Genomic DNA, 72089 nt, shown 5'->3' with positions numbered 1-72089 from the left:
CTCATGCCAAATCTTGACACCTTATAATATTTAGCAGAAATAAATATATAACTGCTTGACCAACAAATCTAAACAATAGTGTATGTTGACAATTCTGTAGGCCTTTCGAATTTTATTTTACCAATAATTTAAAAGCCAGATTATTTATTAAAAATTTAATGAAGTCATATGAACTTAAAAATTATTTGCTTATTTAATTTATGAGTACTGCTTTATTTTTAGACCAATATGGTACCTTGTGGCCACAACAAATAGTAAAACACATGTACATACACATAAACATATCTAAGAATACATACACATTCATAAAAAGATTCTGTAGCTTTTATTTTGGAACTCTTGCCATGAGGTATCAATATAAACTCCCCAGTTTAAAACAAAAATAGGTGGATGCCAATAGTGGTCTTTATCTCAACACTAGAAGAAAGGTCCTCAACTGGAAAAAAATTTACATTTTTATAAGAAAAGCAATCCTTATGTTTCTTTATAAATCTCACTACATCTTCAATATGGTTTGGCTGTGCCCCCACCCAAATCTCAACTTGAATTGTATCTCCCAGAATTCCCATGTGTTGTGAGGGGGACCCAATGAAGGGTAATTGAATCATGGGGCCGGTCTTTCCCATGTTATCCTCATGATAGTGGATAAGTCTCATGAGATCTAGTGGATTTATCAGGGGTTTCTACTTTTGCTTCCTCCTCATTCTCTCTTGCCACGACCATGTAAGAAGTGCCTTTCACCCTCTGCCTTCATTGTGAGACCTTTCCCAGCCATGTGGAACTATAAATCCAATTCATCCTCTTTCTTTTGTAAATTGCCCAGTCTCAGGTATGTCTTTATCAGCAGTGTGAAAATGGACTAATACAGTAAATTGGTATGAGAAGTGGGGTGTTGCTGAAAAGATAATTGAAAATGTGGATGCAGCTTTGGAACTGGGTAATAGACAGAGGTTGAAACAGTTTGTAGGGCTCAGAAGAAGACAGGAAAATGTGGGAAAGTTTGGAACTTCCTAGAGACTTGTTGAATATCTTTGCCCAAAATGGTGATAATGATATGGACAATAAAGTCCAGGATGAAGTGGTCTCAGATGGAAATGAGGAACTTGCTGGGAACTAGAGCAAAGGTGACTCTTGTCATGCTTTAGCAAAGAAAATGGTGGCATTTTGCCTCTGCCTTAGAGATTTGTAGAACTTTGAACTTGTGAGAGATGACTAAGGGTATCCGGCAGAAGAAATTTCTAAGCAGCAAAGCATTCAAGAGGTGACTTGGGTGCTGTTAAAGGCATTCCATTTTACAAGGGAAGCAGAGGATAAAAGTTTGGAAAATTTGCAGCCTGACAATGTGATAGAAAAGAAAATCCCATTTTCTGAAAAGAAATTTAAGCTGGCTGTAGAACTTTGCATAAGTAACAAGGAGCTGAATGTTAATTTCCAAGACAATGGGGAAAATGTCCCTGGGGCATGTCAGTGGTCTTCATGGCAGCCCTTCTCATCACAGGCCTAGAGGTTTAAGAGGAAGAAATGGTTTCATCGTCCGGGCCCAGGGTCCCTGTGCTGTGTGCAGCCTAGGGACTTGGTGTCCCGTGTCCTAGCCACTCCAGCTATGACTAAAAGGGGCCAAGGTACAGCTCAGACCCTGGCTTCAGAGGGTGCAAACCCCAAGCCTTGGCAGGGTCCATATGGTGTTGAGCCTGTGGGTGCACAGAAGTCAAGAACTGATGTTTGGGAACCTCAGACTAGATTTCAGAACATGTATGAAAACGCCTGGATGCCCAGGCACAAGTTTCCTGAAGGGACTGGGCCCTCATGCAGAACCTCTGCTAGAGCAGTGCTGAAGGGAAATGTGGGGTGAGAGACCCCACACAGAGTCCCTACTGGGGCACTGCCTAGTGGAGCTGTGAGAAGAGGGCCACCATCCTCCAGATCCCAGAATGGTAGATTCACCAACAGCTTGCACTGTGTGCCTGGAAAAGCCTCAGACACTCAGTGCCAGCCTATGAAAGCCACAGGTAGGGTGGCCGTACCTTGCAAAGCCACAGGGATGGAGCTGCCCAAGACCATGGGAACCCACCTCTTGCATCAGTGTGACATGGAGCCAAAGGAGGTCATTTTGGAACTTTAAGATTTGACTGCCCTGCTGGATTTTGGACTTGCATGGGGCCTGTAGCCCCCTTCTTTTGTCTAATTTTTTTTTTTTCATTTGGAGCAGCTGTATTTACCCAATGTCTGTACCTCCATTGTATCTAGGAAGTAACTAACTTGCCTTTGATTTTACAGGCTCATAGCCTGAAGGGACATGTCTTTTCTCAGATGAGATGTTGGACTCTGGACTTTTAAGTTAATGCTGAAATGAGTTAAGACTTTGGGGGACTGTTGGAAAGGCATGATTGGTTTTGAAATGAGAGGACATGAGATTTGGGAGGGGCCGGGGTGGAATTATATGGTTTGGCTGTGCCTCCACCCAAATCTCAACTTGAATTATATCTCCCAGAAGTCCCACAGGTTGTGGGAGGGACACAGTGGGAGGTAATTGAATCATGGGGGCTAGTCTTTCCCATGCTATTCTCATGATAGTGAATAAGTCTCATGAGATGTGATGGGTCTATGAGCGGTTTCTGCTTTTGCTTCTTCCTCATTCTCTCTTGCCACCACCATATAATAAGTGTCTTTAACCCTCTGCCATGATTGTGATAACTTCCTCAGCCATGTGGAACTGTAAGTCCAATTAATCCGTTTTCTTTTGTAAATAGCCCAGTCTTGGGTATGTCTTTATCAGCAGTGTGAAAACAAACTAATACAATCTTACTGCCTGACTAGCCTAACTCTTAGTAACCTTAATTCCTAGTAAAAAACCTAATATTGTTTAACATAAAATGTGTGAAAGAAAAATAAATATTGGGTCCCCCAAATTACTAAACTAAAGAGGAAAGTCGAGTTGGGAACTGCTTAGGGCTAACCTGCCTCCCATTCCATTCAAGGTCAACCCTCTGCTCACTGAGATAAATGCATATCTGACTGCCTTCTGATATGGTTTGGCTATGTCCCTACCCAAATCTCATTTTGAATTGTAGCTCTCATAATTCCCACATGTTGTAGGAGGAATGCAGTGGGAGATAATTGTATCATGGGGGTGGTTTCCCCCATATTTTTCTTGTGGTAATGAATAAGTCTCCTGAGAGCTGATGTTTGTATAACAGGAAACCCTTTTCACTTGGTTCTCATTTTCTCCTTTGTCTGCTACCATGTAAGACATGTCTTTGGCCTTTTGCCATGATTGTGAGGCCTCTCCAGCCACATGGAACTGTGAGCCCATTAAACCTCTTTTTATTTATAAATTACCCAGTCTCGGATATGTCTGTATCAGTAGTGTGAGAACGAACTAATACACCTCCTTTGGAGAAGCTAATCACAATATCAAAAGAATGCAACTATTTGTCTCTTATCTAACTATGACCTGTAAGTCCCCACTCTACTTCGAATCATCCCACATTTGCTTTGAGTTGTCCCACCTTTCTGGACCCAACAAATGTTCATCTTACATATGTTGATTGATATCTCATGTCTCTCTAAAATGTATAAAACCAAGCTGTGCTCTGATCACCTTGGGCAGATGTCATCAGGACCTCCTGAGATTGTGTCAGGGGTGCGCATCCTCAACCTTGGCAAATAAACTTTCTAAATTAACTGAGACCTGTCTCAGATATTCAGGGGTCATACATGACTTTAAGATTTCAAATTATTGGAGAAAATTTTGAGACTAAAGTTACTAAATTAATCTTACCAATGATTACTACAGTCATGTGAACTGAAGTCTGTGAGCTAGCTTCTATTAATTTGATAAACACTTTTCTTTTAGCCAGTTAATTAGAGTTCTCTCATATGATTAATAGATGAACATCATTTCCACAACACACATATAACATATTGACATAGAAGACCCAGACGGAGGCAGATCTTATAGATTTAAAATATTTCGTTTGCCTATTTTCAAACATGTTCTAGCTCCTGCTACAGACTATTAATCTCTTGATTATCTGTCCCATGTCCTAAACAATTGTTAACTAGGCAACTCTAAATTTGCATCTCCAAAGACATGACTTAGGTTTAAAAAAAGGTAGAAAAAGGCATAGACTTAGATGTAAACAAAAGTAAGGTCTGTTATGTAAACTTTAAAACATTGTTTATTCCCTAGTTAAAATTTCTAGTGGTTTAGGTGCAGAGACACAGCTGCTTTACGAAAAAAAAAAAAAAAGATTTTATTTAAAGATGAAAATTTTCCATACAAAGAGATTTATTTAAATGATTTAGTTTTATAGATGGTCTTTTCAACTTAGCTTTACTAGATTACTAACTTTAGGGTGAAGCCCTTTAAGAAACAGGGCCAACAAAGCATGCAGGTTTTAGGGCTTGCATAATGACGTTTTTATCTAAATGTTCAAATAAATGAGTTGTTCCTTGTAGTGTAGCAGAACGAGCCACAGACAAAACCTCTCACACACCGAGTTGTAGAAGGAAGGGCTTTATTCAGCTGGGAGCATCAGCAAGCTACTGCCTTAAAATCCGAGCTCCCCGAGTGCACAATTTATGTCCCTTTTAAGGGCTCACAACACTAAAGATTTCACATGAAAGGGTCATGATTGATTTGAGCAAGCAAGGGGTAGTGACGGGCTGCATGCACTGGTGGTCAGAGTGAAACAGAGCAGAGCAGGGAGTTTCACAATGTTCTTCCACACAATGCCTGAAATCTATGGGTAACATTGGGTTCTCAGTCATGAGTTGATTTTTAACTACTATGTTTAGGCGAGGCAGGCCCAGGCCTGGTTTTGGGCCTGGCACTGGGCTGCCTGTCTTTGATTTCACTTCCTTGTTTTTTTTTTCTTAAAACAGGTACTGAGTATAAAACAATATAAAACAATATGAGAGGGTCTCTCTCTTCCCTCAGTAGTAATGGCATTTTCTATAAATTTTGCTCAGCCATCCCTAACATTGTCATTTTCATCTGCCACTACACACACCAAGGTCAAATTTTATAACAGTACAAAATAATCTCTAGTACCCCCCAAAGCCAAAGAGATCAGGTAATGCAATATAAGAAAGCAGAACTTTAGACCTGAAAGAAATCTGCCATGACACTTGAAACTCCACAAAGAAAGCAGAATACTCTCTCTTTGTTAAGGGGTCTGATTCATTAGAAGGCTGTCAGGCCTCTGAGCCCAAGCCAAGCCATCACATCCCCTGTGACTTGCACCTATATGCCCAGGTGGCCTGAAGTAACTGAAGAATCACAAAAGAAGTGAATATGCCCTGCCCCACCTTAACTGATGACATTCCACCACAAAAGAAGTGTAAATGGCCGGTCCTTGCCTTAAGTGATGACATTACCTTGTGAAAGTCCTTTTCCTGGCTCATCCTGGCTCAAAAAGCACCCCCACTGAGCACCTTGCGACCCTGACTCCTGCCCGCCAGAGAACAAACCCCCTTTGACTGTAATTTTCCTTTACCTACCCAAATCCTAAAAAACAGCCCCACCCTTATCTCCCTTCACTGACTCTCTTTTCGGACTCAGCCCGCCTGCACCCAGGTGAAATAAACAGCCTTGTTGCTCACACAAAGCCTGTTTGGTGGTCTCTTCACACGGACGCGCATGAAATTTGGTCCCAGTCAGGCCTCTGAGCCCAAGCCAAGCCATCGCATGCCCTGTGACTTGCACCTATATGCCCAGGTGGCCTGAAGTAACTGAAGAATCACAAAAGAAGTGAATATGCCCTGCCCCGCCTTAACTGATGACATTCCACCACAAAAGAAGTGAAAAAGGCCGGTCCTTGCCTTAAGTGATGACATTACCTTGTGAAAGTCCTTTTCCTGGCTCCTCCTGGCTCAAAAAGCACCCCCACTGAGCACCTTGTGACCCCCACTCCTGCCCGCCAGAGAACAAACCCCCTTTGACTGTAATTTTCCTTTACCTACCCAAATCCTATAAAACAGCCCCACCCTTATCTCCCTTCACTGACTCTCTTTTCGGACTCAGCCTGCCTGCACCCAGGTGAAATAAACAGCCTTGTTGCTCACACAAAGCCTGTTTAGTGGTCTCTTCACACGGACATGCATTAAATTTAGTGCCGTGACTCGGATCGGGGGACCTCCCTTGGGAGATCAATCCCCTGTCCTCCTGCTCTTTGCTCCGTGAGAAAGATCCACCTACGACCTCAGGTCCTCAGACCAACCAGCCCAAGAAACATCTCACCAATTTCAAATCCAGTAAGCCGCCTCTTTTTATTCTCTTCTCCAACCTCCCTCACTATCCCTCAGCCTCTTTCTCCTTTCAATCTTGGTGCCACACTTCAATCTCTCCCTTCTTTTAATTTCAATTCCTTTCATTTTCTGGTAGAGACAAAGGAGACATGTTTTATCCCTAGACCCAAACCTCTGGCGCCGGTCACGGACTAGGGAAGGCAGCCTTCCCTTGGTGTTTAATCATTTCAGGGACACCTGATTATTTACCCAGGTTTCAGAGGTGTCAGACCACGCAGGGATGCCTGCCTTGGTCCTTCACCCTTAGTGGCAAGTCCTGCTTTTCTGGGGAAGGGGCAAGTACCCCAACCCCTTCTCTCCGTGTCTCTACCCATTCTCTGCCTTTCTGGGGGGCAAGAAACCCCCAACCCTTTCTCCTTCACCCTGAGTGGCACGTCCCACTTTTCTAGAGGAGGGGCAAGTACCCCAACCTCATATCTCTGCACCCCAATCCCTTATTTCCACACCCCAACCTATTATCTCTGTCCCCCAATCCCTTATTTCCGTGCCCCAGCCTCTTATCTCTGCACCACAATCCCTTATTTCCATGCCCTGACATCTTATATCTCCACGCCCTGACCTCGTATCTCTGCACCCCGACCCCTTTCCTGCTTCTCTGGAGGGTAAGAACCCCTGAACCGCTTCCCTCCGTGTCTCTACTCTCCCTTTTCTTTAAACTTGCCTCCTTCACTATAGGCAACCTTCCACCCTCCATTCCTCCTTCTTCTCCCTTAGCCTGTGTTCTCAAAAACTTAAAACCTCTTCAACTCACACCTGACCTAAAACCTAAATGCCTTATTTTCTTCTGCAATGCCGCTTGACCCCAATACAAACTCAACAGTAGTTCCAAATAGCCGGAAAACAGCACTTTCAATTTTTCCATCCTGCAAGATCTAAATAATTCTTGTCGTAAAATGGGCAGACGGTCTGAGGTGCCTGACGTCCAGGCATTCTTTTACACATCGGTCCCTCCCTAGTCTCTGTGGCCAGTGCAACTCATCCCAAATCTTCCTTCTTTCCCTCCCACCTGTCCCCCTCAGTCCCAACCCCAAGCATCACTGAGTCTTTCTAATCTTCCTTTTCTACAGACCCATCTGACCTCTCCCCTCCTCGCCAGGCCGAGCTAGGTCCCAATTCTTCCACCCTATAATCTTTTTATCACCTCCCCTCCTCACACCTGGTCCGGCTTACAGTTTCATTCCGTGACTAGCCCTCCCCCACCTGCCCAGCAATTTACTCTTAAAAAGGTGGCTGGAGCTAAAGGCATAGTCAAGGTTATTGCTCCTTTTTCTTTATCCCAAATCAGATAGCTTTTAGGCTCTTTATCAAATATAAAAATCCAGCCCAGTTCATAACTTGTTTGGCAGCAACCCTGAGACACTTTACAGCCCTAGACCCTAAAAGGTCAAAAGGCCGTCTTATTCTCAAAATACATTTTATTACCCAATCTGCTCCCGACATTAAAACTCCAAAAATTAAATTCCAGCCCTCAAACCCCACAACAGGATTTAATTAACCTCGCCTTCAAGGTGTACAATAATAGAAAAAAGTTGCAATTCCTTGCCTCCACTGTGACAAACCCCAGCCACATCTCTAGCACACAAGAACTTCCAAATGCCTGAACCGCAGCGGCCAGGCGTTCCTCCAGAACCGCCTCCTCCAGGAGCTTGCTACAAGTGCCAGAAATCTGGCCACCAGGCCAAGGAATGCCTGCAGCCCAAGATTCCTCCTAAGCCGCGTCCCATCTGTGCGAGACCCCACTAGAAATCGGACTGTCCAACTCACCTGGCAGCCACTCCCAGAGCCCCTGGAACTCTGGCCCAAGGCTCTCTGACTCCTTCCCAGATCTTCTTGGCTTAGCGGCTGAAGACTGACGCTGCCCAGTCGCCTCGGAAGCCCCCCTACGTCATGGACGCTGAGCTTCAGATAACTCTCACAGTGGAAGGTAAGTCCGTTCCCTTCTTAATCAATATGGAGGCTACCCACTCCACATTACCTTCTTTTCAAAGGCCTGTTTCCCTCACCTCCATAACTGTTGTAGGTATTGACGGCAAGGCTTCTAAACCTCTTAAAACTTCCCAACTCTGGTGCCAACTTAGACAATACTCTTTTAAGCACTCCTTTTAGTTATCCCCACCTGCCCAGTTCCCTTATTAGGCCGAGACACTTTAACTAAATTATCTGCTTCCCTGACTATTCCTGGGCTACAGCCACACCTCATTGCTGCCCTTCTTCCCAATCCAAAGCCTCCTTTGCGTCCTTCTCTTGTATCCCCCCACCTTAACCCACAAATATAAGATACCTCTACTCCCTCCTTGGCAACCGATCATGCACCCCTTACCATCCCATTAAAACCTCATCACCCTTACCCCGCCCAATGCCAATATCCCATCCCACAGCGTGCTTTGAAAGGATTAAAGCCTGTTATCACTTGCCTGCTACAGCATGGCCTTTTAAAGCCTATAAACTCTCCTTACAATTCCCCCATTTTACCTGTCCTAAAACCAGACAAGCCTTACAAGTTAGTTCAGGATCTGCGCCTTATCAACCAAATTGTTTTGCCTATCCACCCCGTGGTGCCAAACCCATATACTCTCCTATCCTCAATACCTGCCTCTACAATCCATTATTCTGTTCTAGATCTCAAACATGCTTTCTTTACTATTCCTTTGCACCCTTAATCCCAGCCTCTCTTCGCTTTCACTTTGACTGACCCTGACACCCATCAAGCTCAGCAAATTACCTGGGCTGTACTGCCGCAAAGCTTCACAGACAGCCCCCATTACTTCAATCAAGCCTAAATTTCTTCCTCATCTGTTACCTATCTTGGCATAATTCTCATAAAAACACACGTGCTCTCCCTGCCAATCGTGTCCGACTGATCTCTCAAACCCCAGCACCTTCTACAAAACAACAACTCCTTTCCTTCCTAGGCCTGGTTAGCACGGTCAGAATTCTTACACAAGAGCCAGGACCACACCCTGTAGCCTTTCTGTCCAAACAACTTGACCTTACTGTTTTAGCCTAGCCCTCATGTCTGCGTGCAGCGGCTGCCGCTGCTTTAATACTTTTAGAGGCCCTCAAAATCACAAACTATGCTCAACTCACTCTCTACAGTTCTCATAACTTCCAAAATCTATTTTCTTCTTCATACCTGACACATACTTTCTGCTTCCCGGCTCCTTCAGCTATACTCACTCTTTGTTGAGTCTCCCACAATTACCATTGTTCCTGGCCCAGACTTCAATCTGGCCTCCCACATTATTCCTGATACCACACCTGACCCCCATGACTGTATCTCTCTGATCCACGTGACATTCACCCCATTTCCCCAAATTTCCTTCTTTCCTGTTCCTCACCCTGATCACGCTTGATTTATTGATGGCGGTTCCACCAGGCCTAATCGCCAAACACCAGCAAAGGCAGGCTATGCTATAGTACAAGCCACTAGCCCGCCTCTCAGAACCTCTCATTTCCTTTCCATCATGGAAATCTATCCTCAAAGAAATAACTTCTCAGTGTTCCATCTGCTATTCTACTAATCCTCAAGGATTATTCAGGCCCCCTCCCTTCCCTACACATCAAGCTCAAGGATTTGCCCCAACCAGGACTGGCAAATTAGCTTTACTCAACATGCCCCGAGTCAGATAACTAAAATACCTCTTAGTCTAGGTAGATACTTTCACTGGATAGGTAGAGGCCTTTCCTACAGGGTCTGAGAAGGCCTCCACAGTCATTTCTTCCCTTCTGTCAGACATAGTTCCTCAGTTTAGCCTTCCCACCTCAATGCAGTCTGATAACAGACCAGCCTTTATTAGTCAAATCAGCCAAGGAGTTTTTCAGGCTCTTAGTATTCAGTGAAACCTTTATATCCCTTACGGTCCTCCGTCTTCAAGAAAAGTAGAATGGACTAAAGGTCTTTTAAAAACACACCTCACGAAGCTCAGCCACCAACTTAAAAAGGACTGGACAATACTTTTACCACTTTCCCTTCTCAGAATTCAGGCCTGTCCTCGGAATGCTACAGGGTATAGCCCATTTAAGCTCCTGTATAGACGCTCCTTTTTATTAGGCCCCAGTCTCATTCCAGACACCAGACCGACTTAGACTGTGCCCCAAAAAAACTTGTCATCCCTACTATCTTCTGTCTAGTCATACTCCTATTCACCATTCTCAGCTACTCATACATGCCCTGCTCTTGTTTACACTGCCGGTTTACACTGTTTTTCCAAGCCATCACAGCTGATATCTCCTGCTGCTATCCCCAAACTGCCACTCTTAACTCTTGAAGTAAATAAATAATCTTTGCTGGCAGGACTATGCTGAATCTCCTTAGGCACTCTCTAATCAGATACCCTGAGTCGTCCCAATTCTTAGACCTTTTATACCTGTTTTTTTTCCTCTGTTATTCCATTTAGTTTCTCAATTCATCCAAAACCGTATCCAGGCCATCACCAATCATTCTATATGACAAATGTTTCTTCTAACATCCCCACAATATCACCCCTTACCACAAGACCTCCCTTCAGCTTAATCTCTCCCACTCTAGGTTCACCTAATCCCGCTTGAAGCAGCCCTGAGAAACATCGCCCATTCTCTCTCCATACTACCCCCCAAAAATTTTTGCCACCCCAACACTTCAACACTATTTTGTTTTATTTTTCTTATTAATATAAGAAGGCAGGAATGTCAGGCCTCTGAGCCCAAGCCAAGCCATCACATCCCCTGTGACTTGCACCTATACGCCCAGATGGCCTGAAGTAACTGAAGAATCACAAAAGAAGTGAATATGCCCTGCCCCACCTTAACTGATGACATTCCACCACAAAAGAAGTGTAAATGGCCGGTCCTTGCCTTAAGTGATGACATTACCTTGTGAAAGTCCTTTTCCTGGCTCATCCTGGCTCAAAAAGCACCCCCACTGAGCACCTTGCGACCCCCACTCCTGCCCGCCAGAGAACAAACCCCCTTTGACTGTAATTTTCCTTTACCTACCCAAATCCTATAAAACAGCCCCACCCTTATCTCCCTTCACTGACTCTTTTCGGACTCAGCCCGCCTGCACCCAGGTGAAATAAACAGCCTTGTTGCTCACACAAAGCCTGTTTGGTGGTCTCTTCACACGGACGCGCATGAAAAAGCCTTTGCTAGATTTTTTGCTCACTTGGTACTGAAGATGAAAAAAGAGGTATGAGAAATAGAGTAAGAGAAAATTAAATAAAAACAAAATTTAAAGAAAGAAAACAAAAAATGCAGTTTTTAAAAACATTTTTTTTTTCGGCAGTTGTGGGGAATTTTAGCAAATTCAGAAGCCTCGTTTTCCATAAATTGGAATTCTCACTCACATTTGACTAAGTCAAGTAGGGTTTGTCAAACCTGATGAGCGAAATACTTGTGAAAAAATAAATAAATCTTGGGATCCTCAAATCACTAAGCCAAAAGAAAAGTCAAGCTGGAAACTATGTCAGGTCAAACCGCCTCCCATTTTATTTCTAAATAAAATAGCTACAGAGATAAGAAGCTACATATCTCCCTCACAATTTGCCCATAAGGAAATTCCTTGTGGACAAAGTGTTCCCAGAATAAGCTTGATCTGGCTGCGTGTCCTCACAACCCAATAACGAGAAGTAGACAAATTGGGAAAGAAAGGAGTTTATTGCTGTAACTGGTTATAGAGAGAAGGTCAGAGATAGTTTCAACAGATCAACTCGAAGTGCTACAATTTCCTTAGTGCTTATATAGGTTGGGGTTATGTGCCTACCCACAGCATTGCATTCGCCTAAGTTTATAGGTAACTAATTTTGTTTTAACTAGAAGGTCAGAGGCCAAAAATGCTTTTTAAGTCTGATCAAGCTGTGAGGGTCCCGGTATTTTAAAGGTCTGTCTCCTAAAGTCTAATTAATGAGGACTGTGGTACCGGAGTGATTAATTTCTATCTTACCTTATTTGCAGTTTGGTCCAGAGAGCTGCCTTAGACTCCCCAGTAAATCTATTCAAACAGCTGCCTCTGTTACCTTGACTCGTCTCAGATGTCATCGACCTGAGATGGCTCCTGGCGCCAGGAAGGTAAGGCTGTCTCCATTATTTTGGCACAAGGAATGTAAGGCTGTGTCCATTATTTTGACTTGCTCCAGGTTAGGGAGAAGCCTGTGCAAGGCTCCTACTGACCACATGTTTCATTTCTAGCTTTGATGTCTGGGCATTTATCTCCCTTAGTTTAATTATTTGCTCAATGTTAAGACAGCGCTGTGAAAATTTGTTGGTGTCACTGGGTTGCTATGCAGGCCTGTCTGTGTGACTGTCATGCAGGCCTGTCTGTGTGATTGTCAGGAAGTATTGGCCTGCCGCAAAAGGACAGACAGAACTCAAAGTCACCATCCTCAGGCTCACCTGAGACAAACACATATCTGATTCCTGTCTTTCCCCTAATGTTTATGTAAAATGCAGATTCACTGAGCCAGACTAAATTGCGTATTCAGTGGAAGGCTTACCAAGGACTCAAAAGAATGCAATGCTTATCTACTTCTACCCTGGAAGCCCCTACTTCAAGTTGTCCCACCTTACTGGACCAAGCCAATGTACTTCTTACACATATTGATTGATGTCACATGTCTCCCTAAAATTTACAAAAGCAAATTGTACCCCCGACCACCTTGAACACATATTGTCACGACTCCCTGAAGCTGTGTCATAGGTGCATCCTTAACCTTGACAAAAGAGACTTTTTAAATTGACTGAGACCTGTCACCAATTTTTGGGTTAACATACTAAAACATAACAAAAACAGAACAAAAAGTACGATTCCTGAGCACTCTAATAATAAGAAATTAAGACCAGCTGTCTGTCAATCTTAAATTTCAGACATTAAGGGAAATTTTCAAGACAAAATTCCAATTCAGCTACTTACCTAAGAATGAAGCCCTGGCTGAAGACTGCTCTATACAATCTTAGAAGCAGGAAAAATTCAAACTCTCCATTCCTGTTGGAAGTGAGCTGAAACTTCAAAAAAGAGTTGCCATTCATCATCATAGAAGCAGGAAAATTCATCTTCCTTGTTGAAAATAAGTGAAACTCCAGAAAATGTGTTATATAGCAAAATAACCCTTATATATCAACAAAAATTTGGAAGATCAGGAATTCTCTGGAGGAGAGAGCTCCTAAATTTCAGCAAATAGTCCTATTGGTTTGACAAATAAAGATATTCCAAGCTAGTACCAAGCACCAATAGATTTGTCAAAGGTCAAGGCAACCTCCATTCAGTCTCTTCTATTGGTTGCCAATTTGTAAACCAGAAAGTATATGAGATGGGTCTCAATCAATTTGAAAATTTATTTTGCCAAGGTTAGGGACATGCCCAGAATAAGAAACATGTAATCACAGAAACAATCTTTGGTCTGTGCCTTTCTCCAAAGATGAATTTGAGAGCTTCAATATTTAGGAGAAAAAAGTAAGCTGGAGGAGAAAGAAGAAGAGTATGGTAATCCACATGATGAAAGGGAAAAGAAACAGGTAGAGGAATAGTAAATTATGTATATCTCAAACTCAGTAAATCAGCACTTTACATAAGATACAGCGAACACAGAGTAGCAACCTGTGGAGACATTTAACCTTTTATCTGTAGGTATCTGCTTAGGAACAAAATGAAGGCAGTTAATTGGATGACTCAGCTTTCAGTGTATTTTTTTTTTTTTTCTAACTTTGGCATAGTTAATTGGGGTCCTGAGTTTTTATTTTTTTGTCAGAGCATAGATTTCAGTCCAGATCTAGAGGCCTGAAAACCAGAAGCCCTGAGGGTATGGAAGTTCAGGTAGAGTCAGCAGTCAGGTAGAGTGCTAATTCAACCTTCTTCCTTTTTGTACTATTTAGTCCTTAAACAGATTAATGATGGCCCTCTGCTTTGCTTAGTCCAGCAATTCAAATGTTAATTTTACTCGGAAACACCTGCAGAGACATTCCCAGCAATAATGTTTCATGTGCTATTTGGGCATCCCATCAGCCAGTCAAGCTGACACGTAAAATTAGCCATCAAATCAGATATATTGGACTAGATCCTAGCCATGTGACCTCACTTAATCTTAATTATCTATTTAAGGAGCCTATTTCCACACACAATCATATTTTAAATGGGTACTGGGTAATGAGACTTCAGCATACGAATTTTAGAATGACACGATTTACTCCATAACAATTGAAGATTTTAACATCGTTCTAGTAGTAATTGACAGATTTATCAGGCAAAAAGATTGCAAGGATATAGTTGAACTAATAGCCTTATCAATCAAGTGGATGCATTTGACATGTATAGGATTTTTTTATCCAGCAATAGCAAAAATACATTTATCTCAAGCCACACGGAACATTCAGCAAGAGAGACCACATTTTGGGTCATAAATCACCAGGTATGCAAGATAATTCAACATTTAAAAAGCAATCAAATTTAGTCAACTGATCTTTGACAAAAAAGAAAAGATAATTCAGTGGAGAAAGCATAGTCTCCAACAACTGCTGCTGGAACAACAGAATGTCCTTATGCAATAAAATGAATATTTTATTTTCACCTGAGTTTCAGGTGATTACTTATACCTGAGTTTCAGGGACAAAATAAACCTTAGATATCAACAAAACATTCAGGGACGAGAAACTCAGGTGTAAGTACTGTCTAGAGCCAGGGAGTGTCGCTCCCAGCAAAAGAGCCCAAAATATCAAGTAAATTAACCCATACTTTGTGCAGATCATTGGAGAGAAAACAAAGAGTTTATAGAAAGGTGACGCAGACACTGAGGCTGAAGAGAAAGGAGGCTTGGAACCCTGCATGGGTTTACCAAATGCTAGGGCTAGTTCCAGGCTTTGAATGGCTGCAATTCAAAAAGCCAGAGTGTCTTCCCACTTTCAAATCAGTCGTTTAGTTTCCAGAGGTATAGAGGATGGAGCTGATTGAAATTACTTAAATAAAAGACATAGAATTTAGAAGCTGGAGTGCAAGGAAGCTTATCAAGATTCAGGAGAAAGTTAAAAGCCAATCCAGGAAATCCAAGGAAGTGAATAAAATGACACAGGATCTAAAAGGAAAAAAACAGCCATATTAGAAAAGAACCAAAGTGAACATCTAGAACTAAAAAAATCACTACAAAAATTTTGTAATACAATCAGAACTATTAACAGCAGAATAGACCAAGCTGAGGAAAGAATCTCAGTGCTCACAGATTGATTAATCAAATAAACTCAGTCAGACAAAAATGAAAAATAAATTCTAATAAACAAAACTGAAGTGAAATATAGGATTAAGGACAAAAACTATGTCTCATTGGCATTTCTGAGAAAAAAGAGAAAGTAAGGAACTTTGAAAAAATATGTTTTAGGATATAGTCCATGAAAATATCTTCAATCTTGCTAAAGAGTTTGACATACAAAGTCAACAAACACAGAAAACCCCTGCAAGATAATGTACAACCAAATCACCCCCCAGGCATATAGTCATCAGACTGATCAAGGTCAAAGTGAGAGAAAAACTCTTAAAGGCAGCTACATAGAAGGATCAGGTCACATAAAAAGACAACCCCATCAGGCTAGCAGTGGATATCTCAGAAGAAATCTTACAGGCCAGAAGAAATTAAGGGCCTATTTTCAGCATCCCTAAAAACAGAAATTCCAACCAAGAATTGCGTATCCTGAAAAATAAAGCTTCTTGAGTGAAAGAGACCTAAAATCCTTTTCAGGGATGCAAATGCTAAGGAAATTAGACCAGCCTTACAAGAGGTCCTTAAGGGAGTGCTAAACATGGAAACAAAATAACATCTGCTACCACAGAAACACACTTCAGCACATAATCTAAAGACACTATAAACAACTACACAATTAAGTCTACAAAACAACCAGCTAACAACACAAAGACAGGATAAAAATTTTACATGTCAATGCTAACTTTGATTGTAGATCATCTAAATGTCCCATATAAAAGACACAGAGTGGCAAGTTGAATAAAATGACAAGCCTCAACCCTTTATTGCCTTCAAAAGGCCCATCTCACATGTAATGACATCCACAGTCTCAAAGTAAAACAGATGGAGAAAAATCTATCATGCAAATGAAAAACAAAAAAGAGCAAGAGTTGCTATTCTTATATCAGAAAAAAATAGGCTTTGAACACAAAATAATTAAAAAAGGAGGAAAAGGGAAATTACATAATGGTAAAGGGTTCAATTCATCAAGAAGAGTTAACTATTCTAAATGTATATTCACCCAATATTGGAGCACACAGATTCATTTTAAAAAAAGTTCTTTTTAACCTATAAGAATATTTAGACAGATGCACTATAGTAGTGGGAAATTTCAACACCCTACTGACAGTATTAGACAGAGCTTGAGACAGAAAACTAACAAAGATATTCTAGATTTAATCTCGATCCTTGACCATTTATACATAATAGACATCTAGAATATTCCATCCAACAACCACAGAAAAATATTCTTCTCATTAGCACATGGAACTTATAGTAAGATTTAACGTAGGCTTGATCATAAAGCAAGTTTCAGTAAACTAAAAAAATGTAAATTATACTAAGCACAATCTTGGACTACAATGTAATAAAAATAGAAAAAAAATCAAGATATCTCAAAACTACACAAATACATAAAATTTAAACAACTTTCTCCTGAATAAACTGCTAAATGAACGATGAAATTAAGGCATGAAGAAAAAAATTAAAATTAATGAAAATAGTGGAAAAACTTACCAAAATTTGTGGGTTGCAGCTAAAGCAATATTAACAGGAAAGTTTATAGCACTGAATGGCTTAATCAGGAAGTTAGAAAAATCTCAAATTAGCAATTTAACATTGAGCATACAGGCATTGAGAAAAAAGAAATAACAAACCCCAAAGCTAGCAGAAGAAAATAAATGTAAACCACAAATAAAATTCTAAGGCATATCTACCATCTGAATGGACCCCTCCTCTTATCCAAGGGCATTCCAGAGTCAACCTAAAAATCAAGTTCAGGCCATGATGGAGGAGACGGAGTTGGACATCCCTCATTATTCCCTACTGCCTTTTGGAACTCAGGAAAAGCTGATCAGCATTAACATCAACACAGACCTTAGTCTGATAAGAAGCATTTATAATCTATTGTCTCTGAAACTTGCTATTTGGTGGCTTCGTCTGCATCATAAAACTATCTCCAAAAACCCTCATTTTAACCTAGACATTCTTTTCTATTGATATAACTCTTTCAACCAATTGCCAATCAGAAAAGTTTTAAATCTGTTTATGACCTGGAAGCCCCCACTTTGAATTGTTCCACACTTCCAGATCAAGCCAATGTAAATCTTATATGCATTGATTGATGCATTATGTCTCCCTAAAATGTACAAAAAGCTAGCTGTACCCTGACCCCATTGGGCACATGTCATCAGGACCTCCTGAGGCTGTTTCACAGGCATGTCTTTAACCTTGGTAAAATAAACTTTCTAAATTAAGAACAACCTCAAATATTTTATATACATATACATATATATATATATACATATATATACATATATATATATATATACATATATATACATATATATATATATATATATATATATTTAGAGGGAGTCTTGATCTCTTGATCTATCACCCAGTCTTGAGGGCAGTGGCGTGATCACGGCTCACTGCAACATCTGCCTTCAGGCTCAAGTGATCCTTCTGCCTCGGCCTCCCAAGTAGCTGGGACTATAGGCACATGCCACCATGCCTGGCTAATTTTTGCATTTTTTTGTAGAGACGGGGTCTCAGTATGTTGCCCAGGCTGGTCTCAAACTCCTAAGCTCAAGCAATTTACCTGCTTGGCCTTCCAAACTGCTGGGATTACAGATGTGAGCCATCATGCCTGACCTTTCTCAGATATTTTAGGTTCACAAATTGGAAACCATGAAGGGATTCTGAGTGGAGGTGCCCCTGACTTTAGACAAATCTCCTATCGGTGCTTCGTATTAGCTTTAGCTACTTTTTTGGCTCAAACCAATAGGACAATTTGCAGACACCTGGGTGCTCCCCCTCACTACTCCAGAGAATCCCTGATCTCCCAAAATTTGGTTGAGATATAAAGTTTATTTTGTTGCACACCTTCTTTTCAAGACATATAGGAAACAGATTATCTAAGAATGACTCCTTCACACACCTATTTTGTTTTACGGTGCCTCTCCTTGCAAGTGGTTGTGTAAATGAAAGAACATGTCACATCTTCTAATATTCCAGTTTAGTTAAACATTACGTCTGTTCTTGTGCACATTTTAAACTAACAGGGAAATTACATCAAGGAAAATTCAGAGCCAAAAAGTTGACCTGCAACTATAAAGTTTCTAAGTTCTCTGTCAATCTCTCTGTTTTCTTTTCTTCCTGCTTTTTCATCTCCTGTTAATTTTCTATTAGATAAAATCCACTGTTTACATCCAAATGTTTCTTTTCATTATTTGCTTCTGCAAACCAGTGAGTTTGTATTAATACTTTATGGCTAGAGTTCTGAAGTAAAAGCTATAAGATTTTTGTTTGTATAACTGTGTATGTGTGTATTTATGTGTATGTATTGTATTAGTCCATTTTCACACTGCTGATAAAGACATACCGGAGACTGGGTAATTTACAAAATAAAGAGGTTTAATAGACACATGTAGAACATGGCTGGGGAGGCCTAACAATCATGGTGGAAAGCAAGGAGGAAGAAGTCACATCTTACATGGATGATGGCAGGCAAAGAGAGAGAGATTGTGCAGGGAAACTCTCACTTATAAAACCATCAGATCTTGTGAGATTTATTCACTATCATGAGAACAGCACAGAAAAGACTTCATGATTCAATTACTTCCCACCAGATTCCTTTAACAACACATGGGAATTTGAGATGAGACTTGGGTGGGGACACAGCCAAACCATATTATTCTGCCCCTTGCCCCTCCCAAATCTCATTTCCTCACATGTCAAAACCAGTCATGTTTCCCCAACAGTCCCCCAAAGTCTCAACTCATTTCAGTATTAGCTCAAAAGCCCATAGTCCAATGTTGCATCTGAGACAAGGCAAATCACTTCTGCCTATGAGTCTGTAAAATCAAAAGCAAGTTAGCTACTTCCTAGCTACAAAGGGGGTACAGGTATTGGGTAAATACACCCATTCCATATTAAAGAAATTGGCCAAAACAAAAAGGCTACAGGCCCCATGCCAGTCTGAAATCCAGCAGGTCAGTTAAATTTTAAAGCTCCAAAATGATCTCCTTTGACTCCAGGTCTCATATCCAGGTCACACAGACACAAAAGGTGGGTCTCCATGGTCTTGGGCAGCTCTGCCTATGTGGCTTTGCAAGGTGCAGTCTCCCTTCTGGCTGCCTTCACAGGCTGTCATTGAGTGTCTGTGGCTTTTTCAGGCACACAGTGCAAGCCATCAGTTGATCTAACATTCTGGGATCTGGAGGACTGGAGGATGGTGACTCTCTTCTCACAGATCCACTAGGTGGTGCCCCAATAGGGACACTGTTTGGGGGCTCCAACCCCACATTTCTATTCTGCACTGCCCTAGCAGAGATTCTCCATGAGGTCCCTGACCCTGCAGCAAACATCTGCCTGGACATCCTGGCATTTCCATACATCTTCTGAAATCCATGTGGAGGTCCCCAAACCCCACTTCTTGACTTGTGTACACTCACAGGCTCAATGCCACATGGAAGCTGCCAAGGCTTGGTGCTTGCACCCTCTGAAGCCATGGCCTGAACTCTAGTTTGGCCCCTTTTAGCCATTGCTGGAGTGGCTGAGACATAGGACAGCAAGTCCATGGACTGCACACAGCACGGGGATCCTGGGTTCAGGCAACAAAACCACTGTCTCCTACTAGGCCTCCAGGCCTGTGATGGAAGGGTCTCCATGAATACCTCTGACATGCCCTGGAGGCATTTTTCCCGTTGTCTTGGGGATTAACATTTGTCTCCTCATTACTTATGCAAATTTCTGCAGCTGGCTTGAATTTCTCCTCAGAAAATGGGATTTTCTTTTCTATTGTATTGTCAGGCTGCAAATTCTCTCAACTTTTATGCTCTGCTTCCCTTATAAAACTGAATGCCTTTAACAGCACCCAAGTCACATCTTGAATCCTTTACTGCTTAGGCATTTCTTCTACCAGATACCCTAAATCATCTCTCTCAAGTCTGAAGTTCCACAAATCTTTAGGGCAGGGTCAAAATGCCACCACTCTCTTTGCTAAAACATAACAAGAGTCACCTTTGCTCCAGTTCCCAACAAGTTTCTTATTTCCACCTGAGACCACCTCAGCCTGGACTTTAATATCTGTATCACTAACAGCATTTTGGCCAAAGCCATTCAACAAGTCTCTAGGAAGTTCCAAACTTTTATTGTCTTCTGAGCCCCACAAGCTGTTCTAACTTCTGCCTGTTACCCAGTTCCAAAGTTTCTTTGACATTTGAAGGTATCTTTTCAGCAGCTCACCCTCTACTGGTACCAACTTACTGTATTAGTGCATTTTCACACTGCTGATAAAGCCATATTGAGACTGGGCAATTTACAAAAGAAAGAGATTTAATGGACTTACAGTTTCACATGGCTGGGGAGGCCTCACAATTATGGTGGAAGACAAGGAGGAGCAAGTCACATCTTATGTGGATGGCACCAGGCAAAAAGGGAGAGTTTGTGCAGGGAAATTTGGGTGGGGACACGGCCAAACTGTATCACGTATGCCTATTTTGTTATGTGTTTTTGACCACAAGGTACCAAGTTGACTTAAAGAGTACTCATAAATTAAATAAAAAGCCAAACTGCTTTTCAAGTTCATGTGACTTAAGTAAACTCTAATAAATTAGTTGGCTTTAAAATCATTGGTAAAGTAATATTAGTGATGTTTCAAGAATTGTCAGCCTACATTTCTGTTTGCATTATTGATCAAGTGATTTTATACTTATCCCTGCCAAATACTATAAGGTGTCAAAATTTGCCATAAGGGTTAAAAACTATAAACCTAGCCAAAAACAGAATGACCTTTGCTTGTATAATTTTTTGATAAATAAAACATTAATATTGTTGGTTTAATGGAAAGAGCTAAAGTTTGAATTATTGGTAAAGTAACCATATCTTTAATCTTAAGATTCTTATGTAAAAACCTGAAATTTGCAGGACTTAAAAATGGTTGACAGGTAAATAATTTTAAATGATGACTATCACATTTTTTATAAATAATCTAGGTAAACTATCAAATAAAATAATTAGGTAACTGTAATGGAATGAATACTTGCAAACCAAGTTTTCATAATTAAGAATTTAAAGTTATATTAGATGAATAATAAATATTTCATTACATTTCTAAATATTTTACAATTTTAAAAAATTACAGGAAAATTCTAAAAAATGTGTTCTTACTAAAAAGTAAATCGTTTTTGTGTAATTAAAACTCATTTAAAGGTTATGTGTAAAACAAGGTAAAAAGAACGAGAAAATAAAATACAGGTAAAGAAAGTTATAAAATCAAGAGTTATTTTTAGTTAGAAAGTTTAAAAAAGTAATTTTATATTAAAAGTAATTGTATGGTGAATTTTTGGCTTAAAATAAAATTAGTTTCTTAAGAAAGAGAACATTTAGAAAAAACCTGAAAGTCCAAGCATGCTATGAATAATCTGATTTATAATAAAATTAGTAAAAAAAAATTATAAAAATGTTATGTAATTAATTGACAATAATTAAAGATAATTATAATAAATAGTTTTTCTAAAAATTGGACTTTGACATTAAAAATACCCTTATACCAACTAAACATTGGGTTAGAGCAAGTTTTTATCAAAAATATGGAGTTACTTTTAATGCAAGAGGGTTTTTAATTTTAAAATTCTATAATATGTTTCTTTTTGAAATTATTCAGATTGCTATCTCAGAAGCTGTACCCTGATGCTTCTGCCAATTCTCTCTTTTGAGGACGTCTAGGATGGTAACTTTTTCATTCAACTCTTGGTGGCTTCTGTAATTTTTTAACTAATATTCTAAAATGAGGGGGATAAATTTTGAAAACAGGCAAAATACATAATCTTTTGGATCTGCTTTTGTCTGCCCATCTGTTATATGTATATATTTATATTTGTCATGTGGAAGTGATGGTTTACTTCTAAACTATATGAAAGAACTCTAAGCAAAATTGTGTTAAAGAAAAGTAAGGGCTTACTAAGCAGATAGAAGTTATCTCAGATTCCTTTCAATTCACATGATCTTGGTAAAATTAATTAGGTAAATTTAATCTCAAAATTCAGTTTAGTAGTTTAAAAGCTTATAGTAATGTTATGTTAAATTAAGTAACTTTTCTTTCTGGGAATTAGGACTGCTAGGAGATAAAATAGTAGGAGTGTAAAAGGTGTTTTTGGTTAATAAAAACACAAGGATGTGGTTTTTGCCAAAAAAAAAAAAAATGTATTTTTTTGTGATGCAAATATATGTCATCCAAACACTCAGGAGGTTATTCCTGAGAGAACAACTGCCCTAGTAAAGCAGAGACTTGCCCTTGTAATGTCTGTTTACCCTGAAAATTGGACTGCCCAACTCTCCCTATAAAATACCAAGTGGAGCACCCCAGATTAACCAGTTGATATGCTTTAAAAGACTAGTTAAGAGTCACTTTAAAATGAAGAAAAAGTTATACAAATTAAACTAAATGGATAAAGAGAAAAATTAAGCCAGGGCAAAATGTTACCTCTGATATCTGTGGTTACCAAGAAAATAGTCAATGTGGGGAAGAGCAAAACTAAGTAACTATTAAAATCAGAAGGTATAATGTAAAGAAATTGTTTCATTTTCTAGATTGGTATCATCAGCTTCCTGTGAAACATTTACTATAATAGATTGTAGAAATAACTATTTTAAGGACAGAATCCTTCATTTAAAATGCTACAGAATAAAAGAGCTTGTTTGGTTTAATGCAGGACCAGCAGATTACTATTAAACAATTGCTGATAAATATATGTGATCCAAATGCACAGATTATTCCTGAGAGAACAACCAGTCTAGTGAATCAGATAAATGCTACTGTAAGGTCTATTTACCCTGAGAATGGGACTTTCCTACTCTCCCTATGAAATACCAAGTGGAGGACCCCACATGAAACAGTTGCTATGCTACATATGCAAGCCAGTTGGGACTGGATTTATAATGACCAGGATATTCTCCCACTGAATATGCCTATTACCCAGTTCATGGTAAATTTTTGTTAAGGGGCTCCTTTTACATGAGTGCCCTGGATGACATTACTCGCACAGATTCATATGACTGTTTAAGAAGCCTTATCAAATTTGCTGTCCCTCGTGGGTTTTACAGTTGCTTAATAAAATATTGGAGATAATTAACAAAATAAATGGGAATAGAAAAAGGGAGTCAAACGTTTTGCCACAGAAGTGTAATAGAAAATTTTGGATGGTTATTAAGAAATAAAATAAGTAAAATGAAAATTGAGGAGTTAAAACAAAGATCTTTCAAACACTATTTGCCCCAGATTGGAACATTTAAGAAAAATCAAAATGCAAAGGTTATAATGAGAAAGCTGACATTGCCTGGACAATGATGAGGCAAATTAAAAAGATTGACAAAACAGCCTGAGTCTCTTGTCCCAATCCTATGTTCAGGACTCAAATCATTTTTATGTAGAATCTTGCTACCTGGACCATATAAGGAGAAGAATATGCATAAGCAGAGAGTCTTTCTTTTCCCTAGGAGGGATTCTAACTATTTGAGGAACTGCTAGATTCCACAATGCCTGATAGACTGCTCTCATCTCACAACAGCTGTTTGGCTTGAGGGAAGCAGTTTCAACATGAACAAGCAACATCCTGTTTGAAAGCTGCTCCTCTGATTAAAAAAGAGTCAGGGAAATCTAGTGAAATATGTTTTTGTGAGCAAATTCACTTTTCTCTTTGAGTTCTCCAAAGTTCAGAAACTGTTCATGAGTATTCTGATTTTATGACAATATAGTTACTTGCATAAATTTAGTGAGAGTCTTTTCTTTTAAAACAGAGCAGTTGCAGGCACTGGTTATTTTATCAAAGCTTTGAGTAGAATAACATATTTTTAGGTAAAATTCCAGCAAAACTAACTTAAGAAAAGCCTATATAGCCAATCAATTGTTGTTGCACTTTATGTGAATATAATATTCACATATTTGCCAAGTATAATAAGACAAAAACTTATTTGGCACACACACCCTAAAATATCTCTCTCAAGTTCAAAGTTCCACAAATCGCTAGGGCAGGGGCAAAATGCCACCAGTCTGTTTGGCAAAACATAACAAGAGTCACATCTGCTTCAGTTCCCATCAAGTTTCTCATCTCCATCAGAGACCTCCTCAGACTGAATCTTATTGTCCATATTGCTATCAGCATTTTGGGCAAAGACATTCAACAAGTCGCTAGGAAGTTTCAAACTTTCTCACATTTTCCTGTCCTCTTCTGAGCCGCCCAAACTGCTCCAATATCTGCCTGTTACCCAGTTCCAAGTCCCTTTTACATTTTTGGATATATTTTCAGCAACATCCCACTCTACTGGTGCCAATTTAGTGTATTAGTCTATATTCACGCTGCTGATAAAGACATACCCGAGACTGGGAAGAAAAAATAGATTTAATTGGACTTACAATTCCACATGGCTGGGGAGGCCTCAGAATCATGGCAGGGGGTCAAAAGCACTTCTTACATGGTGGTGGCAAGAGAGGATGAGGAAGAAGCAAAAGTGGAAACCCCTGATAAACCCATCAAATATCATGAGACTTATTCACTATGATGAAAATAGAATGGAAAAGAATGGTCTCCATGATTCAATTACCTCCCCCTGGGTCCCTCCCACAACACATGGGAATTCTGGGACATACAACTCAAGTTCAGATTTGGGTGGGGACACAGCCAAACCATATCAACTTATTACTAGACTTTAGCCCTTATTTTTATTTTTTGAGAGCATATTGAATTGTAAATCATTTTTTGGCTGCAATAATCCACTAATGAGTATAAGATTATCATTTTTCTCTATATTTTTAGTTTGTGCCCTAATGGAATATGTTCCTTTTTCTCTTCTGATCCACAAATACTCTTTTGATTTTCAAAATATTAATGTTATTTATCTCTCTTTGTTTTACTTCTAAGGAAACTAGAATCATAGTATTCTAAAGAATAGAAATGCAAATCTCCCTCATTTGGCATCCCACTAGGCCCAATCTGTTTTTCACTATAAATGCCCTACTGCTAAGACCATACAAGCACCCTCCCTCTAAGCCCAGGGACTGCCACAATAGAGGTGGGTGCATGAGATTGCAAGGGCCAGTTTTGAAGGAAAAAATCAGCTCAGACCCTCCAAATCAAGGATGGGTACACTTTATTCACTATCATGAAAATATCTCCTGATAAAACAAGAGACTGCTTTCTGAGGTATTATATGGCATCTTTTTATTTATCTCAACCATAAAGAATTTCTTGCTTCCTGTAAAGTTAAAAGAAAATAATAACTGAGAGGATAAAGGTACCTTGTGGCAAATCCTCCTGGGCATAATACTCTCAGTTATGGGTTGTGCAGATAGATATATATATTTTTTTTAATTCAGAACAATGCTTATGTTTTGTAATGCTAATTGCTATACGTCTGTAACTAAAATCAAGATTAGAGTAGCTCAATGCATAGAAGTTAAAAATAAGTCAGTTTTGTGACCTTGCCTTTGGCTTTTTATTTTTTGGCTTTTTACAAAAAAAAAAAAAAAAAAAAAAAGGTACTAAATACCTGTTCACATTTACTTCTATTTGGTGTAGAATATTTAATTAGAGTTTTTGGGCTCTAAGTCTCTTGACCAAAAAGTGTCCCAGCGAGAGACAGGATAAACTTGGGGCAGACAGCCATGCCAGCCTAACAATGCTATGGAACCAAATAAAAATTTGCTGGCCACTGATATTGCCCCTGGCAAATCTTGGGCAGAAGGGGGAGAATGTAAACTAAAAATAAAAGTCTAAGGCCCTTCAACCATCTAAATAAACACTTCTTGTTGGCTAAGGGCATTCCAGAGTTAACACAAAAAACTAGTTAAGGTCATGATGAAAGAGGTGGTCGGACATGCCTTATTGTACCCTCCCTTTTGGAATTCAGGGAAAGTTGACCAGCATTAACATCAACACAGACCTTAAGTCTGATAAGAAACATTTACAATCTGTCCTCTCTGAAGCTTGCTACTTGGAGGCTTCATCTGCGTGATAAAACATTGTTTTCTGCAATCACTTATCATAACCTTGACATTCCTTTGTATTGCTAATAACTATTTCAACCAATTTTCAGAAAATTTTTTAACCTACCTATGACCTGAAAGCTCCCACTTCGAGTTTTTCTGCCCTTTCAGATAGAATCAGTGTAAATCTTACATGTATTGATTGATGTATTATGTCCCCTTAAAATGTATAAAAGCAAGCTATACCTCAACTGCTTAGGGCATATGTTGTCTAGACATCCTGAGTCTGTGTCACAGGTGCATCCTTAACCTTGGCAAAATAAACATTCTAAATTGATTGAGACCTGTCTTAGAGACTTTTAGGTTCATAGAAATAACTAAATTAGAAGGGACCTGAGTGAAATTGAGATGGAATAATTCATAGAAAACATCAATGAAACAAAGAGTTGGTTATTCAAATAAAATAAAATAAAATAAAAACAAAAAGCATAGACCACAAGCTATATTAGCAAAAAAGTAAAGAGAATATTCAAAAACTACAATTAGAAACAACAAAGATGACATTACAGCTGATTACACAGAAACACAAAAGATCCTGAGAGACTATTATGAACCACTGTATGCGTACCAATTAGAAAACCTAGAAGAAATGGGTAAATCCCTGGAAACACACAATCTCTAAAAATTGAACCAGGACAAAAGTGAAAACCTGAAAATACAAATAACAAGTTCCAAGACTGAATTAGTAATAAAAACCTACCAACCAAAAAGAGCACTGGACTAGATGGATTCATAGATTAATGCTACCAGGTGTACAAATAACTGGTATTAATTCTAATAAAGCTATTCAAAAAATTATAAAGAGAATCCTCCTTAACTCATTCTATAAAGCCAACATAAGCCTAATCCAAAATATGGCAGAGACACGGTGAACAAAGAAAACTTTAGGCCAATTTCTTGATGAATGTAGATTCAAAAATTATCAACAAAACACTACCAAACTGATTCAGAAGCACATAAAAAAGTAGGCTTTATTCCTGGATTGCAAGCCTGGTTCAACATATGCAAATAAACAAATATGACTTACCAAATAAACAATTAAAAGCAAAAACAATATGATCATCTCAGTAGATGAAAAAAAACAAAAAAAAAATGAAAAAAAGCTTTAGATAAAACATCCTTCATGGTAAAAACTCTCAACAGACTACCCATCAAAGTAACAAACCCCAAAATAATCAGAGCCATGTATGACAAACACACAGCCAACATTACTCTGAATGTGACAATGCTGAAACCACCCTCCTTGAGAACTGGAAAATAATAAGGTTGTCCACTCTCACCATGCCTATTAAACTTAGCGCTAGAATTTCTAGACAGAGAAACCAGCCTAGACATTTTTTTTAAAAGAGAATTCAAATAGGGAAAAAAGTCAAGCTATCTCTTTCTGTTTATAATATAATTCTATACCTAGAAAATCCTGAAGATTCTGCCAGAAGGATCCTAGAACTTATAAGCAACCTCAGTAAAGTTTCAAAATATAAAATTATTGTAGAAAAATTAGTAGTATTTCTGTACATCAATAACATTCAATCTGAGAGTAAAATAAAGAATAGTGAATAAAATTAAACATTTTGAATTCAAAAAATGAAATACCTGGGAATACAGCTAGCCAATCAAATAAAATATCTCTACAAAGAGAACTACAAAACACTGCTGAAATATATTAGAGATGACAAAAATAAGTGGAAAGGCATTTCATGCTCATGGATTGGAAGAATCAGTATTGTTAAAATTGCCATACTCCTTAAAGCAATCTATAGAATAAATGCTATTCCTATCAGACTACAAATGTCATTTTTTATAGAATTATAAAAAAACTCCTCTAAAGTTCATATGTAACCAAAAGAGACTGAATAGTCAAAGCCATCCTATGGAAAAAGAAGGAAGCCAGAGGCATCACACTACCTGACTTCAAAGTATAATATACTACAGTAACCAAAACAGCATGGTATTAGTACAAAATCAGACCAATACCCCATTGAAACACAATAGAAAACCCAGAAATAAAGCCTCACACCTACAACCATTGGATCATCAACAAAATCATCAAAAAAAAAAAAAAAAAAAAAAAACAAGGGGGAGATGACTTTTTATTTAATAAATGGTGCTGTGATAACTGGCTCTTTTTCTCACATAGACAGAAGAATAAACTGGAACCCTACACTTCATTATATATACAAATTAACTCAAGAAGGATTAAATAATTTAAAACACCTCAAACACTAAAAATCCTAGAAGACAAGCCAGAAAATACCTTTTTGACATCAGCCTTGGTAATAAATAGTTGGCCAAGTCCCCAAAAGCAACTGTAACAGAAACAAAAACTAACAATTGGGACCTAATAAACTGAAAAGCTTTCACACAACAAAAGAAACTATCAACAAAGTAAACAAACAACCTACACAATGGAAGAAAATGTTTGCAAACTCCTCATTGGACAAAGATTTAATATCCAGAATCTATAAGAAACTTAGGAAATCAACAAACAAAAATTAAATAAGGTCATTAAAATGGAGAAAGTACATGGACTAGACAATTCTCAAAAGAAGACATACAAACAGCCAATTAACATAAAAAAATGCTCTTTATTTCTAATAATCAGAAAAATGAAAATCAAAGCTACAATAAGATACGACCTTGTATTATTCTGTCCATGCACTACTATAAAAGAATACCTAAAACTGGGTAATTGATAAATAAAAGAAATTTAATTCTCACACAGTTCTGCAGGCTATGTAGGAAACATGGCTAGGGAGAACTCCGAAAATTTTCAATCATAGCAGAAGGTGAAGGGAAGCACATCTGACATGACCAGAGCAGGAGGAGAGAAAAGAGGGAAATGCTACACATTTTTTAACAACCAGATCTCATGAGAACTTACTCACTATCACAAGAATAGTAAAGGGAAAATTTGCCCCCATGATCCCATCACCACCCACCAGGCTCCACCTCCACATGGGGGATTACAATTTGACATGACATTTGGACAGAGACACAAATCCAAACCATATCACAACTCGTGCCAGTCAGAATGACTATTATTAAAAAAATCAAAAAGTAACAGATGCTGCTGAGGCTGCAGAAAGAAGATAATGCTTATGCACTATTGTTAGGAATGTAAATTAGTTCAACAACTGTGAAAAGGAGTTTGAAGTTTTCTCAGATGACATAAAACACAGCTACTATTTGACCCAGTAATCTCATTACTGGGTATTTATCCAAAAGGATATAAATTATTCTAATAAAGAGACACATGCACTAGTATTTTTACTGCAGAGCTATGCACAACAGCAAAGACATAAAATCAACCTATGTTTCCATCAATGATGGATTATGTAAAGAAAATATTGCATATATACACCATGGAAGACTACACAACCATAACAAAATGAAATTATGTCCTTTGTAGCAAAATGGATGCACCCAGCGGCCATTATCTTAAGATAATTAACACAGAAAGAGAAGACCAAATAGTGAGTGCATGTTCTCATTTATGGGTGGAAGGTAAACATTGAGTACACATAAAAATAAAGATGACAACAATAAACACTGCAGACTACTAGAGGGAGGAGGGAGAAAGAGAGGCATGCATTTAAAATCTATCTATTGCTGTGGGGTGTGGTGGATCATGCCCATAATCCCAGCACTTTCAGAGGCCGAGGTGGGAAGATCACTTGAGCTCAGGAGTTTGAGACCAGCCTGGACAACATGGTGAAACCCCATCTCTACCAAAAATGCAAAAAAAAAAAAAAAAAAGCTAAGCATGGTGGTGCAGGCATGCAGTTTGAATTACTCAGGAGGCTGAGATGGGAGGATGGTTTGAGCCTCGGAGGTGGAGGTTGCAGTGAGCTGAGATTATGCCACTGCTCTCCAGCCTGTGTGGCGAACTTGAAAGGCTGTCTAGGACAGGAGAACTGCAATTCTTAAAAAAGTCCTGATGCTATTCTGGGCTTAGAACTGCTGGACTGAGGTGGCGTGTGACCTAGTGAGACACAAGACAGAACCACTGGGTGAGTGCTTGAGCCACCACTCCTCCAACCTCAGACAATGCAGTTAACAGTAATGAAAATGACTCTATTTCTGCTTCAAGAATGGAGAGAAATTAGTAAAGATAACTTTGCTTTGCATCTACCAGTTCAGTTGAGCCACAGTAAGGTAAGACAACTGTAAGAGCCTTGATGCTCCCATTCCAGGCCCTAACTCCCAAATGACATTTTTAGACACACCCTGGGGCAAAACAGAACCGACTGCCATAAAAAGAAGGACCATAAAAAGAAGGACCCAGTCCTGGCAACTTGCATTACCTGCTAACTGAAAAGCCCTTGGACTCTGAATTACCAATAGCAATATCCAGGTAGTACACCATGGGCTTTGGGTGAAACTCTGAGACATGTTGGTGTCAGGTACCAGCTCACCCACAATGTGATAGAGCACCAAGTGGGCTCTTAGAGTCCCTGAGTTCAGGATTAGGTTCTTGGATGGCATTTATGGGCCTGCCCGGGGCCAGAGGGGAGACCATTGCCCTGAAAAGTGAGTCTCAGGCTTAGCAGGTTCAACACAAGCTGATTGAAGAGCCCTTGGACCATAATTGAACATTGGCAGTGGTGGGGCAGAACTTTCTCTGGGACAATGTTGGTGAGGGCCATAGGAGAGGCTCTTCTACCTGTGGAAAGGGGAGAAAAGGAGCAGACAAGGCTTCGTCTTGTGTTTGAGTGCCAGCACAGCTGCAGTGGAATAGAATACTAAGATGTTTTATTTCAGTCGCTTGCTTACAGGCAGCATCTCTGGACCTGCTTGGGGCCAGAATAAACTTAGTACCCTGAAGGGAAAAACACAACCTGGCAGCCTTTGCCAACTAATGATTGTAGAGCCCTAGGGCCTTGAGCAAACATAGGTGGTAGCCAGGTGGTGGTTACAGTGGACCTTGGGTGAGACTCAGTGATGTGCTGTCTTCAGGTTTGGCCCAATTCAATTCCAGTGGTGGTGGCCACGGGACTGCTTTCATCACATCACCCTCAGCTCCAGGCAGCTCAGCACAAAGAGAGTGACTTTCTTTGGAAAAGAAATAAAGAAAACGAACAAGAGTTTCTGCCAAATAATTCAATTTTTTTTAATCTTATCCAAGAACATCAAGGTGGTACCTCTAGGAATCTGCAAGAAAACACAGCATCACTGTGCTTGGTTTCCAAGTTTCTTCAAATACCTGGAAAGCCTACCCAAGAAAGACAGGCACAGATTGCAAAATCCAGATTACAAAGACTACAGTGAATTTTGAACTCTTCAATACCCAGACACTGATGAACACATACAAGCATCAAGAGCAGATAGAAAACCTGACCTCACCAAACGAACTAAATATGAAACCAGGAGTCAATTACGTAGAAAGAGAGATATGTTACTCTTCAGACAAAGAGCTCAAAATAGCTATATGGAGGAAACTCAACAAAATTTAAGAAAATACAGAGAAGGAATTCAGCATTCTATCAGATAAATGTAGCAAACGGATTAAAATAATTAAAAAGAATCAAGCAAATATTCTAGCATTGAGAAATAAAACTGATATACTGAGGAATGCAGCAGAGTCTCTTAATAGCAGAACTGATCTAGCAAAGGAAATAATTAGTGAGCTTGAAGAAAGTGTATTTGAAAATACACAGAAAAGACAAAAATTAAAAATTAAAAATTAAAAAAGAATGAGGCATGCATACCAGATCTAGAAAACAGCCTCAAAAGAATAAATCTAAGCGTTATTGGCCTTAAAGAGGATGTAAAGAAAGAGATAGCAGAAGAAAGCTTATAAAAAGAAATAATATCAGAGAATTTTTCAAACTTAGAGGAAAATATCAATATCCAAGTTCAAAGAGGTTATAGAACAATGAGCAGATTTAACTAAAAGAAAACTACCTAAAGTCATTTAAAAATTGATATAGTCTGGCTCTGTCCCCCCAACCAAACCACATCTTAAATTGTAATCTTCAGATGTTGGGGGAGTTGCCTCGTGGGAGGTGATTAGATCATGAGGACAGTTCTCCCATGCTGTTTTCATGATAGTGAGTTCTCATGAGACCTGAGAATTTTATAACAGGGTTTTCCCCACTTTATTCTGCACTTGTCTCTCCTGCCGCCATGTGAAGAAGGATGTGTTTGCTTCCCCTCCACCATGATTGTAAGTTTCCTGAGACCTCCCCAGCCATGCAATATGTGAGTCAATTAACCTCTTTTTTCTCTTCTAAATTACCCAGTATCAGCTATTTTTTCATAGCAGTGTGAAAATTAAATAATACAGTAAATTGGTACTGGGAGTGGGGCACTTCTATAAGGAATACCTGAAAATGTGAAAGCAACTTTGGAATTGAGTAACAGGCAGAGGTTGAAATAGTTTGGAGGGCTCAGAAGAAGAAAGAAAAATGTGGGGAAGTTTGGAACTTTCTGGAGACTTGGAGGGTTCAAAAAACAGGAAGATGTGGGAAAGTTGAAACTTCCTAAAGAGTTGCTGAATGTCTTTGGACAAAATGCAGATAGTAGTAGGGACAATGAAGTCCAGGATAAGGTGGTCTCAAACGAAGATTAGAAACTTGCTGGGAGCTGTAGTAAAGGTCACTCTTGCTATGCTTTAGCAACGAGACTGGCAGCTTTTGCCCCTGCCCTCGAGATCTGTGGAACTTTGAACTTGAGAGAGATGATCTGAAATTTAAATTTATGTTTAAAAAAAAAGCAGAGCATAAAAGTTTGGAAAATGTGCAGCCTGATGATGTGGTAGAAAAGAAAAACCTATTTTGGGGGGAGAAATTCAAGTCCGCTGCAGACATTTGTATAAGTAATAGGAAACCAAATGTTCAAATTGCCAAGACAATGGGAAAAATATCTCCAGGGCATGTCAGAAAACTTCAGAGCAGCCCCTCTGAGGCCCAAAGGCCTAGGAGAGAAAAATGGTTTTATGGGCCAGATACAGTGCCAGGCTGTTGTATGCAGCCTGAGGTCTTGTTGCCCTGCATCCCAGCATCTCCAGCTGGGGCTAAAAGAAACCAAGGTACAGGCCAGGCCATTGGTTTGGAGGGTGCAAGTCCCAAGCCTTGGCAGCTCCCACATGGTGTTGGTCCTGCAGGTCTGCAGAAGACAAGAATTAACGTTTGGGAACCTCGGCTGGATTTCAGAGAATGTATGGAAATGCCTGGATGTCCAGGCAGATGTGTGCTGCAAGTGCAAAACCCTAATGGAGAACCTCTGCTATGGCAGTGCAGAAGGGAAATTTGAGGTTGGAGCCCCCATGCAGAGTCCCCACTGTGACACCACCTAGTGGAGAAGAGGGCCACTGTACTCCAGACCCCAGGATGGTAGATCTACCAACAACTTTTACTGTGCACCTGGAAAAGCTGCAGACAATCATGGACAGCCCATGAAAGCAGCTGGGAGGGGGCTGTACCCTGCAAAGACACAGTGGCAGAGTTGTGCAAATCTGTGGAGCCCACTGCTTGCCTCAGTGTAACCTGGATGTGAGACATGGAGTCAAAGGAGATTATTTCAGAGCTTTAAGATTTATTTACTGCCTTGTTGAATTTTAGAATTGCCTGAGACCTGTAGCCCCTTTGTTCTGGCCAATTTATCCCATTTGGAATGGGAATTCCACATTGGGAATTGTATTTACCCAATTCTTTTACCTCTGTTGCCTCTAGGAAGTAAGTAACTGGCTTTTGATTTTACAGGCTCATTGGTGGAAGGCACTTGCCTTGTATCAGATGAGACCACAGACTTGGACTTTTAGGTTAATTCTGAAATGAGTTAAGACTTTGGGGAACTGTATGGAAAGCATAATTGTGCTTTGAAATGTGAGAAAAATGAGATCTGACAGGGGCCAGTGGCAGAATGATATGGTCTGGCTCATGGCAATTCCCCCATGCTATTTTCATATTATTGAGTGAATTCTCATAAGAGCTGATGGTTTTATAAGGGGATTTCCCCCCTTTCACTCTCCTCTCCTCTCTCCTGACACCCATATGAAGAGAAACATGTTTGCTTTCCCTTTTGTCATAATTGTACATTTCCTGAGGCCTCCCCAGCCATGTGGAACTGTTAGTCAATTAAACCTCTTTCCTTTATAAATTACCCAGTATGAGATATTTCTTCATAGCAGTGTGAAAATGAACTAATACAATATGCAAACTCCCAAAAGTCAAAAACAAAGGATCCTAAAAGCAGCAAGAGAGAAGGAACAAATAACATACATACAATGGAGCTCCAGTACATCTCTCAGCAGACTTTTCAGTGGAAACCTTACAGGCCAGGAAGGAGTGATATATTTAAATTGCTGAAGAAAAAAAAAAAACTCTCACCCTTGAATAGTATATTTGGTGAAAATATCCTTCAAACATGAAGGAGAAGTAAAGACATTCCAAGACAAACAAAAGCTGAAAGATTTTATCAACACCAGACCTGTCCTACAAGACATGCTAAAGGAACTTCTTCAATTTGAAAGAAAAGAATGTTAATGAGCAATAAGAAACCATCTGAAAGTATAAGACTCACAGCTATTAGTATGAACACAGAAAAACACAGACTATTATAACACTGTCATAGTGGGTGTATACCATGCTAATCTTAAGTAGAACAGCTAAATGATGAACCACTCAAAATAATAATTAAAACAACTTTTCAGGACATAGTACAGTGACACATAAAACTTAACAACTAGAAGTTAAAAAGTGAGGGGATAAAGTAATGTAAAGAGTGTTTATTAGTTTATGTTTTGCTTATCTATTTATGCTATCATGTTAAATTGTTATCAGGTTTAAAATAGTTATTAGATAATATTTTCAAGTCCCATGGTAACCTCAAATCAAAAAACATACAACAGATATGCAAAAAATACAAAGCAAGAAATAAATCATATCACCAGTGAAAATTACTTTCACTAAAAAAACACACACCAAATAATTATTAGCCGGGCATGGTGGCATGCGCCTGTAGTCCCAGCTACTCGGGAGGCTGAGGCAGGAGAATTGTTTGAACCCAGAAGGCAGAGGTTGCAGTGAGCCAAGATGATGCCACTGCACTCCAGCCTGGGTGACAGAGCAACACTCCATCTCAAAAAAATTAATAATAATAATAATTAAAAAACAAATAACCACATGGGACCCAATGGCTTTACTGCTGAATTTCACCAAGCACTTAACAAAAAATGATACAAATTCTACTTAATATATTTCAAAAATTAGAGGAGGAGAGAATACTCCCAAACTCATTCTAAAAGGCCGGTATTACCCTGATACCAAAGCCAAATTAATATAAATAAATAAATAAAAGTTACAGGGCAAGATCTTTCATTAATATTAATGCAAAAATCTTCAACAAGATACTAGAAAACTGAATTCAACAATACATTCAAAGGCCATTCATGTTGATAATGTGGAATTTATCACTGGGATGTGATATGGCTTGGCTCTGTGTCTCCACCCAAACCTCATCTCAAATTGTAATCCTCATGTATCAGGGACCTGGTGGGAGGTGATTTCATCATGGGAGCAGTTTCCCCCATGTGGTTCTCATGATAGTGATAGTGAATAAGTTTTCAAGAGATCTGATGGCTTAAAAGTGTAGCATTTTCCCCCTTTGCTTGCTTTATCTCTCCTGCCATACTGTAAGATGTGCCTTGCTTCCTCTTCCCCTTCCACCATAATTGTAAATTTCCTGAGGCCTCCTGAGCCATGAGGAGTCAATTAAACCTATTTTCTTTATAAATTACTCAGTCTTAGGTAGTTATTTATAGCAGTGTGAAAATGGACTGATACAGAAAATTGGTACAAGAGAAGTGGGGCAGTGCCATAAAGATACTTAAAAATGTGGAAAGGACCTTGGAACTTGCTAACAGGCAAAGGGTGAAACAGTTTGGAGAGCTTAGAAGAAGACAGGAAGATGTGGGAAAGTTTGGAACTTCTGAGAAACTTGTTAAATGGTTTTGATCAAAATGTTCACAGTGGTATGGATAGTGAAGCCCAGGCTCAGGTGGTCTCAGATGGAGATGAGAAACTTATTAGGAACTGGAGTAAAGGTTATTTTGCTGTGCTTTAACAAAGAGACTGTCAGCATTTTGCCCCTACCCTAAAGATATGTGTAACTTTGAACTTGGGAGAGATGATTTAAGATATCTAGTGGAAAAAATTTCTAAGTAGTAAAGCATCTAAGATGTGACCTGGCTGTTTCTGAAAGTGCACTCCCATATGTGTAAAAAAAGAGATTCTGAAATTGAAACTTATATTTAAAAAGGAAGCAGAGTAGAAATGTTGGGAAAATTTGCAGCCTGAACATGTGGTAGAAAAAAGAAACTTATTTTCTTGGAAGATATTCAAGCTAGCTGCAGAAATTTGCATAAGTAATGAGAAGCCAAATGTTAATAGCCAAGACAATTGGGAAAATACTTCCAGGGCATTTCAGAGATCTGTGGCAGCCACTTCAATCACAGGCCTGAAGGCCAAGGAGGGAACATGATTTCATGGGCCCCACTGCTCTGTGCAGCCTTGGGACTTGGTGCCTTGAATCCCAGCCACTTCAGCTCTAGCCATGGCCAAAAGGGGCCAAGGTATAGCTCAGGCCATTGCTTCAGATGGTGCAATTCCCAAGCCTTGGTAGGTTCCACATGATATTGGGCCTGTGGGTGCACAGAAGGCAAGAATTGACATTTGGAACCTTCTGCCTAGATTTCAGAGGGTGTACGGAAATGCCTGGGTGTCCATGCAGAAATCTGCTGCAAGAGCAGAGCCCTCATGAAGAATCTCTACTAGGGCACTGCAGAGGGAAAATGTGAGGTTGGAGCCCAAACACTGAGTCGCCCCTGGGGCACTGCCTATTGGAGCTGTGAGAAGTGGGCCATCGTCATCCAGACCAGAGAACAGTAGCTCTACCAACAGCTTGCATTATGCACCTGGAAAAGCCAAGGCACTTAATGCCAGGTTGTGAAAGCAGCCATGGAATCTGTATCCAGCAGAGCCACAGGGGTAGAGCTTCCCAAGGCCTTGGAAGCCCACCCCTTGCATCTGTGTGACTTGGAGGTGAGATATGGAATTAAAGGAGATTTGGGAGTTTTGGAGTTTTAAGATTTAATGGCTGCCCTGCCAGGTTTTGGGCTTGCATGGGGCTTGTACCTTTTTTGTTTTGGCCAATTTCTCCTTTAAAAATTGGGGCACTTACCCAATGCCTGTACCCCATCATATCTTGGAAATAACTAATTTGTTTATTTTATTTTATTTTTAAGTTCCAAGGTACATGTGCAGGTGTTTTACATAGGTAAATGTGTGCCATGGTAGTTTGCTGCACCTGTCAACCCATCACCTAGGTATTAAGCCCAACATGCATTAGCCCTGTTCCCTAATGCTCTCCCCAACCTCCTTCCCCAGACAGGCCCCAGTTTGTGTTATTCCCTCCCTGTGTCCATGAATTCTAATTTTTCAGCTCCCATGGGTGAAGATGGAAGCCATTATCCTCAGCAAACTAACACAGATCAGAAAACTAACTAGTTTTTTATTTCACAGCTTTATAGGTGGAAGGGACTTGCCTTGTTTCAGATGAGACTTTGAACTTGAACTTTTGAGTTAATACCGCAATGAGTTAAGAGTTTGGGAAACTGTTGGGAAGGCATGATTTGTTTTGAAATGTCAGAAGAACATGAGATTTGGGAAGGGCCAGTGACAGAGTGATGTAGTTTGGCTCTGTGTCTCTATCCAAACCTCATCTAAATTGTAATCACCATGTGTCAGGGGAGGGAATGGTGGGAGATGATTGGATCATGGGGGCAGCTTTCCCATAGTGAGTGAGTTATCATGAGAGTTGATGGTTTAAAAGTCCAGCACTTCCCCCCTTCACTTGCTCTCTCCTGCCACCATGTAAGAGGTTCTTTGCCGCCCCTTTGCCGTCTGCCATGGTTGTAAGTTTACTGAAGCCTCCCCAGCTATACCAAACTGTAAGTAAATTAAACCTATTTTCTTTATAATTATCCAGTCTCAGCTAGTTATTTATAGCAGTGTGAAAATGGACTAATACAGGATGCAAAGATGGTTTCTCATACAGAAATCACTAAATGTGATACATCATATCAACAGAATAAAGGACAAAAACCATATGATTATTCAATTGATGCTGAAAAAGCATTTTGTAAAATTCTATATTTCATCATGATAAAAACCTTTAACAAACTGGGTAGAGAAGATATACTTCAACATTACAAAAACATATACAACAGATCCAAAGCTAGTATCATAACGAATGGGGAAATAGTGAAAGTCTTTATTCTGAGATCTGGAACATGACAAAGATGCCAACTTTTACCATTGGTATTCAATATAGTACTGGAAGTCTTAGAGCAATCAGACAAGAAAAAAGAAAAAGACATCCAAATTGGAAAAAAAGAAGGTAGTTTTTTTGTTTATATATAATCTTATATTTGGAAAAATCTAAAGAATCCACAAGAAAACTGTTAGAACTGATAAACAAATTTGGTGAATTTTCAGGATACAAAGTCAATATAAAAAAAACTAGTAGCATTTCTAAATGCCCACAGTGAACTATCTGAAAAAAAAAATTAAAAATTAGCCCACAATAGCCACTACGAAAATTAAATGCCTAGGAATTAACCAAATATATGAAAGATATCCACAATGAAAACAGTAAACACTAATAAAAAATTGAAGAGAACACCAAATAATGAAAATATATTTCAATTTTTGGATTGGAAGAATCAATACTGTTAAAATGTCCATACTACCAAAAGCAATTTACAGATTTAATTCAATTCTTATCAAAATACCAATGACATTCTTTAAAGAAAAAAAAAATTCTACAATTTTATTTGCAACCACGGAAGACCCAGAGTAGACAACCTATCCTGAGGGTAAAAAAAAAAAAAAAAAAAAAAGAATCAAATTACCTGACTTCAAACTATACTATAGCACTATAGTGAACAAAACAGGATGGTACTGGCATAAGTCCAGACACATAGACCAAAGGAACAGAATAAGCATTTTACAAACAAATCCATATACCTACAGTGAACTCATTTTAAACAAAGGTGCCGAAAACATACACTGGCAAAAAAAAAGTCTCTTCAATAAATCATCCAAGAAAAACTGTGCATCTTTATGCAGAATAATGAAACTAGACATCTGTCTCACATCATATAAAAATAAAAGCAAAATGGATTAAATACTTTAATTTAAGACCTCAATCAATAAAACTCCTAAAAGAAAACATTGCAAAAACTTTGATTGGGCAAACATTTCTTGAATTTAACCCCACAAGCACAGGCAGCCAAAACAAAAATGGACAAACTGGATTGCATCAAGTTAAAAAGCTTCTACACAGCAGAAAACAAAAACAAAAACAAAAAACAATCAATGAAGTGAAGGACAACCATTGAATGGGAGAAAATATTTGCAAACTACCCATCTGAGTAGGAATTAATAACTGAAATACATAAAGAGTTCAAACAACTCTGTAGAAAAAAATCTAACTATATGATCTAAAAATATGTTAAAGATTCAAATACATTTTTCAAAAGAAGACATACAAATGATGAACAGTCATATGAAAAGGTGCTGAACATAATTGATCATCAGAGAAATGCAAATAAAAACTATGATGAGATATTATCTCACCCCAGTTAAAGTGGCTTATATCCAAAACAAAGGCAATAATAAATACTGGAGAAGATGTGGAATAAAGGGAACTCTTATACGCTGTTGGTGGAAAATTAAATTAGTACAGCCACTATAGAAAAGAGTTTCAAGGTTCCTCCAAAAGCAAAAATACAGCTACCATAGGATTCAGCAATCTCACTGCTTGGTAAATACCCCAAAGAAAGAAAATTAGTATATCAAAGAGATAACTGTACTCCCATGTTTATTTCAGCATTATTCACTATAGCAAGACTTGGAAGCAATTTAAGTGTCCATCAGCAGACAAATGTATAAAAAAATGTGGTATATATACACAGTGGAGTACTATTCAGCCTTAAATATAATGAGATCCCGTCATTTGCAACAACTTAGATGGGACTTGAGGTCATTATGTTAAGTGAAATAAGCCAGGCACAGAAAGACAAATATCCAATGTTCTCACTTGTTTGTGGGAGCCTAAAATTAAAACAATTGACCTTCTAGAGATAGTGGAAGGATGTTTACCAGAGCCTGAAAAGAGTAGTGAGGGTGTGGGCAATTTTCAGATGGTTAATGGGTACAAAAACTGATTAGAAGAATTAATAAGACTGGTATTTGATAACACAGGAGGGTGACTATAGTCAATAATAATTTAGTTGTACATTTTAAAATAACTAAGAGAGTCTAATTGGATGGTTTGTAACACAAAGGATAAATGCTTGAGGGGATAGATACTCCATTCTCCATGATGTGATTTTTACACATTGCATGCCTGTATCAAAGCATCTCATGTACTTCATAAATATATACACATACTATGTGCCCACCAAATTTACAAATTAAAAAAATAAGTTGGATTTAATTAAAATTGAAAACTTTTTTTTTTGAATGATAATTTTGAAAAATTTAAGACAAGCGACAGACCGTGAGAAAATTTTTTCAAAAATTTATCTGATAAAGTGCTCGTGTTCAACTTATACACAGAGCTCTTAAAAATTAATATGTAAAACAGCAAACCAATTGAATAGTAGGCAAAATTTATCTGAAAAGACACAACAAACAATACATACAGAAAATGATATAAGCAAATGAAAATATTCTACCATCATTTTTATTTCATTATAGTTTATTATTATTATTATTACTATTATTATTACTTTGAGATGGGGTTTTGTTCTGTGACCCAGGCTGGAAAGCAGCAATACAATCACAACCACAGCTTCAACCTCCTGGACTCGAGAAATCCTCCTACCTGCCTGAGCTTTAAAGAGGTCAAATGTAAGGAAATTTTTAGGCGTATAAAATGATTATGTGACACTATCATGGTGGATAATACTAGGCATTTGTCAAAACCCATAGAACTTTACAGCATAAAGAGTGAACTTTAATGTCTGTAAATTAGTTGGGATAGAATGAAAAACAGAATAAAGATTGTGAGAAAACAATCTAACAGTATTACAAATGCATAATACTTCCTCAGGGAAGAGGGTTCAGGGAATAGATTCTTTCCTAAGTAATTTTGAAAATGAATGCAGTGAGACTAAATTTTAAAAAGCCTGTATATAATTACTCTACTCTGATTGACAAAATTGTTTCCCATGATGGCATAGGTTAACAATTCCAATACTGGTATACATGTATACTGAAATTGAAGAATGGAAGGCAGTGGGATCTGGTTTTCTCACTGTTAGAATGGGAGACTACAAATAAATAAGGGTAGGAGGCTGGAATAATCCATGATTAGGAGTCATTAGTATAAACCCATGTATTGTCTACTATGGATAACCAATTATACATGCACATGCACATGCACACACACACACAGTTTGTTAGTTGAGAGGGTCACAAAGCAAGGACACTACAGTTGCACTGAGCACACCTTGGTTTCTAATACCATTCTCCAATAAAAGGAACCAAGATTACTTGGAGAAATGGCTGATTTTATGACTGGGTCAGAACAAAAAGAACCTGGAGCATATTGCAGTCCCAGAAAATAATGAAGTGCTCACACACACCTACGCCCTTACCACTCCCTCTCATTCACACAATGCACACATGCAGAAACACACTAATTGATGAGGTGTAGGTGTGTCAAAGAGACACAGGCACCAACAGAAAGAGGTCCCAATGGCCAAATCTGGAACAATTTGAGCAACATAATAAAGTAGTACTAGATTATAGCGCAAAATGTCAAATAAATAACAATGAGTCAATAATGATACAAACAAATAATTAAATAACAAAGTAGATTTCTGTGTGTGTGGAGATAGAATAATAAATCTGCCACGCAAAAGAATTCTAAACAGTTTGCATTTATACTGCATCCTCAAAGTATTGGGACATAACTTCCCATTTTTTAAATATAGAATGTTCATAGTGACTTCCTTTTAAAGAGTGTAGTACAGTGGGGAAATCAGACAAATACTATCTCAGTCAGGTAATCAAGGTCACAATCAGTGATAAGCAATGTGTAGAGTATGTTTCCCCTGATTTGTTGTGTTGAAAATGACAATTTGTTCTCCGTGGTATTCTCCTTTAAATCACAAATCTCAGTCTATGATAAACCACTAGACAATCTCCAACTAATCAACATTTGAATTAGTCAATGTTCTCCAGCGAGATCAAACCAATAATACAGAGATACATGTAATATAGATACATATATAAATATACATAGATATATAATTGGGAATTTATTGGAGAATTGGTTTGTATGATTATGGAGGCTAAGTCCTTGGACATTCTCTCTGCAAACTAGAGACCCTGGGATGAGGCTAGCATGGCTCAGTCCAAGTATGAAAGCCTCAGAACCAAAACAGCCAAAAGGGTAATTCTCAGTCCAAGCCTGAAGGCCTGAGAAACCGGGCGGTGCAGGTGGGGATGCTACTGGTGTAAGTCCTAAAGTCCCAAGGTTGAGTTCTTATGTCAAAAGCAGAAGGAGGAATGTCTCACATCAAAGAGAGAAGGAGAAAATCTTTTTTCCCTACTTTTATTTTTTCTATTTGGAACCTCAGATGAGTAGATGATGCCCACTCACATTGAGGGCAAAGCGTCCCCATTCAGTCCTCTGATTAGCAGGCCAGTCGCCTCTGGAAACACCCTTAAAGACACACACAGAAGTAGTGTTTTACCAATTCTCTAGGTATTCGTTAATCCAGTCAAGATGATACCTAAAAATGACCATGAAGACATTCCACAAAATAACTGAGCAGAATTCTGCAAATCTCAGAAGGCCATCAAGATAGGGAAAGTTTGAGAAACTATCACAATCCAAATGTGTTTATGGAGACATGGTGACTAAAGGCAATGTGGTATCATAAATAGAATCCTGGAACAGAGAAAAAAAAATTAAGCAAAAACTTTAAAAAGATAAATTATGGGTTTTCATTAATAATAATATTGGTTTATTAATTGTAACAAATGGAACATATTTAAGTGAATTATTATTTATAGGAAGAAATTAGTTGTGGTGTATTTAGAAACTTAGTACTATATTCAAAAATTTTCTTTCAAAATACAACATTTAGAAGCATACTATTTATTTAAAGCAAGTGAAATAAAATATATATGAGCAAACAAAAATAACAAAAAAAGCAAAATGTTTCTTTTTTAAAGAAAAGAATAGTAAATTCTCAACTAGACTGAAAAGGACAAAAGATAAAACACAAACTACCAAGATCAAAATTCAGAGGGGACATCACTGTAGATCCTAAAGACTTTAAAAGGAAAATAAGCACAATATAAAAAAAATGCTTGAATAATGTTAACAACATAGATACCATGAAAATAAAAAACTTGGTAAGATAGTATAGCAAATTCATTCAAGAATAAATTTTTAAAAACTGAAAAGCTCTGAAAATATTAATAAAATTTAATTCATAATTATAAACCTTCTCTGAAGAAATTATTGCAGTGGGTAATTTCACCAGTAAATTCTATCAAGCATTTAAGAAAGAAACACTACCATATTACTTAAACAGTTTACAACAATAGAAGAGTAAGCACATCTCTATTTATGAAGGGAAAATACTTCTGATAACAAAATTTAACAAAGATATAACAGGAAAGTAAAATTATATATTAATGTCTTTTATGTATGCAAATACATAATTCGTAAACATAATATTAACAAATTGAATCTAGCAACATTTATACAGTCAATATTGTACTAAATATTCTAGTCAGGGTAATAAGACCTGACAAATCCTATAGGAATAAGGATTGGAAAGAAATAAGCAAAACTGTCTTCTTATAGGTGACAGTATTGTCTACGTGGAAAATATTAAGCAGTTTTCAAAAATATTGCTAGAATTAATATTCTTTTATCAAGTTCCCAGGATGCAAGATCTATATACAAAAACCAATTGTGTTTCTAAATTTTTGCAAAACAAATTAAGAAATAATTTTAAGAGATATTTAAACAGCGTGGAAATCAATGAAATGCAAAATATAATTTCAGTGAATGATCCATACAACTTCTATACTTATAACAACAAAAATTTGCTGAGACAAATTGAAGAACACCTAAATAAATGGAAACATATACCTTGTGTACAGATTGAAATATTTAATATTGTTATGATATTAATTTTTTCAAAATAATTTCTAGATTTAATTCAGTCCTAATTAAAATTCTAGTATCTTTTTGTAGAAATTGACAAATTGTTTCTAAAATTTATAAAAAATATAGAAGACATAGAATGGCCAAAATTACTTCAAAATAGAAATAAATCGAGAACACGTACTTCCTGATTTTGAGGCTTACTATAGAGTTACAGTTTTTAAGACAGTATGGTATTGGAATAAGCATTATTAAATTTAAAAAATAAAATAAAATATAGATGTTCTCCAAATTTATATGTATAGTCAGTTTATTTTTGAATTTTTACTCTTACCTCAAACTGCAGACTAAATTAGTTAGATGTAGATTACACCACTCAAAAAATAGTTGTAACTATAAGTGTCTAAAAGAAAATATTTTAAAATTTTTAAATATTAAGGTAGGCAAATATTTTCCAAAAATATACAAACATAGAAGACAGGTGATGAATTGTTCTTTATCAAAATTCCAACTTGCACCCTTCAATACACAGCACTAAGAATATGAAAAGAAAGTGATGTTAGCAAGATGGTTGACTGGAGTTTCCTGGAGCTTGTCTCCCAACATAAAAGAAACAAAATAACAAGTAAACCGTTATATTTTGATGGGACTGACTGAGAGAGTATGCTGAAGAGCAGCAGAAGTGTGGTGAAATCCTTGTGGAGCATAAATTAGATATAATAACCCATTGATTAAATGGTGCTATGTAAATCTTTCAATCCACTACTATGAAAGTTTAAAGTTGAAATGATAAAAACAGTAATAAAACAGCAACTATAATTAGTTGCTAAGAAATACACAATAGATAAAGAAGCAAATTAAAGCAACAAAAATATAAATTGTGGAGAAAGAGAAAATGTCTAGAATATTTTTATATGCCCAAAGTTACTATCAGCTTAAAATAGTCTATTACAACTAAAAGACTCTTTATTCCAGCCCCATGGTAACCACATAGAAAAAATTACATCAGATACATGACTAAAAAAGAGAAAAGAGTCAAAGCTTAGAACCACAGAAAACCACCAAATCAAAGAGGTAAATAACAAGAAAGGAAAAAAAAGCTAAGATTCTACAACACAACCAGAAAAATGATGAAAAAAATGACAAGAGTAAGTCCCTATGTATCAATAATAGCCTTGAATATCAATGAATTAAATTATCCAATTAAAAGATAGAGAGTAGATGAATAGACAAGAAGGACAAAACCTAATTTTATGCTGCCTACAAGAGATGTGCCTCACCATTAAAGACAAATGTAGACTGAATGTGAACGGATGGAAAAAGGTATTCCATGCAAATGGAAACCAAAAGCAAGCAGAAATAGTCATATTCTTATCAGATGTAATTGACTTTCAGTCCAAAACTGAAAAGAAGTATGTCATTGTTTAATGGTAAAGGGAACCATTCAATGAGAGAATATAACAATTGCAAATATGCATATGTACAATATCGGAGTGGCCAGATATATAAATCAAATATTATTAGACCTAAAGAAAGAGACTGACATGCAATACCACCTTACTCCTGCAAGAATAGCCATAATCTGTTGCATATATATACAATGGAATACTACTCAGCCATAGAAAAGAATGAAATAATGGCATTCACAGCAACCTGGATGAGATTGGAGACTACTATTTTCAGTGAAGTAACTCAGGAATGGAAAACCAAACATCGCATGTTCTCACTCATATGTGGGAGTTAAGCCATGAGGATGCAAAGACATAAGAATAATACAATGGACTTTGGGGACCTCGGGGCGGAGGAAGTGTAGGAGGGGGTGGAGGGATAAAAAACTACAAATAGGGTGTGGTGTACACTGCTCACCTGTGTACACCAAAATCTCACAAATCACCACTAAAGAACTTATTCATGTAACCAAACACTACCTGTATTCCAATAACCTATGGGAAAATGAAAAAAAAAAATGAGAAGAAATTGCCAACTCTAATTAATGCAGAAATTAAAACAGAAAATCACAAAATAAACATAAACTGAAAGTCATAATGCTATAATCCTATATATACATACATACATACATGTATACATATACATATTATATTAGAGCAACAATAAAATATTATAGCTTAAAAAATAAAAAAGTGATTTTTGATCCTACATATTATAAAATTTTAAATTAGCACTTAAACTTTTAAAAATATATTTTATTGTATTATTAATGCAGGTATCATTGATGATTGTGAGAATATTTATTTATTTGTTTTTCATTATTTTGTAATTGAGTTTAAGGTATAATTTATTACTTTCCCTTTTATTAAAAACACATCACAAGCAAAGTTTTTATTAATCTTGCTCATTTTGGAGGTACAGTCTACTTGTTACAATGTGAGTATGTAACAGAGTTCCCCATTTAAATTTTGTTTTGTTTTTCCTTTGGCTTTGATCTTAATAATGTAATAACCTCTGCTCTCTTTTTACCACAAAACACTCCCTTGCACAACATTTTCCCATATCTAATCATGTGCTTACTTGGAAGTTCCAGGGTCTAAATCTTGAAACAATTCAGGCAGCTACAGAATGTACACTCACCTGAAGATTACTTTAAGACAGTAGTTAATTTACAACCCAGCTGTACCTCAGATGGCATGAGCCAAACACCAGAGGGGGCAATAATCCAAGATATTCACTAGAATAAGTCAGATGCACCAGTGTCTCCTTGCTACTTTTGTCTATACCTCATACCAAATTTTTCTTATTAATCCCCTGCACTCAGCCCAGAATAAAAAATGGTTTCTTTAAGGCATAAGCTTGGCCATTTCCCCACTTTTGGCTTTTGGATTAAAGTCACTTTCCTTTCACAGCATCTCATCCTTGTTCATTCAGCATGACAAGTGACAAGCAGCTGAGCTTTCATTCAGTTACAAGTAGCTTCCAATAGAAATATATTTAAGAGATAATGGCAAAAAAGACTAATATACTTGATCATGAGCCAGGTCTAAAAATGTATTTATAATGGTATATAGAACATTACCCTTTATTGCTTTAAGTATCATTAAAAAATGTCAATAAATCTTCCAACTGTTTAATTCAAATTTAACTTTCAGTAAAAAATGCTGTTTTGATCCTATTCCTGTAGTCACTGCTACCTACATCACTTTCTGTAGTCATTTCTACCTATGAAAAGTGATATGAGATTTGTTCAGCTGATAAATAGGCTTCTAAAGAGGTCACAACTTACAAGTTACTAGAATCATTTATCCTGTTTAGAAGTCACTTTCTTAAAGTTAGACTAATGAAGAACTTCATATTGGTTTTACCAATTTGATTCTCAACATATCCTTAGTTTTAAGTTGGAACACATTATTTTTTCAATTACTAATACAATATATTATTTTAGACCTGAGTTACATTTGTCTTTTTAAGAATACAATTGTCTTTCAAAAGTATTATTCATATTGACTATTAAAAGACATCATATTTCACGGTTTATATGAAGTTAGACATGACAGCATAATTGGTCTATCCTGACAAGTTATGCACAGATAAATTTCAAATTAAACAGTGGCACAATAATTCTTGAGACCAATATTTGATGGCAATTTTTTTTGTAGGATTCCACAGATTTCAGACCATTATTATATTGCTCTTGTTTCCTCTTCTAACAGTATTTGACATCATTTTCCATTTAATTACTGAATGAATTTTTTTTCTCTTTTGTTTTCCTGGGTTTTCTGAAACCAGAAAATTGGTAGATCTTTACAGTGGATTAATTTGTATTGAAGGCCTACCATGTTCCAGGCACTGATCTAGGATACAAGCTTGACAGTTCCTGTTCATGTTGGCAGAGTAGCTCTTCAAACTTAAGATGAGGTAGTTGGCCGTATAGTGCCAAAACTAGAAAAGTAACTTTCATCTTATTAAAGTTCTAGTGTGGAATTTTATAGTATAATATCTTTAGCTTGGTTCAGAAGCAAGAATATTTATATACAGGAGGAAGAGAAAATAATTTAATTTCTCTAAGGGAACATTTCTGGAACTTGCCTGGCAAAATCTTTAAATAATTTTAATATTAGCAGAAATCTAAGTGTTTGCAGATTTCTGTGTAGTTAATATCTTAATATTATCTGTATTGGACTCTTTCACTTTTTCTTCTGTCATTGTCAATTTATAACATAGTAATTACAGTTTTTATGATATAAAGTATTTAAAATGTATTGCCTATAATTTATAAAGTAAATGAGATATTTGAAGACCTCGCCAGTTAAAACACACACTCAGATTTATGGGGAAGAGAGTATGAGTATTTTAATTTAAGATGTGGAATAACTTTAGAGTTACAAATTCACTCAAATTCCTGCTCATATTTAAAAACATTCAATGAAGTATCATTTTTAGGAGCATGGAGACCACTGTTAAAGAGTAACCAGAACTAGGTAGTAGAGTATTAAAAGCAGATTTTATTCAGGAAGTATTGTAGTAGGTGGAAAGTGTCCTCAATTCCAAATTCAATAAGAAAAATGGATAAAAATAGCCAAACATGGTTAAAAAATTACTAAGAGAGAACATCAGGGGCAAGGGGAAATCCTGGTTTACCTGACATCACAGGATTCTTGCTAAAGGTAGAACAGGGTTACCAGGTATCACCTGGGAGAAAATGAGGATAAATAATTTGATTATATATCAATGAAATCAGGAATTCTCTCTTAAAATAATTGGGAGGCTATTAGGCTGAGAGGGCTCCAGTGCCTTGAGTTTCCATGTAAGCAAACTGAAACCTAACAATGTAAACAATAAAACAAAGCTTAAGCTTAACCAATCAGCAACCACCAACTAACCTGTAACTAGGGATTTTACCAATTAGGAATTGACAACAAACCTCTCACTAGGGACTTTACACTGTAATCAATTGAATATATTTTATTTGTCCCACTTTCACAAACACCTTATAAACATCTTCCTCTTGGTGTCTTTTTGGTGGAGCCCTGAACCACTTGCAATCTAGCACTGCCTGATTCATGAATAATTGTTTTGTCAAATAAACTCTTTAAAATTTTAATGTGCCTAAGTTTATCTTTTAACATCACTAAACTGAGTTACCAGGATACTTCCTAAAACTGAGTTACAGAGGTCTGGCAAGGATGGGACCAAGAAAAGATTGATTCAGAAGAGCCTGATTAAAGATTAGTCAGTGAAATAATCTTTGTCACCACATTCATTTGAATTCCAGTTCTTGCTCTCTCACAATTAGTTGGGGGAATCTTGATAAATGCACTGAACCTTTATCTGATCATAAGAGAGTATGAGAAGAAATGTGATACAGTGATTACAATCTCACTGTTTGTGAGAATTTGTTCCATACTAAGATTTTGATAAATGATGAGCTACTACTATTATTATCATTACCTTTGGAAATTATATATCATCACAATTTATTCAAGGGTCATGGGAAGCATAATAGGATAGCAATAAAGAGTTCAGGATCTAGAGTCAAATATCCTCAGGTAAACCTCACCTATAGAACCTCTTAGTTTTGTAATCTTAGTAAGTAAACTGACCACTATGAGTGTTATTTTCCTAAGCCACAAAACGAAAAAAAAAAAACAGCATTTAATTTATAGGGCCATTGTAAGAACCAAGTGAGACTGTATTTGTCTGTTCTCATGCTGCTATGAATAAATAAATTAAACTGAGTAATATATAAAGAAAAGAGGTTTAATTGATTCACATTTCTGCAAGGCTGGAGAGGCCTCAGGAAACTTACAATAATGGCAGAGGACACCTTTTCACAGGGCAGTGTGAGAGAGAATGAGTGCTGTGCAAAGGAGGAAGCCCCTTATAAAACCATCAGATCTCATGAGAACTCAGTCATGAGAATAGCATGGGGAAACTGCCCCCCATAATTCAATTATCTCCACCTGGTCCCACCCTTGACATGTGGAGATTATTACAATTCAAGGTGAGATTTGGGTAGAGATAAAGCCAAACCGTATTATTCCACTACTGGCCTGTCCAAAATCTCATGTCCTCATATTTTAAAACACAATTGTACCTTTTCAACAGTCCTCCAAAGTTTCATCTGAGACAAGGCAAGTCCCTTCTGCTTATCAGCCTGTAAAATCAAAACCAATTTAGTTACTCCCTACATACAATTAGGGTACAGGCATTGGGTAAATATACCAATTCCAAATAGGAGAAATTGGCCAAAACAAAGAGGCTACAGGCCCCTTGCAAGTCCAAAATCAAATAGGGCCATCATTATACTTTAAAGTACCAAAATGATCTCCTTCAACACCATGTCTCACATCCAGGTTATTTTGATGCAAAAGGTGGGCTCTCATGGCCTCAGGCAGCTCTGCCCCTGTAACTTTGCAGGGTATAGCCTGCCTCCCGATTGCTTTCATGGGCTGACGTTGAGTGTCTGCAGCTTTTCTAGGTGAATGGTGCAAGCTGTTTGTTGATCTACCATTCTGGGGTCTGGAGGACAGTGGCCCTCTTCTCACAGCTCCACTTGGCAGTGCCTTAGTGGGGACTTTGTGTGGGGGCTCCCACCCCACATTTTCCTTCCACACTGCCCTAGCAGAGGTTCTCAATGAGGGCTCCTCCCCTGCAACAAACTTCTGCCTAGACACTCAGGCCTTTTCATACATCCTCTGAAATCTAGGTGAAGGTTCCTAAACCTCAATTCTTGACTTCAGTGCATCCACAGGCTCAACACCATGTGGAGGCCACCAAGGCTTGGGGCCTGCACCCTTTGAAGCAATGGCCAAGCTTTACCTTTGCCCCTTTTAGCCTCAGCTGAAGTCGAAGCAGCTGGGATGCAGGGTACCATGTTCCAAGGCTGCATAGAGCAGGGGGCCCCTGAGCCCTGTCCACAAAACCATTTTTCGCTCTTAGGCCTCTAGGTCTGTCATGGAAGGGGTTGCTCTGAAGGTCTCTGACATGCCATAGAGACGTTTTTCCCATTGTACTGGTTATTAGTATTTGGCTCCTCATTACTTATGTAAACTTCTGTCGTGGGCTTGAATTACCCACCAGAAAATAGGTTTTTATTTTCTATTGCATCATCGAACAGTAAATTTTCCAAACTTTTATGCTCTGCTTCCTCTTGAATGCTTTGCCTCTTAGAAATTTCTTCCACCAGATACCCTAAATCATCTCTCTCAAGTTCAAAGTTCCACAGATCTCTAGGGCAGGAACAAAATGCTGCCAGTCTCTTTGCTAAAGCACAACAATAGTCACTTTTGCTCCAGTTCCCAAAAAGTTCCTCATCTCCATCTGAGACCACCTCAGCTTAGACTCCATTGTCAACATCACTATCAGCATTTTGGTCAAAACTATTCAATAGGCCTCTAGGAAGTTCCAAACTTTCCCACATCTTCCTGTCTTCTTCTGAGCCCTGCACATTGGTCGAACCTCTGCCTGTTACCAATTCCAAAGTCACTTTCATATTTTTGGGTATTATTAGAGCAGCACCCGACTCTCTGCATTGGCAATTTACTGTATTAATCCATTTTCATGCTATAAAGAAATACCCTAGACTGGGTAACTTATAAAGAAAGAGGTTTAATTGACTTACAGTTCGACATGGCTGGGAAGCCTCAGGAAACTTACAATCATGATGGAAGGCACCTCTTCACAGGGTGGCAAGAGAGAGAATGAGTGCCAAGCAAAGGGGGGAACCCCTTGTAAAACTATCGCATCTCATGGTAACTCAATCACTATCACGAGAGCAGCATGGGGGAAACTACCCCCATGATTCAGTTATTTCCACCTGGTCCTGCCCTTGACATGTGGGGATTATTACATTTCAAGGTGCAATTTGAGGGTGGACACAGAGCCAAACCTTATCAGAGACCATCTTAATAAAGTACATAACAAATTATATGGCTCATGGCTGGACATGGTGGCTCACTTCTAATTCTGGCACTTTGGGAGGCTGAGTGGGAGGATTAATTGTGTCTAGAAGTTCAAGACCAGCCTAGGCAATATAGTGAGACCCTGTCTCTACAAAAAATAGCTGGCCTTGGTAGCATAGGCCTGTAGTCTCAGCTACTTAGGAGACTGAGTTAGGAGGAATACTTGAGCCCAGAGATTGATGCTGCAGTGAGCCATAATCATGACACTGCACTCCAGCCTGGGTGACAAAGTGAGACCCTGTCTCAAAAACGTATATATGGCTCATGATATAAATTCAATAAAATTATTATTAGTAGTAGTAGAAGAAGACACAATTACGCCAGTATAATGCTATTCTACTTTTCTCTAGGGCTGTCTTGTGGAACAAGAATCTCCCAGTGTAGCAGAAAAGAAAATTGAAAGTATTTTCTTTCAAATAGTAGACCCTCTATCAATGTTAATTTGTTTGTTTTTCTCACAAACAGCATGCCTTCTGCCTTCTGTCATGAAGATCTTGTTGCAAATCTGCCCTGTGAGGCCACATTATTTAGACATGATTATACTTTTGCTCATCACTTCTGACTTCTCAGAAAAAAAGGCAGCATGAGAATTTATGTTGCTCCTTTTTCTTTCCATCTGTTTATTTTGCTTTATTAGTAGCAGTCTTCAATTCACTCATGAGATTATAAATTCAACTATGAACATGGCTTTCTATTTTTATTCAATCATAAGCATTGAAGAAAGGAAATATTTAAACACACTCACTGGAGAAGCTATTTGATGCATGCACTCTTTTCCCGAAAATGTCATTTTAAATGTGTTTACTACAAGGTTTCCTATTATTATAAGTAAACAATCTCACAGTCTTGAATACTTGTATTTGAATATTTCAGAGAGTTAGAATTTATGATTTTAAGTAGCATTGAAATTATATATATAAACCAGAAAGCTTTTGTTGTTATTAATTTTTCTCTGATGATATTTGTGTTAGGTTACTACAATGCTAGGACTTTTGAGAAAAAGGTAAATACCCCTGCTTCATTTGGGGGCGCTGAAATTATTTACCATAAATTGGCCAAATTTTTATATGGGAAAAAGCATAAATATAGACTAGTTCCTTGTAAATATAAACTGTATTTGTTTTCTTATTTGCATTTATAATAAGCATAGAGTATATTTCTGAAGTGAGAAAAAGGAAAATTTTAGAATTATCCTAATTTTTAACAGTTAATTTTATGAATTATACAAAGATGAATTTGATGATTGTTTTCCCTTAAAATATTTTCATTTCTTATTTTTCTTCTCAAACTCAGTGAAACAGAAAAGCCTACTACAAAATTTGACACAATGTTTTTCTAAACTGTTTAGAATATATTCCCTCATATTTCCCAACAGAAATCAGAAAATGTTTTAAAGTATTGTTAAAATTCTTGTTTCTGAAAACTCAAGTCATTTTTATATTGTAAGAGTAAACTGAAATACATTCAAGAGGTGAATGAAGGAGCACACAAAATTTTACTCAAAAATATGTCTCCCTAGTATAAAGAATATTTTGAATTAAAAAACCTTAGAAATCAACAGGCCCTGGAAGAGACTGTGTCCCTATCTATATAAAGATTAGACTGACCCACTGAAAAAATAAACATTTTTTTCTCCTCCCTGTTGTCTCATTATCTATTGCAGGAAAGAAGACCAAGAATGTAATCAGACCTGGCCCAAACTTTTTACAAAGTCATATGTCTTTCAGATTTATTCAGTTTCCAAAGAGAACTATTTTGTAGGTCAACTTATATTCATTGCATCTATTCATTCTTTCAGTATCTATTCATTCTTTCTAGTAGCAATTTATTGCCCCTCAACATAATTACCTATATTTTCCAACTTTTCTTCCCCTCTGAAACAACAGTGAATTCCTATGTTAGCAACAGCTAATTTCTATGGGTCTGCAGCAACCTCAATTCTTGCCTCCTCAGAAGAAAGAATTTAACTAGGGGCATGAGGCAGAGTGAGAGACTGAGGCAAGATTTTAGAGCAGGGGTAAAAGTTTGTTTTAAAAGTTTAGAGCAGGAAGAAAAGGAAGTAAAGTACACTTGGAAGAAGAACAAGTGGGCGACTTGAGAGATAAAGTACACAGTTTGACACTTGACTTGGGGTCTTATATGTTGACATTCTTCTTGTGCAGTGGCCTGCCAACACTTGGGAGGAACTGCATGTGCAGTGTGTTTACTGGAGTTGTATGCATGGTCACCTGAGACATTTTTCCTTTATCAATTGAGTGTTCCTATAAGGTCAGATACCTGTTAAACTCTGGAATTTAGCCTCTTAGTTTGCGTGCTTGAGCCCACTCACCCAACTCCTGAGAGCTTCTCAGGAAGCTGATCATTAGTTTCAGGTTTTTCTGTCTATCAGGAGACTGCCTTTCCCTGGTGCTGGCTATGACTAGTTATTATTTTAGAGAGACAGCTTAACAACTACCAGATCATCACCAGATGGTCACCTGACATTCCTAGTTGTGGAGGAGGTTCATCTTCTGCCCTGCTCATGTCTAACCAGCTACCTAGTATAACACTTTTCCCCTCAAGAGTTCAAGGCCCAAATTCTTTGGGAAAAATGGATGAAGTTCAGTGTTTTGTAACTTCTTCCTGCTGACCAGAGGAGCTCTGGTAGTGATTTTGTGAGTTTTGAACTCTTGCTAGCTCTCAGGGCGGGGTGGTTCCCTGAGTTGGTGAAAGCAGTATCCAGCTAGGTACAAGGGTAATAGGGGCAGGATCTCACTTTTGTCATGTCCCATTGATGGGCAGTCTAGGACTATTCTGTAGTAGGATGGTTCTTGAATATTAATAGGCCAGTATTTCTCATTGAGGATTATCTGAAGCTTGATGGTCCATCCCTGTGGTTTCTTTTAAGTTGATGTCAGGAATTATTGGTTGACTTACAGAAACAAGCAGGGTTAGTCTAAATTGTAGAAAAACTCAGAAGCAACTGATGAGACCAGAATCCAATAACAGGTGTACCATAATTATTAAAACATAATTTTTCTCTCTTCAGTCCTCATTTTTAATAAAAAAGAATTATGGTAAGACTGATTCGTTTGCAAAATAAGCTTTAGTCTTATTATACTTAGCCTTATTGTTTGCATAAGGCACAGCGAAAATAATTATTTTTCATATAGGCTTCTTTTTAAATTGGCTTTGATGAAACTTTGTTTCACAAGGATCTAGTTAAGACACTTTTTTAAAATCCTTGAATCCAGCCATGGATTTGTGCCACTGAAAATCTGTGTAAGTTGGGTAAATTCCTCTCCTCTTGAGGTTCCACGATAATGAGGCTGCTGGGCCTGTCAGAAAGTGACATTCTTTTCTTACCACAGGTCAGGAACCATGTAAAGGGCCTATGTAAACAAGATATGAAGCCAGTTTTCCTAAGGGGCTTTTATTGGCCCTATAAATAAACATTGATTCCTTAAATGGAAACACATCATTCCTATTAAAGCCTTGATAAAATAAACAGTTTCTCCAATAGTGTCCCGTTGCAAAATAAAACAAATTCTTATTGTGTTTATGCAAATAACTATATAACTATTAGTTAGGAATACTCACAGATAATTTCTAAATTTTGAAGAAATCAGGTAGAGAGAAATATGCTCCAAATTTTGCTTATAGGAGTATATTTTATTCAGTTGTTAAAAGAAATAGCTTTAAATTTTTTTGGCTGTGAAAAACAAATAATCAGCAATGTTTTAAGCAAAAATCATAAAAGGATTATTTCAGTCTTCTGTTAGTTCAGTCCATGTAGTTAACTCCTATTCTGCTTGATCATTATGAACATTTTCACTCAGAGTCCTGAATGTTTTTTTCTTTATTCTAATGTCACAATCTCTAAAGTTACCAGAAACCTGCATTCAAAAGCAGACACATAGACCACTATAACAAAATAGAGAAGCTGGAGACAAATCCATACACCTAGAGTGAAATCATTTTTGACAAATGTACCAAGAATAAAAACTGGGTAAAAGACTGTCTCTTCAGTAAATAGTCCTGGGAAAACTGGGTATGCATATGCAGAAAAATGAAAGTAGATCTTTATCTCCTGCTATATTCAAAAATCAAACAAAGATAGATTAAAGACTTAAATTGAAGGCCTCAAACTATAAATCTACTCCAAGGAAACATTAAGAAAAAACTCTACTACATTGTTCTGGGCAAAGATTTTTTGAGCAATACCCCACAAGCACAGGCAACCAAAACAAAAATGAACAAACTGGATCATATCAAGTTAAAACGCTTCTGTGCAGCAAAGGGAAACCATCAACAAAGTGAAGAGACAACCCATAGAATGGGATAAGACATTTACAAATTGTGCATTTGACAAGAGGTTAATAAATAGAATATATAAGGAGCTCAAACTACTCTATAAGAAAAAATCTAATAATCCAATCAAAAAATGGGCAAAATATTTGAATAGACATTTCTCAAAAGAAGACATACAAATGAGAAACAGGTACATGAAAAGGTGCTTAACATTATTGAACATAAGATAAAAGCAAATTAAAACTATAATGAGATAGCATCTCACCACAGTTCAAATGGTTTATATCCAACAGGCAGACAATAAATAACAAATGTGGATAATTATGTGGAGAAAAGGCAATCCTTGTCCCCTGCTGGTGGGAATGTACATTAATGCTACCACTATAGACAACAGTGTGGAGGTTCTTCAACGAACTAAACATTGAGCTACCATATGATCCAGCAATCTCACTGCTGGGCATATAGCTAAGATTGGAGGCAACCTAAGTGTCTATCGACAGATTCCTGTATAAAGAAAATGTGGTACATATACACAACAGAGTATTATTTAGCCATAAAAATGAGATCCAGTCATTTGCAACAACATGGATGAAACTAGAGATTATTATGTGAAGTGAAATAAGCCTGGCACAGAAGACAAATATCACATGTTCTAGCTTATTTGTGAAATCTGAAAATCAAAATAATTAAACTTATGGACTTAGAGAATAGAATGATGGCTTCCATAGGCTGGGAAGGGTAGGAGGCAATTGTGGGGAAAGTGGGGATGGCTAATGGGTACAAATAAAATAGTTCAAAAGCATGAATAAGACCTATTAATTGATAGCACAACAGGGTGGCTATAGTCAATAACTTAATTGTACATTTTCAAATAATGCAAAAAGTGTAATTGGATTGTTTGTAACTCAAAGTACAACTGTTTAAGGGGGTGGGTACTCAGTTTTTCATGATATGTTTATTTCACATTGCACACCTGTATCAAAACATCTTATGTCCCATTTAACTATACACATCTACTATGTACCCACAAACATAACAAAATTAAAAAATAAATTAAATATTAAATATACATCTACCATTTGAAATCGCCATTTAGAAAATGAAAAGTGTATATGCCCATACAAAGACTTATACACAGATATTCATAGCAGTTTTTTGTAATACCCCCAAACTGGAAACAACCCAAATATTCATAAACAGTTGAATGAATAAATAAAATGTGGTATATCAATACAATAAAATATTATTCAGCAGTAACTACTGAATATTAAATATATGCAACATTAAATACATAAAACATGGAGGATGGAAAAATGAGGAATTGTTCAATAAAGTTTCAGTTACACAAGATGAATACATTCTAGAGACTTGCTATGCAACATAGTGCCTATACTTAACAAGACAGTATTGTGCCCTTCAACGTTTGCTGAGGGTACATCTCATGTTACATGTTCTTACCATGAAAAAAAGAAAGGAACACAGGAAAAGTGCCAGATATGTCTATTACTTTTATAGCAGTAATGATGTCACAGGTGTTTGCATATGTCCAAACTCATCAACTTGTATACATTAAATATGTGCAGTTTTGTATATTAATTATACCTCATGAAGCTATTAAAAATAAAACATAGAATTTTATTCCCAAAATAGAGGACTTCAAAAAACTTTTCACAAGATATTCACTCTAATCTACATTAAATGAAATGAGCCAGTTACAGAAGGACAGATATGGCATGACTACACTTATATGAGGTATGTAAAATAATCAGAGTCATACAAATGGAGATAGGAATGGTGGGACTGCAGAAAGGAAAAAATGGAGAGTTGTTGCTCAATTGGTATAAAGTTTAAATTATTCAAGATGGATGTGTTCTAGAGATTTGCTGTACAACATAGTACCTTATTTAACAATATTTTATTGTGCACTTAAAATGATCTTAAAAAGGTAGACCTCATATTAAGTGTTCTTACCAAAAAAAAGAGACACGACAAAACTTTTGAAGGTGATGGGTATGTCTATAACCTTGATCTGGTGATGGTTTCACAGATAAGATGAAACTCACAACATTACATACAAAATATACAAATTTGTGTATCAGTTGAATTTAATAAATCTTTTAAAATTAATAGAAAGTAAATGAAGGTTTATTTATGAACTTTATCCTATTCCACTGGTCTATATGTCTTTATTTTAGCACCATGCTATTTTGATTACTGTCAGTTTGTTGTAAGTTTTGAAATCAGAAAATGTCAGCCCTTTGAGTTTTTTTCAAGACTGTTTTGGACATCTAGAGTCCCTTGATTTTCCAAATGAATTTTAGGAAGGATTTTTTCGTTTCTGCCAAAAAAAAAGTCATGAGCATTTTTATAGAGATTGCATTGCACTTATAGATCACTTTGGAAAGTTTGTCGTTTAAATAATATTATGTCTCTAATTCCTAAAAATAGGATTAACGCAATGTGGTACGTCAATGTAATAGATTAGTATTACTCAGCAGTAAAACATCATGAATTTATTATATGCTACCACATAAATGAATCTTGAAAACATCATAATAAATGAAATGAGCCAGGAACAAAAGGACAGATATTACATGATTCCACTTATGTAAATTACCTAGTATAGAGAAATTCATATAGATTGAAAATAAAATGGAGGTTATCAGCAGCTCAGGATATATATAAATGGGGAGTTATTGTTTAGTAGGTACAGTCTTCTATTGGGATGATAAAAAAGTTCTCAAAATTCATACTGATGATGGTTGCACAACGTTGTGAATGTACTTAATGCCACTAAAAATGTACACTAAAAATTGTTAAATGGTAAATATTGTTATGTATATTTACCACAATAAAAGTATCTTGCCAGAAAAAAATCATTGTATGTATTTAAAGGCTATTTCAAACATGTGATATGAGTAATAATGGCAAACATAAAAAGGAAATTTCTATTTCTGGAAGTAAATGGAATTAATGAAATTAGAAGACATAGTAATTTATCTAGAGCTATAGTTAAAATTTTTAAAGATTTGATGTAGAAGGTTAAAATCTATTTGGAATATGTGAAAATGCTACATATCACATGCAGAAACAAATTAGCAGTGGCAGGAGTTCACGTTCCTTTCAAATGGTGCAATACTTCCTTTTGATATTTAAAATCCTAGGGTGCTCCAAACCTAGACCGTATGCATATGAGCAATTTTATTTTCCACTGAATTCAAGAACTACACTTGGTTGCAATCACTCCTTTACCTCCATTAGCTCCCCGTCTCTTATTTTTTTACTACCTATAGAATCTATACATTCTTCATGGTTTCTAATAGCTGCACTGCTTGTACTGGCTTCACTTTAATGGTTTCTACGGGTTCTATAATTTCCCTAACTTCTGAAGTTTCCTTCTCTCCCATTACTTCCATCTCTATTATGTTGTTTACAGCTTTTACCTCTTCCACCTCTGCCTTAACTTGGCCTAATCACAAGCTCAAAATAATAAAAGAAAGCCACCCAACAAAAACACATTTGAATTTTAGTAAATGAAACACAATTACTATTCATCTTATATCTATCTACCGTGTCTAGCCACATTTTTATCTGAGAGGTTAGACAAGAAAATAAAATAAGTGTATCTAAATTAAAAGGGAAGCAGTAACATCTCTGTAGATGAAATGAGCTGATATGGAGAAAAAAGATTCCACATGAAAAACATCTGTTAAACCTAATAAATGAATTCAAATGTTTAGGATAAAAATTAAAACTGAAAGCTATGCTATTTCTATAAACAATAAATAACAAGAAAAATAAATTAAGAAAATAATTACATTTGTAATAGCATCAAAATGCATAAGGTACTTAGGGATAAACTTAACCAAGGAGGCAAAAGACTTGTGCACTGAAAACTACAAAACATTACTGAAATAAATTAAAGAAGATACAGATAAAATGGAAAGACACCTATGTTTATAAATTGAAGTCAATATTGTTAAAATATCCATATGACCCAAAGTGATCTACAAGTTCAATATAATCTCTGAAAAATCCCAGCAACGTTCTTATCAATGATAGAAGAACCCATTCTAAAATTTATAGGTAAATTCAAGGGACGTCAAACAGCCCATAGAGTTGTACAAAAGAGCAACTCACATTTTCTGATTTCAAAACTTATTGCAAAGCTACAGTAATCAAAGCAGCATGGTACTTTCATGAAGGCAGACATATGGATGAATGAAATAAAAGAGAAAGTTCAGAAATAAACCCTCACATATATGGTCAATTACTTTTTGACAAGGGTTCCATGACCATCAAATGTGGAAAGAAGAATCTTTTCAACCAACGGTGCTGTGAAAACTGGATATCCACATGCAAAAGAATAAAGCTGGACCCTTACCTTAAAACATTTATAAAGATTAACTAAAATGTGGATTCAAGACCTAAATATAAAAGATAAAATTGTAAAACTCTCTGTTAGAAAAAAGCATTCAAAAAATGCTTCATGACACTGTATTTGGCTATGATTTCATCTATATGAGACAAAAAGCACAGGCAAAAAAAGAAAGAAAAATACACTGGACTTCATTAAAAGTAAAAAAAAAATTATATATCACAGAGACCTAAAAACTGAGTAAAAATACAGCCCACAGAATGGAAGAAAATAATTTTACATTAAATATATTGTAAAGGATTGATATCTAGAATATATCAAAAAACTTTTACAACTCGACAAGAATAAAAAACCCAATTAATAATAGAGAAATAACTTGAATATCAACTTTTCTGCAAAGAAAATATACAAATGGATAATAAGCACCTAAAAAGACACTTGTCATCACTAGCCATTAGGATAATGCAAATCAAAAACATAATGAGGTACCTTAGGCACATTAGAATGACTATTATTAAAATAACAGAAAGTTATAAATATTGGAAAGGATATCTATATATATTAAAACTGATGTGCATTGTTGAAATATTCTATCTGCTATGGAAAATAGTATGGTGATTCCAGTAATTCTATTTTGGGGTATATACTTCAAATTATTGAAATCAGAGATTCTAACAGATATTTGTACACTGATGGTAACAGCAGAATTATCCATAATAGCCAAAAGGTGTAAACAACTCAAATATCTATCAACCAATGAATGGATAAAAAAAAACATGGTGCAATGGACTGGATGTTTGTGTTACCCCCAAATTTATGTGTTGAATCTCTAATCCCAAATGTGATGTTCTTTCTTAGAAGGTGAGACTTCTGAGAGATAATTAGATCATGAGAGTAGAGCTCTCATAAATTGAATTAGTGATCTTATTAAAGTGACCAAAAAGAGCTCTCTAGTCCTCTTAGCTTCACATAAATATGCAATTAGAAATTGGCTGTCTGCAACATAAAAGCGGGCCCTCACCAGAACCTGATTACATTGGCACCTTAATCCCAAGTTTCTAGCATCTGGAACTATAAGAAATATATTTCTGATGTTTATAATACATCCAGTATATAGTAATTTGTTATAGCAACATTATCTAAGACAGAATTTGGTACTAAGAAATGATAGTGCTGCTGCAACAAATACCAAAAAATATGAAAGTGGCTTTGGAAATGGGTAAGTGGTAGAGGCTTAAAGAGTTTAAGGTACACGGTAGAGAAAGCCTAGATTGCTGGTGAACAAAGTTTTAAAGGTAATTCTAATGAAAGCTCAGAAAGAAAAGAGGAGATGTGTAAAGAAGTTTCTATTTTCTGAGAGAATGCCTAAGTGATCATGAACAGAATGTTAGGAAAAATATGAAAACTAAAGGCTATTTTGATGAGGTCTCAGTCATAAATGAGAAACATATTATTGGAAACTGGAGGAAAAGTAACAGTTGTTAAGAAGCGGCAAATAACTTTGCTGAATTACATTTGTGTTCTAGTATTTTGTGAAAGATAGTACTTGTGAGTGATGATATTGGGTATTTAGCTGAGGTGATCTCTAAGCAAAGTTTTGAAGAAGTGGTTTGGTTCCTCCTGACTACTTATAGTAAAATGTGAGGAGAGAGAAAGGAAGATGGAATTGTTAAGCAAAAAGAAACCAGAACTTAAAGATTTGGAAAATTCTCAGCCTATTCATACTGCAAAAAAAAAAAGACAGTGAGAGAGAGAAAGAATATTTGGAAAGGAACACTAAAGTGTTGTTAAGCAATTGTTTGAAATATATATATATATGCGTGTGTGTATGTGTATATATGTGTGTGTGTGTGTATATATATATATATATATATATATGAACTGTAGATTTAATGAATCACCTCAACAAAACCTAGGAATAATAATGGGATTATAGCAGCAGAAATCAGCAGAAATATTTTTAGTTAAGACTAAAGGGAACAGAGAAAATTGGACAAAATGAAGGAAGATCTTCAGACTTCTTAGACTGTGCAGGACTGGACTAAAAAACTATTTATCTATAAGCACATGTTATTCTTTATGACAAGAGAAGGACCTGAACAGCATTCAAGGATCATCAGGGCTGCCACTCCCACTATATGCTAAGAGTGCGCAATCCTCGCAGGGAGGGGAAGGGCTGCCTCCACCTTGATTTCAAAGTGTAAGACCAACACTCAGCAGAGTCATAGGGATGGGGCCACTTGGTGTTGCCCTGATAGTATAACCCCTATCCTAATAGAGAACTACAGCGTGGGTGGGTCCACAACAAAGAACATCAAATTAGAGACAGCTCTCTATCAATCTGTGTGGGTGGCATTGCTATCCAGTGGGTCCAGAAGGCAGGACTGCTGCTCCACAGGGTCTGGAAGGTAAAGAATTGAGCCAGAGAGGATTATTTTTGAGACTTAATGTCTTACGGAGTTTGCCTTACTAAATGTTGGACTTGCTTGGAATCTGTCACCCCTTCCTTCCCTATTTCTCATTTTTGGAATGGGAATGACTAATCAATGCCTGTTCTACCGTTGTATTTTGGAAGCGTATAACTTGCTTGGTTTCATGGTTAGAGAGGAATTTTACCTCAGGCTGAATCATATCTTGAATCATACTCATATCTGATCTAAATATTTTGATGAGACTTTGAACTTTGATGAGACTTTTGGGCTTTAGAGTTGACACTGTAATGAGTTAATACTTGAGATTTTTGGGAAGGAATAAATGTATTTTGCGTGTGAGAAAGGCATGTATTTGTCAGAAGGAGGCAAAGCACAATAAAATGAGGTATGTCTGGAGCCTCAATGTTCAAAATGTCTGCTAGATGAATCTAAAGACATAATAGCAGAAATCACTATAGGTACAAATTTTGCTCACAAGGCTATATGGCTATTTAAGTAGAAGGAAACTGGAAGTAGGAGCCACTGACATATTTTGATAGTCTGCACATATATCACATAAATTGAGCATAAAAATTGATGAAGTTAATCTATTCTGTTGAATGAAGATTTATTCATTATATTCTTTATTTCATCGTGGGTTGCTTTCTACAAAAATACTTAAAGGTCAGGAGTTCTAGTTCCTTCTATGCCTTTCTTTATCCAGGACGAAAACAAATTGAGCTGATAGGGATTTTGAAAATCTGACATGTGAATTGTCTTATCGGAATTACTTATTAAGTCTCTGGTCTAATCACTCTGTGATCCAGTTATTATGGTTGACTTGTTAACTATTATTGGATGACTACATAATGTGATATAATAATTGATAGCTTGACAACCCAACTACAAAATGGTTTACCAAGTGGCCTCCAAAGTCGTGGTATATATTTTGTAAATTTTGGTCATGTGGTATGTAGATTGTTTGTAAAGTAGAACTTATGATTAAAATAAATGAAAGGATTAATTTTCTTAAAATTAAGTTTGCTTGTGTTTATAAGCACAGTGCTTCCAATCATACTCTCATTACCCAACACTAAATGATAGAGGATCTATGGTGCTATATAAAATTTTATATCTCTATTTGGTGCAATTTTTTAAATGTCAATATTTATTTTTTTAATAAAATTTTATTCCAGTAAGTAGTAAAATAAGTCACTTGTTTTCTTAGTTTTCTACTCTTAAAATAAGATTTGCTATTTCTTAATAAGAAATTATTATTGAGAGTTACTTGTATGTTTCCCTAAAAGAATGCCTATTTCTCATCATCATTATTAGAACTGAACAATTTAGGGGCCCTTACTGTGGAAATGAATCAGTTCTAATTGTAATTAGTGAACAAAAAAATTCAAAATTCCATTTTGATGGAAGAAAAATAATTCTGATGACTACTGCTCAATGTCTTCTAGTTAAGTGTCTTAGATATGTTTAATTAAATGTGGCTGAAATGTTTCTGAATGGGAAGTAGCAACAGTTAAACTATTGACTGATATTCATGAAAATTCATCTGGAAGACGTTCTATTCCTAATAAATGAACAAACACATAGTTGCCGACATTTTTAGAGCACTAACTGCTTAAATTTTCAAAAATAATACTTATTTTTTAGGAAACATTATTCAACAAGCTCACCATTTAGAGATACCTTTTTTCCATAAATAGATTTATGTTTCATAAAATGAAATTATAATATACATTGTTTGCAGAAGTGTTCATTTATTATCACATATACATTTTCACATGTTATTAAATATTCTACCTCACCATTTGAATGGCTATATGGTAGCTTATTGCATAGCTATACATAAATGTATTTATTTATTTTACATAATTAAGTATTTTCTAGTAAAAAATTACAGTATTATAAACAACATTGCAATATACATTCTTGAAGATAGAGCCATGATGAGTTCAATGTGATAAATTTCTAGAATCGGATTGCTCACTTGAAAAGGTGTATGTGATTTTAATATTATACAGACATGCACACACATACAATTAATAGCCAAATCTCCAGGGAAGTTGTTAGCATTACACTCCCTTTAGATAATGAGAATGTCTAATTTCTCACTTCCTTCACATCACCAGGTTTTAACGTTCTCCTTAATCTTTACCAATTAGTTATTTTTAATTTTTCACTATCTTAATTGTAATTTTTTGGTTATTTGGAGTTGGTCTTTTTTGTGTTTATCAGTCACTTTTATTTATCTTTTTGTGAGTTAACAGTGAACACCTGTTTCCAATATTTTCTACTAAAATATTTATCATTTGAGTTGTTTCTCATTGAAATATTTAATCTAGAATGTATTTTTGTATAAGCTACATAACAGAAACTTAATTTGTCTCAAATTTATGACAAGTAATCTTTAATATGCAACTAAGATGTTTGCCTTAGTGAGTAAGAAACAAAAGACTTTATGTCAATATGGATATTTAAATAATATGAAATATGAAATGCAGTTTATTAAAGTGCCATTTTAGTTAATATGTAGTGACGCCCATATCCTCCACTGCTTTTAAAATATCTTCCTACAATATCCCATCAACACTTTTAAATGACTGATACTACACAGTTAATTCAATTTAAACTTCTCTAACCCAAGTAGGAGTTTATCATGTTACTGGCACAGAAATTTTTCTGTAATAGGACTTTTGCTAGTATTGAAAAATTAACCCTGGAATTATATTTACTTTGTACCTCCAAAAACCATACAGCTTCAATAATAATGCTGTAGTCATTGTGCCAAACAAAAACAAAAAGAATAAAAAAAAATAGTTTCTGAAAAGTTTTCACTGACATGCAAGCTTGTCCAGAACTAGACTGCTAATTTCAGTAACTTAATTCTGATGATTTTATCTTTTTTTTTAATTTTTTTTTTGAGATGGAGTCTCGCTCTCACTCTGTCACCCAGGCTGGAGTGCAGTGGCATGATCTCTCCTCACTGCAATCTCCACCTCCCAGGTTCAAGCAATTCTCCTGCCTCAGCCTCCCGAGTAGCTGGGACTACAGGCACGTGCCACTGCACCTGGGTAATTTTTTTTTTTTTTTTTTTTTTTTGTATTTTTAGTAGAGACGGACTTTCACTGTGTTAGCTAGGATGGTCTTGATCTCCTGATCTCGTGATCTGCCCGCTTCAGCCTCCCAAAATGATGGGATTACAGGCGTGAGCCAATTCTGATGATTTTGTCTTAATGAAGTAAATGGTATGTCTTTGATTATGGTATTTTACAAAAACTCCAAATGAATTAAATGGGATAGAAATTTGTGAAAAAGTTAGCTTTTGTTAGTATACTGCATGGTCTTGAATAGGATAGGATTTTAGCAAAATTGTCAAATTATTGGATAGACGATGCTTGCACTTTTTATTTTACTCTTTTACTACCATGATGGCTGATTTCATAACAAATTGTGCAAAGCATACTCTTTCTGCAAAACCATAAGGAAGAGGTCTACCAAGTATAGTACTTACTTTGGAGATAAAAATAATACCAATATCAATAACAATGTTGTGGATTAAAAAATACTTGTAGAACCAACCATGTATTTCAAGAGTTAGAGGTGCTATAATAATATTTGTAGTATACAGTTTGAATAAAAAACTAAAAGTGGTTGCCAGGGTGCTAATTAACAAGTAGCTTATGGTTTCTCCACAAAAGATAGAGCCTAAGGGCTAAAAGATTGTCAGAGGGTAAACATGTTCTGTTGAATCAACTAGTTGATGAAAGAGCTACGGTGAGTCTTTTAAACAGGAGATATTTTCTGATCCAAGTATCTTTATATCATACATATCTCCAACGTGCCATATACGCTTAATGTTAAAATTCAGTTTCCTTTGAAACTTGGGAGGTAGTCAGGATTTTACATAAAATCAATTATATTCACCATGCAGAGAAAGTAATTTATTCCCCCAGTGCTGTTTTGCTCTAGTCAATGAAAATATTTGCATATAGAATGAAACAATGCATTCAAGTTTAAATGTGTGTTTGATGTTGCCACTTTGAGAGAAGTTATACCTTAATTCAATTGTATATATGAATTTGGGTTTACAGATGTGAATTCTAAAGAAAAAGTCTTTAAAAAATATTTTATATCCAACATTTCTAGTTATCTTAAACATGTAGGTGAATGTGACAAGCAAACATTAAGGCGGGCCCATTGAGCTCCAGCTCCTTATGTCCACATTCTAATATAACTTTTTGTTTGTTAGCAGAACCTGTGACTTTCACCTAACAAATAGAGAATGGTGAGGTGATGGTATGTCATGCCTGTAATTGTATTACATTTTGTAATTCTGTGTGTTGCTAGCAGACTTGCTTTCTCCCTGTGTTGCTGCTTTTAAAGAAGCAATCTGCCATGAATTCTAAAATTGCAAGGAAGTATGTTTTTACAATAATATGAGGTAGGTTGGAAGCAGTTCTTTCCCCCATCAAGCTCTGATAAATACTCATCCTGGGCTGACACCATGATTTCCAGCCCTGTGAGACCCTAACGAGGCATCCCAGATAAGCCATGTCAGAGGGACTAGACCACAGAAAGCATGCAATAATAAATGTGTCTCGTCTTAAGCTTCTTAGTTTATGATAATTTGTTACACAGCATAGAAAACTAATACTGTGGGTCTGGTGCTTGTTAGCTAGCATATATTGAATATATAGATCACTATGACAAATAATGCAGTATTTGGGGGAATAAAGGTATTTTGGCTAAAAGTGCTTTCTAAAAGGAATAGCTGTCTTGTGAAAAAATATTTCCTAATTGATCACTTAAAATTTTTAATGGACAGAATTTTTTATTTTATTCTCTGCATAGCAGGAAAACAAAGTTTTAACACCTACCTACAGCATAATTTTAACTTCTTAAACTTATTTTGATAAATATTGCCTTTCAGAGATCATTATACCTTCACAAGATATTTTAAAAGATGATTCTCAACCATTTAAATGTAAACTCCAGTGGCTTTTGTAAGAATCACACAGCATTTTAAAATATAAATAAATGTAGGACACAGATGATTGTATATATTTTTTAAGACTATATGAAGGCGAGTTTTAAGAATATTCAAGTCACATGCTTCATGAATAAAAACTTCAAAAAACAAAAACAAACTGTACTCTGTAAAATTATAAAATAATGAATTTACTGTTAATAGCTTTATAAAACACACTGCACATTCAATTACATGTTGTCATGATTTTGAAATATTTTCAAAGGCAATGTATGAGTTACATAAGAAATCGCTTTTCATACTTAAATCTTATTTTTATTCAGCAATGGTGCTATCCAGCTTATCAGTTTCTATTCCTTCTCTATTTCTAGTCTTCCTTCTCTATTTCTATTTCTGACACCCTAACTGTTAAAAAAATTGTATACAATCTCAGAAGGAAAAAGTTTGTCATGATTAAAAGAAGTATAATGATGTTGGAAGACAACTGCAACAAAAGAGAGATTCCTTTAATACTGTCAATATCATCAAAATAATTGTATTAATAAAATACATTGCCCATGTGTTTTAACATTAAGCTTAAAGTTATATTAAATCACATTTTTATCTCATATAATATTTTAGTATCTCCATGAAGTAGTTTTAGTGCTATCCCCATTGTATACTTGAGAAAACCATATATTTCCTGACGTTTCAGTGCAGGAAAACATATCTGATTGAAATGCTGGTGTTCAAAATGCCCTTACAGAATTATATCCACAATATCACAACCACCGCTAAATTTATTTCATTATAACTGGAAAAATTATCTTAAGTGGAAAGTTATTTGGTTTCAATTTAATTTAACTTATATCTCAGCTAGTTCATTTACTGACTGTGTGACTTTGAGTAAAAGCAATAACAACAACAAAAATGTTTGCAGAGTACTTCCAGGCACTGTTCTAAGTTCTTTACATATGTTAACTCAGTCTTCACAACAAATACATAAAATACCGTATATATTTTTCGTCATCTTCATTTTGTAGACAAGAAACTGATGCACAGTGGAGTTAAGTAATTTGTTCAATGTGATAAATCCAATAAAGAACAGAAATTTGACTTCTGTCTAACTCCAAAAGCTATTGTAATTTAAGATTATGCTTTATCACTGTGGACCTTAATTATCTCAACTATAAGATTTGGATGACAATTCTCCATTAACTATTTGAGGATAGGGGCCATATCTTTAAAATAGTAGTTTGAACAATGATAGTAATTTTACTCGACCTTAAAATAGTAAGTGTTGCCCTTCGGAGAGGAAAAAGATAGAGGGAAGAGAAGCTTCAAGAGGGTACAGGCAGCACCTCCTCAGGATTAGGAGCAGAAAGCTTAGTTGCCACATGCTGAAGATCTGACAGCAGATATATTGCCTAGAGAGAAATTCTGAGATGGAGAGAGATGTAAAAATGTTGACTTATCAATGCTTAACTGAACCTGCTACATCTTCTTGCAGTTAACAATTTCCATTTTCCTTTCTGGGGGTGATTTGGTTGGTGAGTAGGATATCAACAAAGTATTCTGCACTACAAAAGAAGAGCATAGTGCTTCAGAAATCCTAATGTAAAAATATGCCTTCTCCCATCTTTTAAAAAAATTATTATTTTGCGTTCCTCTCAGCCAAAAAAGCAGTCTTCTTTCTGCTGGCTTCCTTAGTAGAATGTTGATAAGAGCTCCATAAAATACTTGATTGAAGAATTACCTGAAAGATGACTTTGTACCCATTGTAAATATGGGAAAATATTTTTTAAAATTGAGATTTCTGCCTTTCTTCCTAGTATGGTCACAACCCTCAGCCCACTCAGGATAATGGCAACAACAGAGGTATTGAACATTGGGAAAAAAGTGTATGAGGGTAAAACAACGCATGTCTATGAATTATAGATAGTCCAGGACAAGTCCTCCTACAGTCCAAGGACCAGATTATAGCTGGAAATGCAGCATAATTTTAACTTCTTAAACTTATGCTGCTAGAAACAATCAATTGACAAATAAGATCCCATTTGTCAATTTTGGCTTCTGTTGCCATTTCTTTTGGTGTTTTAGTCATGGAGTCTTTGCCCATGCCTATGTCCTGAATGGTATTGCCTAAGTTTTCTTCTAGGGTTTTTATGGTTTTAGGTCTTACATTTAAGTCTTTAATCCATCTTGAGTTAATTTTTGTATAAGGTGTAAGCAAGGGGTCCAGTCTCAGTTGTCTGCATATGGCTAGCCAGTTTTCCCAACACCACTTATTAAATAGGGAATCCTTTCCCCATTGCTTGTCTTTGTCAGATTTGTCAAAGATCAGATGGTTGTAGATGTGTGGCATTATTTCTGAGGCTTTCTTTCTGTTCCATTGGTCTATATATCTGTTTTGGTACCAGTACCATGCTGTTTTGGTTACTGTAGCCTTATAGCATAGTTTGAAGTCAGGTAGCATGATGCCTCCAGCTTTGTTCTTTTTGCTTAGGATTGTCTTGGCTATGTGGGCTCTTTTCCAGTTCCATATGAAATTTAAGGTAGGTTTTTCCAATTCTGTGAAGAAAGTCAATGATAGCTTGATAGGGATAACATTGAATCTTTAAATTATTTTGGGCAGCATGGCGATTTTCATGATATTGATTCTTCCTATCCATGAGCATGGAATGTTTTTCCATTTTTTTGTGTCCTCTCTTAATTCCTTGAGCAGTGGTTTGCAGTTCCCCTTGAAGAGGTCCTTAACATCCCTGGTAAGTTCCATTCCTAGGTATTTTATTGTCTTTGTAGCAATGATGAATGGGAGTTCACTCATGGATGGCTCTCTGTTTGTCTATTATTGGTGTATAGGAATGTTTGTGATATTTGCACATTGATTTTGTATCCTGAGACTTTGCTGAAGTTGCTTATCAGCTTAAGGAGATTTTGGGCTGAGACAATGGGGTTTTCTAGATATAAAATCATGTCATCTGCAAACAGAGACAATTTAACTTCCTCTCTTCCTGTTTGAATACGTTTATTTCTTTCTCTTGCCTGATTGCCCTGGCCAGAACTTCCAATACTATGTTGATTAGGAATGGTGAGAGAGGGCATCTTTGTCTTGCAGTGGTTTTTAAAGGGAATGCTTCCAGCTTTTTCCCATTCAGTATGATATTGACTTTGGGCTTGTCATAAATAGCTCTTATTATTTTGAGATATGTTCCAGCAATACCTAGTTTATTGAGAGTTTTTAGTATGAAGGGGTGTTGAATTTTATAGAAGGTCTTTTTTGCATCTCTTGATATAATTATGTGGCTTTTGTCATTGGTTCTGTTTATGTGATGGATTACGTTTATTGCTTTGCA

The sequence above is a fragment of the Pan paniscus genome, chromosome X (genome assembly GCF_029289425.2).
Source record: "Pan paniscus chromosome X, NHGRI_mPanPan1-v2.0_pri, whole genome shotgun sequence".
In the NCBI taxonomy this organism is placed as follows: Eukaryota; Metazoa; Chordata; class Mammalia; order Primates; family Hominidae; genus Pan; species Pan paniscus.
The sequence above is the reverse complement of the archived record's forward strand: the minus strand, read 5'-3'. Positions refer to the sequence as shown.